Raw genomic sequence first — 63,466 nt, forward strand, 5'->3', positions numbered from 1 at the left:
CCAAATGTTCACCCTTTTGGATACCTATCTCCTTTTGACATAAAATCCTCTCCTAGTCCTTAGTGCATGTTAAGGTACTAAGTGCTCTGGCATCCTGGGGCAGAACATTGTGTGGAGGCATGGGCAAGAATCCAGTTTTGGAAAGTACAGGTATGGGATCCATTATCTGGAAGCACATTATCCAGAAAGCTCAGAATTATGGAAAGGCCATCTCCCATAGGGGCAAATTCACTAAGATTCGAAGTTGCGCCAGGCGCAACTTCGCCGCACTTCGCCAGGCGTAGTTTCGCCAGCGCTCCGCAAATTCACTAAAATACGAAGTTGCGCACAGGGGTAGCGTAAGGTTGCGAAGTTGCGCTAGCGTTGATTCGCTATGTAAAGCGAAGTTACGCTAGCGAAGGCTAATTTGCATACGGTGCCAAATTCAAATTTAATGGAGGAATACGTATCAGCACTACAAATGCCTAGAAAACCTTCAAATCATCAAATAAAAATTTTATTTTGCCCTACACATGTGCCCACTGTCTAGGTAAGTTGCCATGATTCAGGAAATGTAGGGGGGAAGGAGGGGAGCCCCAAAAATTTTTTCAGCCTATCACCCATAATGTAGAAAACACGCCAGCGTTTTTTGGGACTTAGAAAAAATTTTGACTTTTTTTGAAACAATCCCTATCTACTCTATTGCGCTTCGCCAGGTCTGAGGTGGCGAAGGATGTCTAGCGTAAAAGGTAGCGTTCAGTACACTGCGCAAGTTAGTGAATTTGCGTAGTTACATCGCTAGCGAAACTTCGCCAGGCGTAAGGGTGCGAAGTAACACTAACGAAACTAGGCCAGCGTTCGCTAGTGAATTTGCGCAGTAACGAAAATGACAAACGCTAGCAAAGTAACGCTAGCGTTCGGCGCTTCGGCGCTTAGTGAATTTGCCCCATAGACTCCATTTTAACAAATAATCCAAATGTAAAAAAAATGATTTCCCTTTTCTCTGTAATAATAAAGCAGTAGCTTGTACCTGATCCAAACTAAGATATAATCAATCCTTATTGGAAGCAAAACCAGCCTATTGTGTTTAATTAACATTTAAATGATTTTCTAGTAGCCTTAAGGCATGAAGATCCTAAATACGGAAAGATCCCTTATCCTGAAAAGCCCAGGCCCCAAGCATTCTGGGTAGCAGGTCCCATACCGGTATAAACCATCATAATCCTAAACATTTAGTTGCCTGCTGTACAGCCTTGTGTGTAATTACCTATATAAGAATGACAAGAGAAAATAATAGCCTTCATATATGATTGTTTGTGCAATATAATTCTCTGTAGATTATTCTGATGTGTCAGGTTAGTTTAACGTGACTAATGATTTCACTTACTATGCTAAATGTATCCCTTGCAGCAAATTAAAAAAGGCAATAAATATGTAGAGCAAGCTAAAAATGAATTGTCATACTGTAGCTTACAGGGAATCCATCATGTGCTAATTCTGTGTAACTTTTTTATGGCATCATTTTTTCTCTCTAATTAGATGTAGTTTAATAACTATGTCTTTGTGTTTATTGTGTGCGTGTTTATTATATATGGATGCCGCGGTGACAGGTATGTTGCAGTGTGGGCCAAAGCCTGGCTAGGTGCCAGCTTTGGAACTGATCCATTCCTCTGGCCTGCCAAATGTAATAAACCTTTATAATTATGTACAAAACTCCCAACAACAACAAATAAAAACATACTAAAAACAAACAATAACTGATACAATAGATGAAGAGGTTCACATACTAACTCTGTAATCGAATAATGGTGTATTGTATTAAATCTGAGACTATATTGATTAGTTCTGTTGGGTGTGTATATTCCATAAAGGAGCTTATTTTTTTCATGTTGGAATGATGTGCCATGTCTCAGGCTAAAGTAGAAGTAAGCTTTAAATTGTATCATGGTGTATTACGTAGTACTTATACCATGTGCAGGGTGTTTTGTTTTTAGCTATGCACATTTACCTGGGTATTACTAGCACTGCAACATCACATGTAACAAATAATTGCTTTGCCTGGTCTTTGTCATCATTATCAGTTCTGTTTTTGCTATTTCTAACAGGGGACCCACTTCATTCAGCTTTGTTGTCAAAGAACTATACCTCTCATTTTCTTACAGAATATTACAGGTTGGTATGTCATTACTTGCTTTTTTTTCTTAAAAATCATATTCTGACTTCATAAATTTACTTGCACTGGTTGCCCCTTTTTTCTCAGGTTTAAGAATTCGTAGTAAATACATGGCCATTTCGGCCAATGGAACACTAGACTTTTTTAAGCACGTCAGGCGTGGGCTGCTTTGGTGACTATCTTTTGGACCTAAATCATCCAAAAAAGTCCCATGTGCCATTGCCCTTAAAGGAGAACTAAACCCTAAAAACAAATAGGGCTAAAAATCCTATGTTTTATATAATGAACTTATTGCACCAGCCTAAAGTTTCAGCTTCTCAATAGCAGCAATGATCCAGGATTCCAAACCCATCACAGGGGATTCACCATCTTGGAAAGTGTCTGTGACACTCACTTGCTCAGTGGGCTCTGAGCAGCTGTTGAGAAGCTAAGCTTAGGGGTCGTTGCAAATTATCAAGCAGAAAATGAGGTTGGTCTGTAATATACCGTAAGCTGATGCTACAAGGCTGATTATTAAATTCTGATCATAATTATGCTGGAGTCTGAGCTGTCATGTAGTAATTATCCATATTAATTACTAATCAGCCTTATAGTGTGACATTTATAGTCTATGTGTACTGTATATTGTGAGTGGGTCCCTAAGCTCAGTAAGTGACGGCAGCACAGAGCATGTGCAGTGAATCAGCAGAAAAGAAGATGGGGAGCTACTGGGGCATCTTTGGAGACACAGATCTTTACTTCTAAAGGGCTGTGGTTGCCTTGGGCTGGTACAGAAGCACAAAACATAATGTACAACATTTCTGCCTACCTCTTTAGTTTAACTTTCCTTGTCCTTTAAGGCAAAAGCAGTATTGCCCAGTAAGCTTGTTTACAAGAAATTTGCAGCAGTTAGCAGGTGTGCCTACATTTCTCCTTATATAAACCAGTGCAGGTATGGGATCTTTTATCCAGAAACCAGTTTTGGGTAAAACAGAATAACATAAAGGCTGACTCCACTTTATCCAAATAATCCAAATCCAAGTGATTCCCCTTTTCTCTTTATTAATAAAAAAGAAAATTGTACTTGATGTAAGCTAAAATATAATTAATCCTTATGGGAAGCAAAACCAGCCTATTGTATATGTTTAATTTATAATGATTTTCTAGTAGTAGACTTAAGGTATGGAGTGATCCATTATCCAGAAAAACCCAGGTCCAGAGTATTTTGGATTACAGATCCCATACCTGTGTATGTGCGTGTGTGTGTATACAGTGGTGTGAAAAACTATTTGCCCCCTTCCTGATTTCTTATTCTTTTGCATGTTTGTCACACTTAAATGTTTCTGCTCATCAAAAACCGTTAAACTATTAGTCAAAGATAACATAATTGAACACAAAATGCAGTTTTTAAATGAAGGTTTACGTTATTAAGGGAGAAAAAAAACTCCAAATCTACATGGGCCTGTGTGAAAAGTGATTGCCCCCCTTGTTAAAAAATAACTTAACTGTGGTTTATCACACCTGAGTTCAATTTCAAAGGTTATAAAGCCATTTCTAAAGCTTTGGGACTCCAGCGAAACCACAGTGAGAGCCATTATCCACAAATGGCAAAAACATGGAACAGTGGTGAACCTTCCCAGGAGTGGCCGGCCGACCAAAATTACCCCAAGAGCGCAGAGACAACTCATCCGAGAGGCCACAAAAGACCCCAGGACAACATCTAAAGAACTGCAGGCCTCACTTGCCTCAATTAAGGTCAGTGTTCACGACTCCACCATAAGAAAGAGACTGGGCAAAAACGGCCTGCATGGCAGATTTCCAAGGCGCAAACCACTTTTAAGCAAAAAGAACATTAAGGCTCGTCTCAATTTTGCTAAAAAACATCTCAATGATTGCCAAGACTTTTGGGAAAATACCTTGTGGACCGACGAGACAAAAGTTGAACTTTTTGGAAGGTGCGCGTCCCGTTACATCTGGCGTAAAAGTAACACAGCATTTCAGAAAAAGAACATCATACCAACAGTAAAATATGGTGGTGGTAGTTCTAGGAACGTTCCCCGCACTGCCTCAGCTTAGTAATAGAATGCATCCAATCCTCCACGGGTACACCGCTATCCCGATATATACTTCAAAATTTCCAAGAATGAGGAGAGCACTCATAGATAGCAATTTATGCTGTGATGTGTTTATTCAGGCTTTACACGACATGTTTCGGATCCATGTTGATCCTTTATCAAGTGATAAAGGATCAACATGGATCCGAAACATGTCGTGTAAAGCCTGAATAAACACATCACAGCATAAATTGCTATCTATGAGTGCTCTCCTCATTCTTGGAAATGGTGGTGGTAGTGTGATGGTCTGGGGTTGTTTTGCTGCTTCAGGACCTGGAAGACTTGCTGTGATAGATGGAACCATGAATTCTACTGTCTACCAAAAAATCCTGAAGGAGAATGTCCGGCCATCTATTCGTCAACTCAAGCTGAAGCGATCTTGGGTGCTGCAGCAGGACAATGACCCAAAACACACCAGCAAATCCACCTCTGAATGGCTGAAGAAAAACAAAATGAAGACTTTGGAGTGGCCTAGTCAAAGTCCTGACCTGAATCCTATTGAGATGTTGTGGCATGACCTTAAAAAGGCGGTTCATGCTAGAAAACCCTCAAATAAAGCTGAATTACAACAATTCTGCAAAGATGAGTGGGCCAAAATTCCTCCAGAGCGCTGTAAAAGACTCGTTGCAAGTTATCGCAAACGCTTGATTGCAGTTATTGCTGCTAAGGGTGGCCCAACCAGTTATTAGGTTCAGGGGGCAATTACTTTTTCACACAGGTTTGGATTTCTTTTCTCCCTAAATAATAAAAACCCTCATTTAAAAACCTGCATTTTGTGCTTACTTGTGTTATCTTTGACTAATAGTTAAATGTGTTTGATGATCAGAAACATTTTGTGTGACAAACATGCAAAAGAATAAGAAATCAGGAAGGGGGCAAATAGTTTTTCACACCACTGTATATGTGTATATATGTATGTGATGGGCGGGCTGGACCTGATACCCGAGGCTGGGCGGGTTTGGGCCGACCTCACACCCCCTTTTCTGACCTTACAAATGTCGTCTTCAGGGTTGAACTTTTATAGACGTGCACCTGCTCGCCCCTCCCCCTTTTGTGACGTCATCGATGGGGCGGGTCGATAAAAGGGTCTATAAAAGGAACCCAGAAGTTGGGCGGGATGTGGGTCGGGAAAAGCCAACCCCCACATCACAAATATAGATTATAGGTTGTATTTTGAAATATTGTATTTGCCCACTTCCTTATCTTTGCCAATTGAAAAGGGTAATTGATGAGTTACTGCAGCAATAGACATGGGAGATGTGTTATTTCACCTCCTGGGTATATCGCTCTGTGCCCACTGCAGATAATGTAAAACTAGTACATTGGCTCAAGTTTACTTTTATTTTGCCATTTATGTACTGTACATACATGTCCTTGTCGGTTTTACAGCAGCATTTTCCTTTTGTACTTTGCCCTGTTGTTCCATATTGTACGTATGAAGGCTAAATTCATTATTCACTTGTCAGGAATGTGAGAAAACCTCTATATTTTCCCCATTATTAAACAGTGTTGAGTTGTTTTTTTTTTGTTTATGCATTCTGGCTATGACCCCTTTAAACATTAAAATGTGCAAATACCCACTTATTACTTACTCACTTATTACTGTTTGGCAAATCTAGTGCTGACAGTTATATGAAAAACGATGTTGTATGGATAAAGCCTGTATAATGTGTTCTTTGATACATAGAACCTTGGTAAATGCATTAAACAATTTTTAGTGGAACCTTGAAATGAGAAATAATTCCCCTCTCATCTTTTCACTTATTTTGTGGCTTACTGACCAGCTGCAGCTCCAGCTATCATGTTATTGACCAAGAACCCCCCTACTCAGTGCAAAGCAACCTAAGAAATGAGCGTTTCTTCTCTGTGTCATAGTGCAGAGCAATACTCAGCAAACTGATCAGTTTATAAAACAAGATACATTTACAAAAGCTGGATTATAAAAATAAAATAGTCATGTGATGTAAAGGTGCTTACTCGACTCTTGGGAAGTTGAAGGTCATCCACACACCCTTAAAGGCCGCACCCATACTGTGTACCCCCAATCAAACATCCTGGACCTAGAGATATCCACCCTTCTGGATGCACAACAATCTTCACATAGGGATCTAAGTTACTTGTAGAAGTGGGTTGCATGCCCATGCAGGTTTGAAAATTGAGTTTATAGTGGTTCACTTCTGGCAAAATAGTTTACACCGCTAAATGAAAAAACAAATCATTGTTTCCATACAATTTGTAAATTCATGCATATTTCTTAGATTTCTTTTGCCATTATTCACTTGTGTGGCACAGGGTAGGATGTTGCCTGTTGCAGAACTGGTGGTTATAGTAATTGGTTTATACATGGGGACTCAGAGCTAGGAAAAAAAGCTGTGTATGTGGTTCTGTCTGCTCAGCTGTAGAAATATGGATTGGTAATATGCACCTGGTATGTAGAAAAGGCCTACCTTTGGTCATTTACTAAATGTTATCTATTTAATAGACTATAATCAGAGGCAGACCAAGAAGAATTGATGCCCAAGGCAAATACCCTATTTTCCACTTGCTATTGCCAGCCACCTGCCACAAAGGTCTCCCCTTCTGCACCAGTCACTCATCCGTCCAACCAAGATGGACTCAGTGGTAGCGGAGAATAACATGCAGGCATTTTCTTTTTATTTCTGAATTGCACCTTCCCACCATTGCACCTTAGAATAGTACCTTTTCTGCCTTCCCCTGCCCTAAATGTAATCCATATTTTATATTCAGTTTAGAAAGAATATAAGACTTGTTCTGCTGACAATGATGATGGGTTTCACATCACTTCAGTAGGTCTGATTTTTTTTGTTTTATTGTTGATGTAAGTGGGGAAGAGCTGACAAATTTTTACAAATGCTAGATGACATGGCAAAGGAGCTGCTGCTCTGTTCTGTATATAAAGATGTGTCAGTAGAAGAACACTGGTAGGACAGAGACAGAGCATGGGGATGAGTATGAATAAAGAGAAGGTTCATAGGTGTGAATGTTTTTGGTATATTTGTTCTGATTTCTTGTGTGGCTATGTCAGTGTAGGCAAATGCAACCAGGTTAATGAAGATACACTGTGGTGCTCGTATAGTATTTTCAGTAGCTATTGATATTGCTCAGTAGAAAAGATCTCTTAAGATTTACAAAGACCCTTTCTTAATTGTTCAGCCCTCTATTGACTGACTTTGCATCCATTTCAAATAAATCCTTATTTTTCAGGGTTTAACGATTTGGTGTCAGCGTTAACATCCCATAGCACAGAATGGAGTTCAACCACTCGACGCTGTTCAACATATTTTGATAAATTGGCGCATTGATCAAAGCAGTGAATTCTTTGATAAATGAGTGATTTCACGAAAACACTTTTCCCAACTGTCGGGAACACAAGGATTCCCCAGACATAACCGTAATAAATCTGCCCTTATGCTAGGAAAGTATTAAATGCTGTGATCCATAGATTTTCTGAAATTTGCCCAACATAAATAAATCAATGTTTAAACCAAAGACAAAATCTGTATGAAAGATCTATACAGCTCCTATACGAATTTAAATGTATTTTGTTTTAGTCCATTTTCCTTCACTTTCAATAAAGAAAATGCATCAGTTTATCCTCTGAGCTTCTTACCATTGATAAAATAAAAGGAGTTCTCAACTCCATGGATATAGGAAAGCGCGTCATCCAACCTTTCCAACCCAGCAAACGAGATCTGGCATTCCAGGCTCTTGATTAGCATTAGGAAAGAATGTTATGATTGGATAGAGCAGGCAGTTCACTGGACACCCCTGAATCGTGAGTACTGACCAAACAAGAGATTTGAAGTATGTGCTTGAGTTAATTCCCTTACCCTGAAGTGACACTTGGACATAGACAGGCTGCACAAATCCGTAATGCAATAAAACCTCAGATTTCCTACAAACCACACAAAAAGGCTTATTTTATTATAGAAATAAATTGGCTGTTCACATTCCTCTACCGCCAAGATGTTTATTAGGACCACTGAAAATGTCAAGTGTAAATAAGGTATTTACATTCTAACTCCTCCACTTTCCATCAGAATACTGGCACACGTTCACTCATCCTTAGGGACAGATTAGTTATACTGGGGTGAAGGCAACTAAAGGTTACTTGTTTGCAAATGGGCACAAGATGTCACTCACTTGTCACATGGTTCATGTTATTGCTGGTTGGATCTAATGTTGCTAAGAAGTTCCAGCCAGTTAGACCTACTTGGCGTTTAATTTACAGCAAAAGTCTCGTTTACATATAACGTGCGTTCTAATGGAGCTAAAGAAAATGTCAGGGTTATTTTTCTACTTAAGACATGATTACACCACATGGTTCCATGGAGTAATGAGGACCTCTATTAGCTATGCACAATAAACATCATAATATGTTGAATTGTAATGTTGGTCGCTTTGTAACTGTCAGTACAGCGGATGAAAATTGTTGCACTTTTGTCTTCCAGGCTTTATGGTTGGCCGAGATTATGAAGCTGGAGGGATAGCAAAGGACGGAGCAAAGATGGTGACTGCCGTGGCTTGCGCTAATGTGCCCAAAATTGGAGGTTCTTATGGGGCTGGAAACTACGGCATGTGTGGGAGAGCTTATTGGTACCGCCTAACTTAAACCTTGTAGTATGAGGTGTAGATAACAAAATGCTAATTGCTTCTCAATAAGAAAAAGATTTTCCTCTGCTCAACTCCAATTGTATTGATATGTTTTATGTCACTGTCATTGTCCACCCCCCCATTCAATATAGTGCAATACACATAGGGACATAGCCATTATTATTTGATTGAAGTCCCAACATTTAGCCTTATTATTCCCAATACAGAAAAAAAAAATATCAGTTTTGCTTCAGTATGCTCATTCAATGAATTTCAGTTTATTGGTACTCTGTTAGAGATCTGTACAGAACATCTGTTACGGAGGCTGTAAATGTATAGCTGCAAAAGGATGTTCTTGCTTCAGGTCCTTTCTGCAGTCCGCATAGGAACTGATAGAGTTGATATAGCAGGACCTGTTGTTTATAAGACAACACTGTTATTAAGCTGGCCACAGACGGAAAGATCCGATCGTACGAATCAACGTACGATCGGACTTTCCCATCTCCCGACCTGCCACTAACCATAAAGATCAAAGTCTTACCATACAGAAGTAGTAAGAACAGATCAGCCGATGTTCTGCCCCTGACAGCAATCGTACGATAGTTATGTCCGACAAAGCTAGTGACAGTCTCCCACTGAAAATCGTACGATAGGCAATACACGCAGAGATATTACACGCAGCCGACAGAAATTTTCTAACCTTTCCGATCGACCAAACGACCAATCTCCGCCGGACGTAAAATGCCGGGACTCTCCACACACGGTCCGAATATCGTATGAATCCTCGATTCGTACGATCGGATCTTTACGTCTATGGCCAGTTTTACTGGGTAACAGACACTGGTTAGTCAAGGATGAAAATGCACTACATTACCTATAATATGCTTCCTAATGCAATACTGTATAGCGTACTGCCCATATACACAACTGAAACCCTCTGGGGCAAATTCACTAAGCGCCGAACGCTAGCGTTACTTCGCTAGCGTTTGTCATTTTCGTTACTGCGCAAATTCACTAACGAACGCTGGCGTAGTTTCGCTAGTGTTACTTCCCACCCTTACGCCTGGCGAAGTTTCGATAGCGACGTAACTACGCAAATTCACTAACGCGCGCAGTGTACTGAACGCTAACTTTTACGCTAGACTTCCTTCGCCACCTTAGACCTGGCGAAGCGCAATAGAGTAGATAGGGATTGTTTCAAAAAAAGTCAAAAATGTTTCTAAGTCCCAAAAAACGCTGGCGTGTTTTCTACATTATGGGTGATAGGCTGAAAAAGATCGAAAAATTTTTTGGGGCTCCCCTCCTTCCCCCCTACATTTCCTGACTCATAGCAACTTACCTAGACAGTGGGCACATGTGTAGGGCAAAATAAAATTTTTATTTGATGATTTGAAGGTTTTCTAGCCATTTGTAGTGCTGATACGTATTCCTCCATTGAAATTTGAATTTCGCGCCATATGCAAATTAGCCTTCGCTAGCACAACTTCGCAACCTTACGCTACCCATGAGCGCAACTTCGGATTTTAGTGAATTTGCGAAGCGCTGGCGAAACTACGCCTGGTGAAGTGTGGCGAAGTGCGGCGAAGTTACGCCTGGGGCAACTACGAATCTTAGTGAATTTGCCACAATATGTCAATGAGTTCTGCTTATTGTCTTAATTTAACACTTAATTAATCTTAATTAAACACCTGTATCTAGTTTGTCTTTGTTTAATCTGGAGGCCCATGTGACTGTACAGTCCAGTACATTTAAGGGAGCAACTACCCCATCCAAAAATCTCCCTGTGCTTCACGTGTTAACTTGACCCCCACAGGTATATATGATATACGTAATGTCCAAACACACACGGAGCAAAAAAGCAGGGGCGTATAAATAATTAGTAAAATATCACCTTTAATAGTCCATCTTTAAAATCCATAGTAATTCCAACTCATCCCAACATTGTGGATCACACGCTCGACGTGTTTCGTGGGGTCTCGCAACTTCCTCAGAAGCGATCCGTGTGTGTTTGGACATTACCCATGTGACTGTGCCAGGGATGTGTGCATGTCCTTTGAGCTCATCATAAAGCACTTTCCTCTCCATCCTCTTATAAGTATGCAGTTAATCGAAGTCTCAATGCTCCTACCACCATTGCATTGAGAGGGAATTAGAATTATTAAATCTTTCCTCTCTCCACTCTCCCACATGGGTCTTCTAAGGCAGCTGGATGGGGGAAGTAAAGGGTCTTCTTTATTTTCAGTTTCAATAAACTGTAACAATGATATTTTTGGGGTGTTTGTTGCTTATAGGTGGATTTTGTCATTTTAACCTGTTTTATTTTTTCTTTCTTATTTTGGTATTCTATTTCCTTATTTTTATCTGCTTCTTTTTCAGCCCACGGTTCTTATATGTGTGGCCAAACGCTCGCATCTCTGTAATGGGTGGGGAACAAGCCGCAACTGTATTGGCTACTATTGCAAAAGACCAGAAAGCAAGAGAAGGGAAACAGGTGAATGTTTGCTTAATATCCTTTTTCACACCACCCTAATATATATATATATATATATATATATATATATAGTTGTGCTCACCACTAATTTTTAAACCATTAGGTGGGGGTGCAATGAGGCTGTGACCACAAAATACATATAGACAAATACAAGAGTCCTCTGCACTCAACCCATTATCAATATATTTAAGACAGAGACATTTTGTGCATACTGCTACTAAAAAATGCCTTACCCTTTAAACAAAACAGGGATTGTTTGTCCATATATTGCAATATATTTAAGCTGGCCAACTACGTCAAAGTCATCCCATATCTGGCAAGTCCTACGCTCAATTTTCATCTGATTCATTAAGAATTCTATTGCTTCATTATACATTTTACAAAGGGACTAAGTTTTACCTGCAACTGAATCAGATGAAAACTGAGCGTAGGACTGGCCAGATATGGGATGACATTGACATATTTGGCCAACTACGTTATTGAGAGCCTATGTCATTCAACACTGTCTACAGGTATGTGACCTGTTATCCAGAAAGATCGGGACCTGGGGTTTTCTGTCTTTCTCTTATTTCAATCCCGTACCTTAAAGGAGAATTCAACCACTTATTAAATTAACCCTCCCCTACACTATATAGACCCGCCTCCCCCCAGCCTAGCTGCTACCCCAGGTAAATACCTCTACTCCTAGCCGTATCGGTGCATGCACAGTTGGAGCTGCCAGTCCCAAACAACTGCGCATGCGCCGAAAGTCACAGAGATTCCGGAAGCGCCAGAAAAAGACCCGAAGATTACAAAAGAAGATGGCTGTTGTGAACTCCGATGCCCTGAATCTGCACCAAGGGGTAAGAAAAAAGTTAGGGGCATAGACCCAGGGTAGCAGCTAGGCTGGGAGGGAGGAGGGAGGGGGGTCTATGTAGGGTAGGGGGGGTAGGGTTTTTTTTAATAAGGGGTTGAAGTCTCCTTTTAGGGTCAGTCCACACGAGCAGATCTCCATGCTTTATCTGGAAAACCCCAAGTCCCAAGCATTCTGTATAAGAGATCACATACCTGTATTCCCATTAACTCGCCAGATTGCCAAAGGTTGGGTCGCCCATATATTAACTTGAAAGAGGTTGTTTCTATAGTGCAGGCATGCTTATACATCTGTGTTAACAAAGTGGTTTCTACAATGTGCAGCACGGAAATGATTAAAGCCGGGGCAGCGTAACAATTTCTTTAGCTTTTCTGCTTTTTTCCCCATCGCACTTTTGCAGTTGAAGGATTGTGTATCAGTTATTATAAAAGCAACAGGGTTGGAAAACTACCAATAAGGAGAGTGTACCTCAAGAAAACATTGGCTTTTACTAGAGCCCTATTGAAATAACTCTTTGTTTTACAGTTTTGCTTTTTACTGTTTTGCCTGGTTATGTTATTAACCAGGCACATCTTACCCAGGCCCCTGTTACACACACTAACACCCCATTCTTGCCATGGCCATGCCCTGACCATACTCCCTACTTTGCCTATTTCAGAGGATTTCAGGTGCAATACAGTACTTTTAAATGACAGCGACAGTGGGTAAGTAAAATTAGGGAGGCTGGTTTTTACTGCAACTGACCGGGTAAGAGGATGAAAATGAGGTGATAATGAGGGGTAGCTCTTTAAAATTTAAGGTGAAGGGATATGTCTGAATTAAACCACTGTGAAAGAGTGCTGCATTCTCATTCAACTGATGGACTTCATTGGATATAAATTGGGCCCTATGACTGGGCCCAAATCAGTAGAACATTGGAATGTGGTCACTTGCATGGTGCCAGTCCATGGCCTGGGGGATGATAGGCCAGTGTATTCTCACTTTTACTCCTTTATGTGCTCTAAAAATTATTCTCCTTACGTAGGTTGCATCCTTAACCCAAAATATCATTTGGAAAAGTGTATCAATCTGCGCCAAGTAACTACGCATTCTACATTGTACATGGCACAAAAACAAATTCATTTATATTCTCTTTAAAGAAAACAAAATACTTAGCCCTTTGCTTTAGGCTCTTCCATTGTCTTTCCTTCATTCTCTCTCTCACAACTACAGTGCATTTTCCAGCTGGGCATATGTGCCCCCTTTTCTCTTGATTACTAATTCAATTCAAGGAAAACTGTGACATGCTTATGCCTAAAATTTGCGGATCTAATAAAATAAAGGTCATGCAATTTTATCAGCTAATGGCAATTTATAATTTATTCTTTTTTTTCCACCAGCTCACCCCATGAAAATATTTATAATTTGCAATGGGAGTATAGTTTGTAAATTTTGTGTGGCACAAATAGTAGTATAATATTGCAGTTTGTTTGATTGAGTTCTATTTATGCTGAAAATGCTTTATTTAAACTTTTTTTGCCATACATTTAACTGCAGGGAAAGCCGTGCGACCATATAAGGAAGTCAATTAGAGTGTGACTGTTTAAGACTCGCCCCACCACGCAATGTCCCTCCAATCAGCTCCGCAAGCTCCATGTGCTCATCCACTAGCGTCCCAGCTGATACAGGTCCAAATGAGCAAATCAGGCGGCACTCCGGATAGGTTTGAGGAGGTTTATTGTAAGTTTAGGGTAACAATGTCGCCTTACGCAATTCGGGAAACATTCCCTTAATCATAGGCATTCCTATGATTATGCCTCGATGCCTATCATTTAGGGAATGTATCCTGAAACGCATAAGACGATGTTGTTACCCTAATGTTGCAATAAACCTCTTCAAACCTATCCAGAGTGCCACCTGATTTGCTCATTTGGACCTGTACGACCATATGATTAGATGGAGCCATTTCTATTGAATGAGTGTGCTCTGTATTTTTAACTGAAGAGAAAAAATCCAGGAACAAAAATATTGCCTTTTAAGTTCGGAATTCCTTGAATACAGACATGTTAGCTCCCCCAAATTTGTCTGCAGTCTCCTTGGCAGGGGCGTAACTACAATACAACAGATTGTCTGTTGTCTACTTTACTTTCTTCATTTTCTTTTCTCCCTGTCTTTTCTTCCTGCAGCACAAAGTACCAACATGCGCATATGGGTTAAAGCAGATAGCAAAATATAGTGGGGGTTGTCGAATTTCAGATGGGCCCTGTGGGTGCACAATACACCTCTCCCTCACTGATTTAAGCCCCTCTCACCCAGCCGCAATAAGAAATTCATCTCCCATCTCTTCATCAAACTTGCCTCCTCAATTAAAATGCATAGAATCATCACCCAAAGTCCTCCAATATCGTCCATGCAGTGAAGCAGGGAGTATGGTGAGTACATGGCCATGAGGCTCCTCAGACCAGTTGGGATCCTGGTTGGCATCTCTGTGGATAAACTGTTGCCAACAAATGCCACTGAATGCAGCCCTGCAGACAATCTGCTATCTATTAATAAAGCAGTATTAAAAGAAACAGCCATCTAAACTCCAGACATTGGTGCATAAAATAATATTATAAAAATTGTGTAAAAATTAGCTTTATACACCGCTTTATAAATAGCCCATAGTTATGGGGCCAGTTACTCAGTCTTGCTGTGCCTCTGACACCCCATGCTGGTGCCTCCAATCAGTTTACATATAGGGAGATTCAGCTCTTCTTTACTTCTGTCTTTTATATTGTTTGGCCTCTCCCTGCAAATGACAGGTTGGTTGTTGGGAGGGGGGCACAACTCCCCAAATTGCACCTCAATTTGCTTAAATGATAGTGGTCTTGATCCGCCACCTGAGGCAGCTTTCCTACTTCGGAACACACTCCCCCCCATGCTCACTTTTCGGGGTCCCATCGCTAATTCAGAGAGCGCAATTGCACTCTTTACACTATAAGAGCTGAATTCCCGGTTAGAAAATGGAAATTTGACTCTTAAAGGAACAGTGACATCAAAAAATTAAAGTGTTTAAAAGTAATACAAATATAATGCAATGTTGCCCTGCACTGGTAAAACTGCTGTGTTTGCTTCAGAAACACTACTATTGTTTATATAAATAAGCTGCTGTGTAGCAATGGGGCAGCCATTTAAAGGAGAAAAGTCTCAGGTTACACCGCAGATAAACTCTGTAGAACATAATGGTGTTATCTGTTATCCACTATTTAACCTGTGCCATAAAGCCTTTTTTCAATTTCCACCATTGCCACAAAGCAGCTTGTTTATATGAGCTATAGTAGTGTTTCTGAAGCAAACACATCAGTTTTACCAGTGCAGGGCAACATTAGATGATATATTCATTATTTTAAAACACTCTAATTTTTTTGATGTTACTGTTCCTTAAAAGTTACAAGTGGCTACTTCTTGCTACTCCTGAGAGGCAATTCAGAACATTTCCCACTGGGAATTGTGCAGGTGTTAAAATGCTGGGAATCAGCCCATGTGCCAGTGCTCTATGGAAACTTGGATTTTTACACTGACAATCACAGCTAATCCCCATTGAAATCATAGCTAATGCCCTATACTGCATCTGATACAGCACTATTCACTAATACCACTCTCAACCAATAACTCGCATTTTATTTCTTTATTTGAGATTTTTCAATTGTAAGCTCTACTGAGCAGGGTGTGTGTGTGTGTGTGTGTGTGTGTATTTGTGTGTGTGTGTATTTGTGTGTGTGTGTGTGTGTGTGTGTGTGTGTGTGTGTGTGTGTGTGTGTGTGTGTGTGTGTGTGTAAAATACAGCATACAGATATTATTAAGGCCAATTGCTTTTGTACAGGTCAATAGAATTTTTTAACAGGGGGCACTTTATTATAATACACAAGTTTCAGTGATTCATGTGACAGAAATTTCATCACTAAGCTCAGTTTATAGTTTATAAGGATATAATTTACAGGATATTCATGGCTCTTGTGTATTATAGTTATATGAGTATATGTAATACACACGCATATATATATATATATATATATATATATATATACACACATATATATACATATACAACAACTATAGAAAGATCTGCACTCACAGGTCTTATAAAAAATTAATAATATATTAGTTACACAGGACTGACGTTTCGGCCTTTCTCAAATACTTTGAGAAAGGCCTTGGGGAGGCCGAAACGTCAGTCCTGTGTAACTAATAAATTATAAATTTTTAATAAGACCTGTGAGTGCAGATCTTTCTACAGTTGTTGGAGATATTGTTTTGTTTCTGCACCCAGGCATATCAATTCTTTTTATCGAGAGTGCTGGCAAAACTTGGAGCTCTCTGTCTCTCTCTCTCTCTCTATTTATTACATTTTCATGAAATAAAAGAGGAGTGGTCAGTCAGCAGCCAGTTATTAAAGTAATTTGATTTGCAAATTAGCTGTGTCCAGTTGACACTTCGATTAGTTTTGCATACGGAAGGAATAATTGTAGCTGTATCTGCAGGTTGGCGGCACTATCGCAATCATAGTGTAATTGTATTTGGCTTTAGCCTCTGGCCATGGTGTACTGGGGAGAGATTTGTGTGTACACGCTATTTCTTTGTTATTATTTCTAATGACATTTGCTTGTTATATTAGCAGAATGATACCTATCAAATTATGTCTGATAACATTTGATGTGAACATTACCGGGACACCATTACTCACAAAGGTCACCGTTTGGTTTTTTTTTTTGCCATGTTTGTGTACTAAAGAAGGTTCCGTTAATGCATAATTCCCTCTTTTACAGTTGTTCCATGTAACTGTGTTGTTCAATTAATGATAAAATTGGGCAGGGTAGTGGGGTTACTAGGGGTCCTCATATACTGTATATTGTTTACAGAATAGCCCATGCACGTTTATATATTGGGCTTGAACATGTAACCCTATGTTTTCCTGCTCTTCTATCATACATTCTGTATCTCTGTGATTCCAGTAGTTGTAGAAGAATGATCTGATGGAACCTGTCATCCACACACCAGGGACCAGGACACAATATTCCTGTACACCATATTAGTAGCACCATGGTCCTGTTGAGCCTCATTGACCAATGCCATTAAATACATTTTCATTTTTGTTGCAGTTCTCTGAGCAGGAAGAAACGGCTCTGAAGGAACCAATCATTAGCAGGTTTGAAGAAGAGGGGAATCCCAACTATTCAAGTGCACGGTGAGATTTATTAAAGGAGAATCCATTTCCATTTTTAAAGTTGCTACATAATTGCTCATGTACAGCAACTATATTAAAAGCCCCAAACTCTCACACCATTTTTAGTTCGAAGACCTGTACAGGTATAGGGCTGGTTATCCAGAAAGCTCAGAATTACAGGAAGGCAGTCTCCTATTTACTCCATTTTACTAAAAAATTACTTAAAATTTTAAAACGTATTTACTTTTTCTCTGTAATAGTAAAACAGTACCATTATTGGAAGCAAATTGGGTTATTTGCTGTTTACATGATTTCCTAGTAGCCTTAAGGTATTGACATCCAAATTACAGAAAGATCCTTTTCTGGAAAACCCCAGGTCCCGAGCATTCTGGATAACAGGTCCCAAACCTGTACTTATTTTAAAGGCATTGATAAGGATTTTAAGCAGAACTCCCTTTTTTCTGAGTTGCACAAAACAGCTTTTCACAGGAGCTCATCTATATATTAAAATCAATTCTATTCTTTTATACTGAGCGAATATTGACTGTTCATTGCTATTTGGAAATCAGTACCGTATATATACTCGAGTATAAGCCGACCCGAGTATAAGCCGAGGTACCTAATTTTACCTACATAAACTGTGAAACCTTGTTGACTCGAGTATAAGCCTAGGGTGCTGGTAAGAGAGGTGTGCAAAATTTTCCTTAATAATATATAGCAACCCCTGAGTGTTAATGGGTAGTTTCTGAACCAGTAGTCCTTAGCGTCATTGCTAGGACGAGAGAGAGAGAGAGAGATTTATATTATGGTTGCTAAATTAACACATATATAGTATATATATATATATATATATATATATATAATATATATATATATATATATATATATATATATATATATATATATATACATATATATATATATAATAAAGCAATAGAAGGATTAGTTGGGATGTTTTCATTTACTTGAATGGTGACAGATAAACAGCATTTTTTCCAACTCCCTCTCATCAATGTGTGACTGGGGCTACAAATCTCCCAATAGGCCATTACCTTTAAAGGGAAATGATGTTTATTCGTGACCATTCAAATAAATGAAAAACATCCCAACTGATCCTTCTATTGCTTTATTATATATGTATATATACCGTATATGTAGCATTGATGTCTCTCTTCAGTATAGGGGCCACATGAAGTTGTGCCCGTTATGTGTAGGGGAGAGAGCAGTGAAACGAGCTGAGATTGACTTGTGTGGGAGCTGCCTCTACTCACAGAAAGTAGTGTCGTATTCTCCATTTGCTTAAGAGCAGCCAGGGGGGAGGGAGACAGCGAGAGAGACTGGATCGCATGTTAATTTACAGCATCTGAAAACCGGCACAATCAACCTGCATCTGCACCGGAATATGCGGAAGGGGCCATGTGATCTTTTCTTCCATGAAGGCTCTGCCGCCCCAGGTCCTAAAGCCCCCTGGATCGCATGCCAATATACAGCAGGTGCTGGACGCCCCTGCAATAACAATAATTACGGTAATGCTTCGAAAATAGCTTCCGGCTGAGCTAATGCATACAGCCAGGAACTAGGCAGCTGTGTGGGTCACAGGAGGAACTTTCATGGGCACAAATTGATGCGGTTTTGGTAATGACTCCAGTATAAGCCGAGGTAGACTTTTTCAGCACATTTTGGGTGCTGAAAAACTCGGCTTATACTCGAGTATATACGGTAAATTACTGTGGCTTCACCTAAAAAAAATTGTCTTCCAAAATAATATTCTTTCCAGCCAGACATGGTCTTTCTTGTTAAAATGTCAGATTATTTATATAAGTAGAGGTATGGGACCTGTTATTCAGAATGCTCGTGACCTGGGGTTTTCCGGATAACAGATCCTTCTGTAATTTGGATCTTTATACCTTAAGTCTACTAGAAAATCATGTAAACATGAAATAAACCCAATAGGCTGGTTTTGCTTCCAATAAGGATTAATTATATCTTAGTTGGGATCAAGTACAAGCTACTGTTTTATTATTACAGAGAAAAAGCAAATAATTTTTAAACTTTTGGATTATTTGAATAAAGTAGAGTCTATGGGAGACAGCCTTTCCATAATTCAGAGCTTTCTGGATAACCGATTTCCAGATAACGGATCCAATACCTGTATTATTGGGGCAAATTCACTAAGATTGGTAGTTGCGCCAGCATCCGCTTCGCCACACTTCGCCAGGCGTATTTTCGCCAGCGCTTCACAAATTCACTAAAATCCGAAGTTGCGCTCAGGGGAAGCGTAAGGTTGCGAAGTTGTGCTAGCGTTAATTCACCAAGCAAAGTGAAGTTACGCTAGCGATGCTTAATTTGCATACGGCGCAAAATTTAAGTTACAATGGAGGAATATGTAGCATCACTTCACAAGCCTGGGAAACCTTCAAAACAGCAATTAAAATTTTTATTTTGCCCTACACATGTTCCCACTGTATAGTTAAGGTGCCATGAGTTAGGAAATGTAGGGGGGAAGGAGGGGAGCCCCAAAAATTTTTTTCGATCTTTTTCAGCCTATCACCCATAAAAAAAGAAAAAAGCCAGCGTTTACTGATGTAATAAAGATCATTATGGATTGATGGATTCAGATCTATCCATTACAGTCATTACTATCCATCAACATTAGTTCATATTGATTAACATTCATCTAGGTAAATAGATTCCATCAGTATCAGCATTATAATGATATTGATCTAATCCAATGGAAAAGAACTTAAAGTGTAACCTGTTACAGGATTGGATACTTCAGGTCAGTTGATCTTTTGGGGTCTGAGGATCATACAATGTTATAGAATAGATTTTTCTGTATTGACCATTTATAAATGTGGTTCATTTGTTTCTTTTAAGTTCAGTTTTATGTTATAGGACGTAATAAAACATCAGAATTTCAAACTCAATCCATTTGTAGTTGGAAAAAGCCCTACAGTTTGTGAACCACTGATTTAGAGTGTAGGCTCTGTGGAGTCAAGAAACATTGTCCATAACTTGCTCTTGCTGCACATACATATCAATGATTCAGGTGCTTATTTCTAAGGGAAACTCGAGGTGAACAAGTGTCAGTATTTGCTGAATTTCCTTTTTCTTTACAGTAAATATACAAATAAAACCACTGCTGTGACAGTTAACACATTTTATATCCGTGTTTTTAGATTGTGGGATGATGGAATCATTGATCCAGCTGATACCAGGTTGGTTCTGGGACTAAGTCTGAGCGCAGCTTTAAATGCAGAAAACACAATTTGGAGTTTTTAGAATGTGATGAAAGTTCTGTGCGTTATCCCAACTTTGGAATCAAGAGAAGTGGGGACAAACTGATTGATTAATACATGTAAAATAAAATATTTTATTTATTTGTGTGTTCATTGGCCACAATAGTATGAATTCTACAACCAATTAGATGATTGCTTTCGGTGTTCAATTGAAAAAAATCTAATCACTTATTGGTTGCCATGGGTTACTGCCCAGGTACAAACATGCCCAGTCTTTATAAATGAGCCTCTATGGTTTTTAAACATCCAGTGCAAGAGATCTCTCCAATTCTGAGACTCCCTCAAAGATAAACTCCACCCAAAAAAATTCAATTATGGTTTTGACAACAATTATATTTACAAATAACTCTAAAATGACTTTTGCTGTTTTTAATTTGTGTATATGATTATGTTGAATTTGACTTAGAATTACACTCACTTTCATTATGTGGTTTTTGAACTCCATAAATGGAAATTAGCAACCTACCAAAGGCTCCCCAAGAATAAATGCATGGTTTACCCACTGCCTTGCATTTTTCAATATGCTGCCCATTAAAATATACCTCGCAGTTTGCAAGCAGTAGTGCCTTGCTGTAGAGTCCTGCAGTGGGTCGGGTACCTGTGGTTTACCCTGTGGGTTGCGGGTAGAAGTTCCGGGTGCGGGTATAGATGTGGGTTGTCGGTTTTGCGGGTTGGGCCTTGGGTCTTCTCAATAGCGTTTTCTACTCCTTTTTTCTGATCACGCCTACTTCCGATGATGCCACTTCAGGTTTACAATGACAACACTTCCTGTTTTACTCCACTTTTTCTGATCACGTCTACTTCCGATGATGTCACTTCCAGTTTACAATGACAGCACTTCCTGTTTTACTCCCTTTTTTCTGATCATGCCTACTTCTGATGATGCCACTTCCGGTTTACAATGACAGCACTTCCTGTTTCACTCCATTTTTTCTGATCACGCCTACTTCCGATGATGTCACTTCCGGTTTACAATGACAGCACTTCCTGGTTCTTGATGGTCAGCGGGTCCGGGTTGCAGATAAGGTACTTGCGGGTCGGGTAGCGGATCCAAATGGGTAAAAATGCGGGTCCGGGTTGCAGGTTGCGAGTACAGGTCAGGTACGGGTTCCAAAAAATGGACCCACGCAGGACTCTATCTTGCTGAGATCTGAAGAAACAGTTTTTTTCTTTTCATCATTTTTATTAGGTTTACCAAAGCACAACAGATTTTCAAACTAAAAGATCATGATAACCACGATAAAATGAAAGCATATGTCATGCAGCTTACAACCCAAAGGAATATAAAATATAAATATAAGCACAATCACTGCATTGTACAAGGGTGATAATCAAATAAACAAATAAAGAAATAAAAAATAAATCTATCCAACATGAAACTAAACCTCGCATGGTGGAAATACAGAATCAAAAAGCTTTATAAAGATAAAGAGCCTTTAAAGCGGCCCATAAAGTAAAATAGTTAAAACTGTAACAACTCCAACATTTTAGATTTGTGCCCAGGTCCACTTAATCGAAATAAATAGATAAATTATCGGCAAACTTGTGTTTTGGATGAGGTTTTTCTGATGTAGTTCTTATGGCCTCTTGTCAGAAAAGCTGATTTAATTGAGCTAAAATATCTTTTATGGAAGGGAAAAACTCTAAAATCCAGAACAAAAATAGGGCCTTTTTTGTAGCCGCCATAAAATGGAAAATTAAGTTCAAGATTAAATTAGGGTTAGATTTACTATGTTTTCTCAGTGTAAAAGAGAAACATTTGGTTTGGTTTAATTGGAATTCCACATAACAATCCTGTTTAACCTGCATATTTAATTTGGCTTCTTAATCTTTCCTGCCTCCTTATGTTATTCTTTTCTGATATATCAATTGTTGGAAACACTTCATCCCATCCATTGCCTTGTTAGCAACAAGACTGATTGTTATGGTTGAGCTCTGCATCTAGTATTGACTTAGTTATGGTTCTCTCTAATAAATAATTCAGACACAATGAAAACAAATCAGTATTTTTCATTTTAAATGCAATGTGGCAGTTTAGGCATGAATATAAATGTGACCACCGTTATACAAATGGCCAACTCAAGACATTAATGTTCTTCCTATTATTTTTCGAAGCTCAGCTTAATTGTAATATAATTTCAAAAGACTATTGAAGGGTCACTATAACATCATTTTTCTCTTTCCTATTGTCTAATGGAAATATTAAGGAGTCATTTATTGTTATATTATATTCCTTTTGCCCACCCCAAACATCACTGCCCTTCCTTCAGTGATAATATTACTGGCTAAGCCTGCAGTTGTACAGTTGTACTGGCTAAGTTTTCACTACCTCTAAGGCTGATTGGCCACCGCTTCCCATTGCCTTGGGATCTGGGGTTTTCTGGAAAAGGGATGTTTCTGTAATTTGGATCTCTATACATTAAGGGGCACATTTACTAAGCTCGAGTGACCCTAACTCTGCTGTGTTATAATCCCAACAAGAATAAGGGGGTGTAGTCAGTCAAACATGGTCATAAATAGAATTAAATGTTGCTGCACTTCATATGGCCACCCACAAAAGCATCAGGCTAAAGGGCTTTCCAGAACTGCAAATTGCAATGCATTGAGGAATGTGGGCAAAATGTATATAAATGTAAACAAAAAAAAACTTTGAGGGACAATGTGTGTAAAGTCAGTATTGGTGCAGCCAAAAACCTTTTTTACGTTAAAAATATTTCCATATACAGGTATGGGATCAGTTTTCTGTCAACCTATTATCCAGAAAGCTCCAAAGTACAGAATGGCCATCTCAATTTAAATCAAATAATTCAAATTTTTAAAGACAATTTCCTTTTTCTCTGTAATAATAAAACAGTCCCTTGCACTTGACCCCAACTGAGATATAATTAATCCTTATTGTAGGCAAAACCAGCCTTTCATTTTTAAATGATTTTTACTACACTTAGGGGCACATTTACTAAGGGTCGAATATCGAGGGTTAGTAAACCCTCAAAGTAAAATCCTTTGAATATCGAATTCGAAGGATTTACCGCAAATTGAAGTAAAAGTCAACGAACGATTCGAAGGATTTTAATCGATCAATCAAAGGATTTTTCTTTGATCAAAAAAACCTTAGAAAACTGATGGGGAAGGTCCCCATAGGCTAACATTGTACCACGGTAGGTTTAAACTGCCAAAGTATGTAGTCGAAGTTTTTTTACGAGACAGTACTTTTACTATTGAATAGTCGAACGATTTTTAGTTCGAATCGTTCAAGTCGTATTCGAAGGTCGTAGTAGCCTATTCGATGGTCGAAGTACCCAAAAAAATAATTCGACGTTTTTTTACTTCGAATCATTCACTCGAGCTTAGTAAATGTGCCCCTTAATGTATCGAGATCCAAATTACAGAAACATCCTTTTTCCAGAAAACCCCAGATCCCAAGCATTCTGAATAACAGGTCCCATACCTCTATAATCTTTTTAAAAGTTACACTTGGGGGTTGGATGCAGAGACCTTTACTTGGATGGAGGCCAGGGGGTTCTGCTTAGCGAATAAATATCATTCCTTATAGACCTTCCTTTGTATGAAGAGCTATTACTCCTGGAAGATGTTCCACTGCATGGGGCACAACAGTACTGTACTGCACTGCTGTATTTATATTTTATATTTTTAAACCATCTTCACTCACTGTCACTTATGTAAATAGAATGGTTCATCTTTTACTACATATGCTCTGCTGCTAAACTTAATTTTAAAAAATGTAGTATTTTTTTATGTAAAAATGTTTTTGTACTTAGTTGTAGTATTTAACTAGTATGTTTTAACTTTGCACAGTCTAAATAAAGTGGATCAGGATGCAGTTCGCTGCAAGTTGTACTTGTATAACTATGTATAACATGTGACAAATAAAGAATCTTATCTTATCTTCAAAAAAAAAAAAAAAGGCTATTACTCCTGGAAGATGTTCCACTGTGAAATATTAAACCTGAAATAAACATGGTCAAATTTTAAAATTAATCTGAACCCTAGTTTCGTATTCACCTTTGGAAAAAATACTAAAATTGTTGCCTTTAGCTTTAAAGTCATATGACTCTGTGTTCAGCAGAAATGAAACCGAATCCTCCAAAAAGGACTTGGATTCTGTCACAGGTTTATCCAGCTGCCAAATTAGCTGCCCATGTTTAAAGGGGGTTCTCCACCCAAAATATTTTGGCACAATTAAAGAAAATATAATTCTAAGCAATTTTCCAATGTATATTCTTTAAAGGACAGGTGAAAATCACTGGTGAAGAATCTTATATGTCAGGCCCTAGTGATGCACCCGCCTGCCACCTGACTACCCGCGCCCGCCCGAGCCCAACTTCCGGGTCGTTTATAGACCTACGCTGCCAATGATGTCACAAAAGGGGCGGGGCGAGCAGGTGCAGCGTCTATAAAAGAAGAACCAGGAAGTCGGAAGCAGACAATTGACAGACCCGCAGAGAAGAGTGCCAGGTTGGCCCTAAGCCGATTGACCCGTGGGTAAACCGGCGGGTCCTGCGGGTATTGGGCCGGCCTGCACATCACTATCAGGCACCACCTAGTGACCAGGCTGGTGCTCCTTATCATTGAAAAATGTTCACAGGACAGCTGAAACAGCCCTTGGGTCTGAAGATGTTGACGTAATTAGGTGTATACCCTGGTCCCTCCATTTTTTTCCAGCCTGAGGACTAAGGACAGCTCTTGTTATCATGTGTGACTTGCCCTTTAAATATTCAGTGGTTTTATTTGCAAATGTAACTACTAATGAAAGCCATATCTGCCTGGCTGTTTTAGGCCTAAACTCCACGACAGATTTTGTAGGATGGTGTCTGAGAGAAAAAACGCATCCTACAAGTTGGATGTAGTCGCACGGATTATTCCCCATTGAGGGGGTTATTTATCAAAGGTCAAATTTTAGAACTTTTAAACCTCAAATGAAATCTCAACTCGAATGGTTCCTAATTTAGGAAAAAAATGAATGGAAAAAACTTGAGTCGGCAAGTTTGGGGTTAACAGCCCAAAGACTCGAATTGATATCGTTTTCTGCACAAAAAACAAACCTCAAAATAATGAGTTTTCAAGCGAAGCCATCCAAAATAAACTCAAATATCATGAAGGCCTTTTAACTTCTTCAAATGGTTCAAGGGACCTCTGCAATTGACTCCTACAGGACCTTGACAGGTTTTCAGATTCAAGGTATTCCTAAGGTCGAGGTATAATAAATTTCTAAGGGTTTTTTTTACACAAAAAAATTGATTCTGACTAAAAAATAACCTAGAAAACGCAAAATTTTTGTGGAAAATGCAAAGTGACCCTTAATAAATGTGCCCCTGAATGTCAGATGTAGATGCATGAACAAGCTATACCATGCGACTATACATTCTAGCTATAGGGGGATCAGATTTTGTAGCATCCTACAAATTTTGTGCTGTTGCATGGCAAGATCAGATAAAATTTGACTAGTGCCCAGACAGCCTGGCCAGGCGTCCTAGGCAACCTGGCTGGTCGCAGCTCCATATAGACGTGCAGGCGCTCGTGCACATGCGGATAGGCAATTGTGCTCACAGCTAGTGAGGAGAAATGAGGACCAGACCACGGGTAGAAACTGAGAACGTCATGCCTGGCACCCCTCCAGCTTTGCTCCCTAGGCACATGCCTACTCTGTCTACTCATGGTCGGACTGGGCCGACGGGACACCGGGAAAAAACCCAGTCGGCCCCTGGCTCTTGTGGGTCCCACTGGCCAGTCCTGTTCCCAGGGGCGTTTCAGCCATCAGGCAAGGTGAGCACGTTGCCTCAGGCGGCAGCTCTGAAGACGTTACCAGGGGCTGCAAATTAAATTCGGCTTTTCTAGTGCAGAGTGCGCAATTTTGTTCTCTGCGCTATCAATGCGGCCTGCACTAGACCCTCTGTCGACTATAAAGGTAAGCATAATGGGCGGCAGGGGGGCAGCATTGCGAACGCCGCCTCAGGCGATAATCTTCTTGTCGCAGGTTGCGCCAAATACAAGCTGCGTGCATGCGCGTCCGTGTGTGCGTTGGGGGGGGGTTGCGGCTTGGCTGGAGAACCCGGCTGCAGGGGACCCGGAGTCCCACCCTGTGTCAACCCCTAATTCCAGCCTTGAATCTGACCCACAAAATCTGATCAAAATCTCTCTTGGAGTTTAGCCTTTATAGTCTCTGCTTTTCTGCGTCTGCAGCCTGTTTAAAAAAAAACCTGGAGGAAACTGACTGCTTCCAGTTGCAGTTATGTTTATACATTTAAAACCATTGCCATTTTTAATTACTGTATAAATACACAGTTGCTTAGAATTACATTTCGTAATCATTTTGGAAGACTCTTTACCCCTGAAATAGGCATAGAAGAGAGTATATAAATATGTGCGTGTATAATATATGTCATGTGCAGGAGATGGAGTTCTCCTTGTGTCTGGTTTAACTCATTATTTTGCGCCCGTGTAGCAGCAGCAGCAGCAGCAGCAGCAGCAGCCTGTGATGTCAGTGCGGGCGGAGTCGCTATCGCTATATAACGCTGTCCGCTACTTGTAGCTTTCAGCAAGAAGTTCAGCACCATGGAGAGCTCTCGCCTGCACCTAATGCTCGGCCCCCTGTTCCTACTCCTTTTTCTCTCAGCCAACTGCCAGGAAGACGCCGACTCCTTGGAGACCAGAGCCGCCGACTTTTTCTCCCAGGGAGACAACAGCGTTCACGAAAAGGATCTGGTAGGTCCTAATATTAACAAGCATCATAGCGTTATTATACTCTAAACTGCCGCTTATCTGCTCCTTATTTCTTATGTACAAATGATACTAATTGGGGAAAACTGTCACTTGTGGGGATATTTCTGCCTCACCCCTGTTGCTTTGAAACTAAAATCCACTCTTTGGTTTCATTGGTGTGTTTATCAGACCAGAAGTTTTCTCTCTGTATTTTAGCATTCTGTAATTACAATCCATGTCCTATAGCAGGAAGTGTCAGTGCAACAATTTGGCAGAGTTTTCTCCAAGAAAGTTTTCCTGATAATTAAGAATATATATTCAATCTGATGGCAATGGCTTGGACTGGGTATTTACTATTTTTCCTCTGCTTCACCTGATATTTGTCCAGTAATTCACTGCTTCCTTGTGTTTGTGTTGAAGATCGACGCTCTGCAAGAGGTGCTGGAAAAGCTGAAAAATAAAAGGCTTCCTTTATTTGAGAAAAAATACGGCCAAGTTCCCATGGTGAGTCCTCCTTTTGTTTCCTTGGAGTGAATGACGATGGATCTGCCCATAATTCAGTGTCAATTCAGATATTATTGCCCTATAACCTGGGACTAAATACAACATAAAGTCCAATTTAAAAAAAAAAAAACGCACATTCATGCACATTTTAATTTCTATATTATAAATATGTATTCTGATTTCTGACACAACCACAATTTCCCCAACACAATCACCAGCTTATACACACTGGCGTGGACACCTTTTGGGAACATGCACTGTGGCAATAATGGGGCTCATTTATCAACACTGGGCAAATTTGCCCATGGGCAGTAACCCATCAAACTGCTGCATTCATTGTTCTACCTGCAGTTGGCTTTAAAAAGCTAATCACTGATTGGTTGCTATAGGTAACAGCACACAGGATATTTGCCCAGTGTTGATAAATGAGCCCCCATATCCAGTGATAAAGTGCTCCAGTTGTAGCTTCTTTATTGCATATTTATAGCACCACTTGGGGGCCCATTTATGATTTACTTAGCTCGAGTGAAGGAATAGAATAAAAAAAAACTTGAATTTCAAATGTTTTTTTTGGCTACTTCGACCATCGAATTGGCTACTTCGACCTTCGACTACGACTTCGATTCAAACTAAAAATCATTCGACTATTCGACCTTTTGATAGTCGAAGTACTGTCTCTTTAAAAAAAACTTCGACCCCCTAGTTCGCCACCTAAAACCTACCGAAGTGCAATGTTAGCCTATGGGGAAGGTCCCCATAGGCTTTCTAATGTTTTTTTCATTCAATCGATGGATTTAAATCCTTCGAATCGAACAATTCGAAGGATTTAATCGTTCGATCTAACTATTTGCAGTAAATCCTTTGACTTTGATATTCGAAGTCGAAGGATTAACATACGACAGTCGGATATCGAGGCTTAATTAACCCTCGAAATTCGACCCTAGGTAAATCTGCCCCTTGGTGTATAACATTGGTTCCTAATTCTAAAATCCATTGTAATTGTCATTAAACACTTTTACTATTCCTGAATCTTCACAAATACTAAGTGATAAGAAGGGACGCCAACCATGTAATAATACCCAATAACAGGGATTTGTCTGGATGTTAGCTTGGCACAGTGTGTGCAGTTGGGGAAAGGAAGGCTTGAGCTATGCTTCTTGCCTGTGCCACTTTGTATATCAGTAGTCAGTTACTGCTCTGATAAATGATCATCATCATCAATTTTGTCCATTTGTGGTGCTCCATTTAAATTCTGATATTACAGAATTTGCACAACTTATCGTTTACTGTACAGTTTTCATAGCACACCACTCCCTGTGACTTAACAGCCTCACTGTAAGCATGGCAGATGCCACTATAGCTACACTCATTATTTAGACTTTTGTACAAGGACACACACATTTTGAGTCCAGCAACCAACAGCAAATGGCTCATGAGCTCTTTTAAGTGCCAGAAACAATGCAATACTGTCTCGAAAATTGTCTGTGTTGGAAGACTTCCCACCTAAGGTATTGCAAGTTCCTGGCAACTCACAGTCTTGCATTGAATAACATGGTGGTACCCAAATCTGTGGCACTGTCAGTTTGTATTGAGTACAACTCAAACATCTAACTAGCTGTTGTAGTTGTAGACAGCAGAAGGACTGTTTAACCTCCCTCTATTTTGCTGGCTCAGTCCAGTTTGAATACTGCATTCATCCATATTTATGACTTAAACAGGTGGTTCACCTTTAAGTTTAAATTTAGTATCTTATAAAATGGTAAATTCTAAGCAACTTTTCAATTGGTCTTTATTATTTTTTTTTATAGTTTATAAAATTATTTGCCGCCTTCTTCTGACTCTTTGCAGCTTAGCAATAAGGGTCACTGACCCCATCTAAAAAAAACCAAATGCTCTGCAAGGCTACATATTTATTGTTGTTGTTATTTTTTATTACTCATCAGGCCCTCTTCTTTTCATATTCCAGTCTCTTATTCAAATCAATGCATGGCAATTTGGACCCTAGCAACCAGATGGCTGGAATAGCAAACTGGAGAGCTGCTGAATAAAAAGCTAAATAACTAAAAAAAAACACAAATAACAAAAAATTAAAACCAATTGCAAATTATCTTAGAATATCATTCTCTACATCATACTAAAGGTTAAGGGTGAACAATCCCTTTCAAACTCCCGCTACTGGACTGCTGGTTCAGTCCAGTCTAAATGACGCATTCCTTCTTATTTATGATTTAACCATAAAGCAAAGAGCGTCTCACACAAAGTTTACCTTCATTTCTTTCACTGGTAAAGAAAATGATTCACCCACCTGGTTCTTAGACAGTAACACTGAAGGCTGCAGGGAGAGGTATCAATCCTTTTTTTAAAGTTTAACTCCCTGTTTAATGCCAATTAGACAATTACCATAAATTTTTTACATAACACATTAAGGGCTTATTTTAATCACAGATGTATATAGCTCTTATAACCTGGGTTTGCTATCAGAAACATGGTTAGACAACTCATTCCCAGCTGTGTCCCTCTTGCAGTGTGATGCCGGAGAACAATGTGCTGTCAGGAAAGGACCACGAATCGGAAAGCTCTGCGACTGCCCCCGACGGACTTCATGCAATACATTCCTATTAAAGTGTTTGTAAGCGTCACAATGAAAAAGGACAAAGCTCATTCACCTGGATTGTCAGGGGAGACGAGAACTCCCAGGGGCCCATTCTGATTCTGTGTCAAGGGTTTTCATCATTGTTTTCTCGTTGTGGAGAGCGTTCAGGTACATAACATGTGCATATGTATTAACATTGTGCTGTAAATGAACACAATGCTGTACAATACGTCCATGAGACTTTGTTATGAAAACATTGCATCAAAAAGCTTCTATTAAAGACATTTAATCATAATATTCCTCTGCATGATATGTTACTTCTTAATAAAGGCAGAAAAACCAATGGTTACTTTATAAACACATATATAATCAACACATGGATTAATGCAAAATTGGGTATTTTATTCATATTCAGGTTAATGACACACTGTTGGTACACTAGTCACCTGTGTCACTTGGCTTCATGTTCTATTTTCTTGCAACTGGAGCTGAAACACTGGAAGAACTAAAGCCTAACTAAAGAAGTAGGCTAGAAATGTACATTATGTTTTGGGCTTCAGTACCAGCATAAGGCAACTACAGCCCTTTAGCAGTAACTATCTGTGTCTCCAAAGATGCCCCAGTAGCTCCCCATCTTCTTTTCTGCTGATTCACTGCTCATGCTCTGTGCTGCTGTCACTTACTGAGCTTAGGGACCCACTCACAATATACAGTACATAGAATGCAAATGTTGTAATATAGGTTTGATTAGTAATTAATACAGATAATTACTACATGGCAGCACAGAAACCAGTGCAATTAGCATCAGCATTTCAGCCCTGTAGCATCTGCTTATATTACAGGCCAACTTAATTTTCTGCTGGATAATTAGTGATGACCCCTAAGCTTAGCTTCTCAACAGCTGCTCAGAGCCCACTGAGCATGTGAGTGTCACAGACACTTTCCAAGATGGTGACCCCCTGTGACAAGTTTGAAGTCCTGGATCATTGCTGCTATTGACAAGCTGAAACTTTAGGCTGGTGCAATAAGGTCATCATATAAAATATGGCATTTTTAGCCATATTCATATTTAGGGTTTAGTTCTCCTTTAAACACAGTTTTTACAAATATATCCATAAGCAAGATAAGAGCAAGATATCATAATGTATAGAATACACATTAAAGAGTTGTAAACAATAGAAACCCAAAATTTGTTCTCTATATGTTTTGTTATTCAAATAAATTTTAACACTACCCAGAAACTACATAATCAGGCCCGGATTTGTGGAAAGGCCACCTAGGCCTGGGTCTAGGGTGGCAGGATTTTAGGGGGGCAGCATGCTGCCCAACCACACCCACATTGGTCCAGATGATGAAAATTTGCACGAAAAAGAGGAGGGGACAGGGGCGACAAACGGCAGTGGGCCTAGGGGCGCCCTCTATGTAAATCCGGCCCTGTTCATAACAGCCTTTCTTTATTGTTGTAGCCAGCCATGTTTATTTCAAAACTAGTTAAACCACACGTCTATACATATAAACCAGCCAAAATGCACAAGTTATGGCTTTCTTATATAATTGCAGTCGCTTGTGTTTGTCATTTTTGTGACCATTCAGACTAATTTAGCAGGTCAGGAGTTAAATTAGTTCTGGTCTGATTTGTTAGAAATCCATGTTTTCAAACAGAAAGTGGAGAAACAAATAGCATAATGAAATGAATGCCTTGGTAATGAACAAAACAATCAATGGAACAGCCCATTAGTTCTGCTCTTGTTTCCCATTTAATGAAAGGGTGGCTCCTAATTGGTCAATGTCACACAAATGGAAATTCCCACAATAGCACACTGTTATTGGGAAAAGTGATTCTGGCTCCTTCAAAATAGGGAACATTTAACACCACCAGGAAAATGGAAGGATCCATGATCCATTGCACCTTGTTTAAAATGGGTTTTATTATGTTTCCTAGCAAGGAGTTGGAGGAAGGGAACCCCCCAATATCTATTTATGGGCACCCCCTCTGTCAGATAGTGGTGTACATTGTAACATTTAGCACCATCACCTCTTGTGCCAACACAACAAATGGGTTTCCATAAAATGGGCTCATTTTACTGTATGTTACTACCATCTGCAGTGTTTAGCTTTTATGCAATGGTCCCCAACCAGCAGCTCGTGAGCAACATGTTGCTCTCCAACCCCTTGGATGTTGCTCTCAGTGGCCTCAAAGCAGGTGCTTATTTTTGAGTTCCAGGCTTGGAGGCAGGTTTTGGTTGTATAAAAAAACAGGTGTACCGCCAAACAGAACCTCAATGTAGGTTGACAATCCACATAGGGGCTACCAAATGACCAATGAAAGCACTTATTTGGCACCCCAAGAACATTTTCATGCTAGTGTTGCTCCCTAACTCCTTTTACTTCTGAATGTTGCTCATGGGTTCAAAATGTTGGGGATCCCTGTTATATGTATAATATCCATCCACAGTACAGCTTTGTGCTCATCAGTTTCCCTGCAATCTTCCCATGTCTACTATTAGAATTGACTACCTGTATTGGAATAGTCCAGATTCCTTTTCTTATGCGATGGCCCCGGCTGCCAGCGGCCTCTCGCATGTGCAGTGGACTCATCAGCCCTCACTAAGAAGAAATATTCTTCCTTCACCTAAATGAAATACAGTAGCAGCCACAAATGAAAGGAGGATGGAGGATATCTTCAGTAAGCAATGGAAACGAGAGAAACTTGTACCTGTAGAATGATTCAATTCAGACAAATTAACTTTACATGAATTAGGAGTGTTATATAGGCGCCTTTCCTTCTCCTTTAAGCTACTTTATATTAAAAGGTAAGTTTTATTATTTTAAACATTTAAAACAAAACAGAACAAGACAGGGAGTCAAGCATGAGGTACAAGTCGACACAGAGTAGTGTAACAGTAAAAAACATAGGGGGGAGTTAATTGGACACACCAATGAGTAGTCTTTGTGTGTTGGGATTTAAGATACAATTTGCTTCACACTGGGATGAGGAATGTCATGACTTCCCTAATTCAGGCATCACCAGAAAGTGCAGAGACTGGGTCAATATCACACTACGGACCCCAGACCTTGTGAAATTTGGTGGGTGAACCTCTAATTCAGTATGTAAGTGGGACAGCATTGTTAACCAGCTGCATCCAAACTCTGAGGGAAGGTGGAGAGTTAGCCATCCAGTGCATTGCGACTGTTTTCTTTGCTTAGTAGAATAGTAAAATAAGCTTAACCTAGCTTGTTTGGCAGGGATTAAATCCTCTACGACCCCCAGGAGACAGATAGCTGGTGTTATTACCCTTAGGAAGTCCAGGTTATCCGCCAGGTAATTTATGCCTTGGGTCCAGAAGTTAAAGATTTGTGGACATTCCCGTCATCAAATGGAAAAAGTCACTTTAAGCTTACTTTTAACCTAACTATACCCCCACATCTGTGTACCGGCATAGGCATTTTCCTATGGTTTCCTTTCTGGGGTCCACAGCTGCTATCAATGGCGTAACTAGATACTGGGCCTCACAGCAAATACTGTTCTACCAAAACCAAGGCGAGTGCTAGACAAGAAGAACTGAGACATGTGCTTGGTCATATGTACTGTGCTCTCATTCTCATTAACCTTCCAACAAAGTATCATTTTCTAACCATTCCTCTGGAAACTTTACTCAGAATGTACTTTTATTATTTCTCAAATTGAATGAACATTTTAACACATTTAAAATACTTTGATGCTGGGCTCTATATAAGTACATGTAAAATACAGTGCCATGACCAATGGACAGTATTTGTGCATTCTGTAGTCGTTTCTGTTATATTAGGTATCCCTCCCCTACATACATAAGAACTTATTGCACTTGGGACTATGTCTCCCCACAATTCTTCTGGTCTGCTAAATTCACATCCACATTCAGGTAAAGTCATTGACCGTCTACATTTTTCAACTCACAATACATTTAGTGCAAGAAGCACAGTACGATTAATTGTGAAGAATAATAACTCTTTCAATGGAATCAAGTGCAAGATGAACGCTACTAGCTAATTAATCATTCAATATTAAAATATGATTGACACATAGACACAATAACTTGCATTTTGCATTTTTCTACCGCTGATTTTTACATTTACACGTGACGTGGCGAGAGCCACAAGGAACTGACAATGGAATTAAAGCCTGACCTACTTGAGACAGAATTCAATGGATTTAACCAATGGGCACTTCTTCCCTTTATAGCTATATACATTGCTATTACACTTAATTATCTGATCAATAGGACTGAATATATATATATATATATATATACAAAATGGGGTGGTAAAAAAGGTGCACATTTCAACTTACATCATGTAACCCTTAACAACCTCTTAGTAGGTGTTAATATTGTTTAAGAAAAAAGAAACCCCACCAAATAGAGGGTTACTATATCTATACCAAGTAGACACAACAAAAATTACAAAACCAAAATAATCAATGAGGATAATAATTCATTCATAAAGGTGCTAACTAATAAATTAGGTAAAGTGCTAGTGCAATTAATTAAAGTGAGAAACGATCAGTCCAAGGACTGATAAAAATTGATTATTCCTGAATCAAAAGGGTGTGTTACCCCACCAGTAGATTCCAGAAGCACCCCTTAATGAATAAATTCATTAAGCTTATTCGTTATTCATTAAGGGGTGCTTCTGGAATCTACTAGTGGGGTAACACACCCTTTTGATTCAGGAATAATCAATTTTTATAAGTCCTTAGACTGATCGTTTCTCACTTTAATTAATTGCACTAGCACTTTACCTAATTTATTAGTTAGCACCTTTATGAATGAATTATTATCCTCATTGATTATTTTGGTTTTGTAATTTTTGTTGTGAGTCTACTTGGTATAGATATAGTAACCCTCTATTTGGTGGGGTTTCTTTTTTCTTAAACAATATTAACATTTTTTCATCTGACTTTGTCAGACCTCTACCTATAGTTTGGGCTAAATAAGGATAAAATATATATATATATATATATATATATATATATATATATATATATATATATACATACAGGGATACCAACCAGTGTTGCTTCTTCAACCTCTTAGTAGGTGGTAATTACAAGTCTGGTGCAATAATAATAGCTGTAGAGGGGAAACAAGCCCTGTGGTTGTGGGGGGCCCATAGGATATGTAATGTCATAGGATCGTAAGAAGACCAACTGAAACTTTTGCCAGACCTGTCCTACATATTCAGGTGGTTTGGCATAATGATTGAAATCAACCAAATTGCTGACCAAACTGGGGATATATACAGCCATTTTTAGGCTAAAGTTTTAAATAAGGACTACTTGTCTCTGCTCAACCCTAAATAAATCTTATACAGATATTGAGGGGACACATTTAAACCTTGCAGATGATTTATACTAATAAAAGTCATAAAACTAAAGCTCCCACATAATGGAGATTGGTCAAAGCACTTTCTTTTGGAGATTTTGTCAGCAGTTACAGTTTAGCTGACACATTAGTCTGTGCTCCCTCTTTGCAGGGGACTCTCTCTACAGACTTTGATCTTTCACAGAGATATGAACTCCCATGGATCCTGCTGAGAGACAAGAGGGAGCCCCTCAAATCATCTCTGTTTGGCTTTGTGTATAGAAGCAGGTAAATGCCAGGTTCTGCCTTGTGAATAACTCAAATATGTTATATCCCCAAAGAGCAGTAGAGTGAATAGCAGATAAGGGAAATGTAAACCCAGAAATTACATTTTATCTAATGAAATACATTGCAATTCTAAGGAAGTTTCTAGTGTATATTAAATGGTACCAATGGAGAGTACAGCCTCTATAAAATAGGAAACAATAGACTTTTTTGCGGAAAAGTCAGGAGTGTTTCTAAAGAACTAAAAGACAGTGGGGTTGAATAAGCCAATCAGCAATTAGATTTCATTGATGGTAGAACACAGGGGACATGGAGGTACAGACCCTGCTGCCATATAAATGCCTGGAAATATGTTAGTGGTTTATATGGACTGCGTTTATTATGATAACATTTGCTTTATTGAGTGCAATAATCCAGTGTGACAAGTGTTCACAGTGCAGACAGGGCAGTAGCACTAAGGCAAGACAGATAGATGTTACTGTGAATTCTGATATAATGAAGAGGAGGCTGTACAAAGATCTGCACTGACATCCCCAAGGTCTTGTTCTGCCTCAGCTGTGACCTCTCTGTATAAGTGCTATGAGTAATAATGAATCTTTATATTGCCAAAGCAAATAGTCAATAGCATATTTCTTTCTTTTTTTTATTAAGAACATTTGAACAGTTCTTGTTGTGCTTTTGTGAGAAAGGCTTTTAAAAGTGGTGTAAATGTTCAAGTGCCCACATGATGGCAGTATTTCATTGTATAACTAATAAAATGCTTTAAGATTAAGCTCTCCTACATAAAGGCTTGCTATAATGCAGGCGTATTAGACATAATGATTTCAGACTTTTGCTCTTTATAATAAATATATAAAATTACAAACACGAAATTAAATAAAAAAGGAATATAAATCCTATTTGAGACCCATTGTAAATGGTTTCAGGCCAGATTTTTAATGTGCCATTAGCACTTCATTAGAACTTCAGCAATAAGCTGGCAAACTGTACCTACCTACTGTAAATAATGGCTGGTTTCCTGGTATATTGGCCCTGGTACAAGACAGAATTACTCTTCTGTTTGGGAGAAAGTAGAATTAACAAACTGGCTCCACCTTTAAAGGATAGGTAAACCTTTAAAATAAGTGAATATAAAATTGACAAGGGAGCTATTCTAAGAACATTTACAATGTACATTCATTATTTATTTTTTAATTCTAAGATATTAAGGGGCACATGTGCTGTTAAAGGGGTGGTTCACCTTTTAGTTAACTTTTACTATGTTGTAGAATGACCAATTCTATGCAAGTTTTCAATTGGGCTTCATTATTTTTTTTTTGTTTTTTTAATTATTTCCCTTTTTCTTCTGACTCTTTCCAGCTTTCAAATGGGGGTCACAGACCCCATCTAAAACAAATGTTCTGTAAGGCTGCAAATGTATTGTTTTTGTGACTTTTTATTACTTATCTTTCTATGCAGGCCTCTCCTATTCACATGCCAGTGAAAATAAACACCGGAACCCTTTATATTTCCCTGTCCACAAATGGCAACGGTCATCTCTAAGTGGCAGCTTAGCACCCTGCATGTGTAAGACCCCAGTTTTTGGGTACAGCAGAGAAGGGATTTGCACCAGGGTGACAGCCAGGGGCGTAACTATAGAGGAAGCAGACCCTGCGGCTGCAGGGGGGCCCAGGAGGTATAGGGGCCCCAGGAGGTATAGGGGCCCCATGAGGCCCTAATTCATATACAATTTCAATAAATATTGGAGAAACAAGTCAACCTCTAAACATTTTGGGGGCCTGAAAAATAATTTGCTGTGGGGCCCAGTAATATCTAGTTACGCCACTAGTGACAGCATGGGGTGAATGATAATGAATGCAAAACTTATGTTGTTTAAAAATTTTATATTTTTTAAATACTCCTTTATATACTTCGCCTACAGCACACAGTAATTTGCACACAGTAGTAAATGATATTTTTTTTATTGGGAAACAAAAGATACATATAAGCAGACTTGTGATATGTAGACATATGTATAGACTAAATCTAATCACTAAAGCATAGAAAAGACACAAATCACAATTCTTATAAGGGCTCAATTACAAATGCAAATGAAAAGAGCAACCTTTCTAATACTATGCACAAAGATTGCTCGCTTCAGTACATGATCCCCTATCGTTGCTTCTTGCACCAAACTGATGGTTACATTTCATTTGCTAATTTGCAACTGGGAATGCAGCAGAACTTGCACAGGATTTATCATTGCAGATGCAAACTGTTACACTCTCTTGCAAGCTGTTTTGTGCCAGCAGCGGTGCAAATCAAGTCATTTCTGGAGTATGGTGCTGAATACGGTGTTAGGGCTCTTACACACAGTCGTTTTTTCCTGTGCTCCCCTGCGTTGCGCGTTCTTCCGTTCAGCTGCAGGGGAGCGCAGGAGTAGACGCACTCAATTATTGTGAAGGGTCTATACTCACACAGACGCATGTAAGCGGCAAACACATGTGGGACGCAGCATGTTGCATTTCACCTGCATTCGGCGCATAAATGCATCTGTGTGGGTACAGCCCCCTTCACAATAACTGACTGCGTATTCTCCCGCGCTCCCCTGCGGCTGAACGGAAGAAAGCGCAACGCAGGGGAGCGCAGAAAAAAACAGCCATGTGTAAAAGTCCTTAGAAAGAGATTCATTAGGTGCAAGTCAGTTGCATGTGCAACTATTAATTCCAGGGCTCCTTTGCTTCCACATTGAGCACACCGCACAAGCACCATTCTGAAGCAAATATAGAGGCGAGTATATTGATGCAAGTACCTTAGTGAATAGCATTTGGAAGATGCCTACCATATACACTCTAGTATAAGCCGAGTTTTTCAGCACTCCAAATGTGCTGAAAAAGTCTACCTCGGCTTATACTTGAGTCAGCATGTCAGTTGTTTTTTAAGGCTTGCCCCTACCCAAACACTAGGTTTTCAGATCAAAAAGCCCTTACCCCCATGATTTAAGGCTCCTTAAACTTCAGAATCCTCACTGAATGCCTGTCCTGAGATCCGGTTAGAAGGAAAGCGTGACCCTGCAGGCAAAAGTGGCCATCTCTGCACAAGTGATACTGGAGAAGGAGGGGCTGAAAAAGGTGACTGTGCAGGCAGAAGTGAGCTCTGCTGTGGAAGTACCTGACCCATGCTGCAGAAGGAGAGGGCTGGAAACGAGACAAAGTAGAGAGCTATGCTGGGACACAACACAGAAGACTAAAATGCAGTCGGAAATGGTGAGTTGTGTTGAAGGGGGAAGTACATGTGAGCTTTTAAAAAAAATGACTCCTATACTTATTTCTAAATATATATGTGTGTTTAATACATTTCCGATGTTTCATTAACCCCTGGAAAGAAGCACGCTACACTTTATTTCTTTTTAGGTAACAGCAATTTACTTTTTCATCGTGAGCGCACCGATCTTTGATAACTTTCTGTTTCACTTATATAGCAAGTATATAGTATAGGCTTATACTCGAGTCAATACAGTTTCCCAGTTTTCCTAGGTAAAATTAGGTACCTCAGCTTATACTAGAGTATACACAGTATTTGGATTCATATTTATTCTAATAAACCATATGCTAGTATGAACAAGAAATGATAAAACACAACTTTACCAGCAAGCTCTAAATTAGCATTTTCACTGATAAATAACACAGCAATTGAGGGGCACAGTACTTAGTGTGCACCCATAGTTATGCTGAGGTCCTAGAAATTATTCTGCATTGTGCAAAGTTGGACTGGGCCAGCAGGACACTGGGAAAACATGGTGGGCCACTACCAGCCCAGACCTGCTCCGCTGATTAGCGTGGTGCTCTTCCTGCAAGTGTGCAACGCTCGTCTGTTTGCGTATGGGTTGCAATCCCAGTGGGCCCTTAATGCGACAGTCTGACCCTGGCATTGTGGGTAAAAAAGGAGGGCACACCAATTAGCAAAATATTTAGCAGAACAGTCTGAGGTGCAGAAACCAGAAGTCTATGAGTTAGGTTCGCACATTCCAAAAAAAATTATTAATTCAAAAGCAAGGGTGGTATATAGAATTTTTTTTTACTTTTATGCAGTAAAAAAAAACACTACAGTGTTTAATCAACAGGCAAAATGCGCATACATCATATAATAAAACATATCTACATACCACTATTTGGTTATACTAAGCAAAAAATGATACAACTAGGAGCACATACACCTGCTAAAAAATGAGAATAGCCCCAGTGTTTCGGCACTGCGGCCTTTGTCAAGAGGATTGTGGGTAAAAAATATGGCAATATGTGTCCATTGTTGTGCTTTGCACGCTGCACTTGTGAATGAGCCCTTTAGGGTTTTTCATTTTGAGCAGGTGAATATCTCTTTAACAATGGAACATACTGTAAGTGTAATATTCATGCGATAATACTGAACCCTTGATACAGTTGAATAATACTGAACCTAGATATAGTTAGATAATATAAGAAAGAACCATGATCCTCCTGCTAGTGAGGGCAAGTGTCTTCCTATCTACTGGCAACAACCAATGGAACATGAATAGGTGGGGTCTATTGGCAACAGCCAACGGGAACTGAGTAAACATTTCTATTTACAATATGCTAAAAAAAGTCACCATTTTAAGGCTAGATCCCTTTAACAAAGGCATTTAAAGCAAGAAACGTGATTCTGGTGAGGCAGATTTGCAATTTAGAATAAAATGCCACCTAGTCATTGCTATGGAAAACTGCCCAGTATAAAAGAGGACAAAGCACTTACTTTCCTGATGGTGATGTCACAGAGGCTGTGATGTCAGGGGAGGGGCAGGAATATGATGAAGTGATTGGGTGATCGCTGTGTCAGTCAAAAGAGTCCTGTCCGGATTTCCTAATTTGGAAAACCTGGCAGGCAGTTTTGACCTGGACAGCTCTTCTAAGAACCAAAACCAGAAAGATGGCAACCCTAATCCTAATCAATGATTTTCACGCAGGCACCTCCCATTACCCAGAATGCAGCATGAAGAGGCTCTGTAAAGGTGAAAGTGAAAGTATGTAAGTGTCTGATTGGCTCACTCAGCTCATAAAAGGACAGACGTCCGGCCTCATAGTCCAGTGAGATTCTAATTCTCCCACCGGAATGGACATGAGGTAACTCTTTGTCCTTCCTGTCATGTCTCACTGAATAGTTATTACTAATCCATCTATACAAACACCAGGATTTGTTATTCTCCCCAATCCCAGACTGTTCCCCAACCCTCTCTATACTGGGATAGGCCACCCCTACCCCCCAGCTCCCTGATTCACTTCCCTCCACTTCCCAGTAATGTTGCCCTGAGGGGAAACTCCTGCTGCTTAAAGCCTGAGGATACTGAAACTTCTCTGGGGTTTGTGCGGCACGACGGCCTCTACGTGTGTAGGTTGCACTTTTTCTGTCTCCTGTAATAGATACATGATTCCCAGCCGTGTTTATATCCAGTAACAGGTCTGTAGCCTCCTGCCCAGGGAACCACAGCCCCTTTACCTCAGTCACAATCCCAGCTAAGCCTGTGAGTAATGTCTCTGAGATCAGATCCACATCCAGATCCCCTACAGCAGGGACCTTTATATCATCTCTCTCTATGTCCTCATTATCTGCCCCCTCAGTCCCACAAAAGTCAGCTCCATCTGATTCCTGTTCCTGTAGGACAATGAGTGGATCTGCCATGTTGCACAGCTCCTCAATGAGATGGATCTTCCTGGACATCTCGTCCTTCTTTATTTCCAGCTGCTGCATTAGATCCCGGAGTTGGAGAGAAAGCTCCTCTTTCTGCCTGGAGATGTCACTCAGGAGTCGCTTCTCTAGGGAGTCCAGCTGTTCCCTGATGTCTCTAAACAGGGCAGTGACTCTCTCTGTCTCACCAGCTGCTTTTTCTTCTACTTCTCTCTTGCACTCCTGCAGCCTCTGGGCCCCTCTCTCATACTTCTCTCTCTCTGGGCTCAGTTTCTCCAGAACATTCCTAAGTTTCTCTTTCTTCTTGTCAGAAGCCTCATTCAGCAGCTCCACCCTGTGGCCCCTGTGCTCTCCGGCCAGACAGCAGGACACACAGATACAGACACCATCCTCACAGCAGTAATACTCCAGGAGCTTTTTGTGGTTGGAGCATTTTCTGTTGATGAAGGAAGCAGTGGGTTCAGTCAAGACGTGTTCCACTGACTGGTTGTGAGCAGTGAGATGCACATCACACATGGAGATCTCACACTGCAGACAGGATTTAGCAGCAGGTACACGGGAATGGACACAGTAAGTGCAGAAGATCCCGGTCCCATCCTGCTCTGGATGAGTGGAAAGGAATCGCTCTGCTATGTTTCCCAAAACTCTGTTCCTCTGCAGGGCTGGCCGTTCCTGATACTCTGCTCTGCATTCAGGGCAGGAATAACCCCCCGATCCCTCCTGGGTATCCAACAGCTCCCCAATGCAGCCCTGGCAGAAGTTATGGCCACATGGCAGGGATACAGGATCAGTATAAATGCTCAGGCAGATGGAGCAGTTCAATTCATCTCCCAAATTAGCAGCCGCCATTGCTGAAAGCAGAAACAGTGAAATGAAAGTGAAAGCTATTCTTTTCTCAGAAATCAGTGAAACTTGATCTACCCCTCCCTAAACACACACACACAGGATGGGCAAAGTTTCTTACTTAGACTTTAGCCTCATGTTTAATAGGTGTTGAACCATGTCATGATACAGCTTTGTAAGAGTTAATAAAACAGGCCAAGGTATCATGGAAAAATCTCCACAACAAAGAAAGGAGGGCACTCAGAAAAAAAAAGCAGGTTTATTGCTGGGTCCTGTTATCCGCAGGAACCTGCAATAAACCTGCTTTTTTTCCGGAGTGCCCTCCTTCCTTGGTTGTGGAGATTGTGTGGACAGTGGAGACGCTGTGGACAGAGCACCCGGACTTTTATGGGGAGCAGCTATTGGTACGTGAGTTTTTTGAGCGGTGCTATTTGGTTTTCTTGCATCATGAAAAAACATTTCTGCCAGTACCAAAATCAGATACCTGTAAGTAACAGGCCCCTCTTCACTAAAGGCCACCATACACGGGCCGATAAAAGCTGCCGACAGACCGAGTCGCCAGCTTATTGTAGGGCCATTCGACGGGCTTCCCTCATCAATAGGTTAAAAAATCCCGTCAGATAACGGTCGCATGTATGCAGTCCCGCAGTCCGACCACCCATATCGGATCCATTATGAGCCATTATCAGATCCCTAGAGCCCATGATCGGATCAGCCCGATATCGCCCACTTCAATGTGGACATATCGGAGAGAGATCCGCTCGTTCGGCAACATAGCCAAACGAGAGGATCTCTATGTCTATTGCCACTTTAAGGTCTGGAATTATCCAAATGTATAGGGGTCATAGCCTGTGATGCCCTGTTTCAAGCCCTGGCTGATAACAGCCATTCCAGGTGGGCGAGTGAAAGCCCATGGAGGGGAGACTTAGGAAGAATTCACAAAAGTGTCTGTAAAATAAGTAACCCAGAAGTGGCAGTCGACAAATTTGTAAAATGACGCACAAACAGTAAATTCACAAAGGCAGATATTACCATCTCTGAATGTCTTGTAAGTCTGACAATTTTCTAAAATTTCGTATATCTTTTTGGACAGACGACATTTTACAGAGCGTTTTCAAAAGACAATTTGACATTTTCATTTTGGAGAGCCTAATGTGTCCGACAAATTGACGGCAAAACAAATGAGTTTACAAGCAATTCATAAAAATTGTCGTACACGTAGGAAAATTGGCGGGTAAATGCTCTGTGAATTCGGCGGCTGTTACTACGACATTCTATGACATTTTTTCATTCTCGACACTTGTGTGAATTCCCCCCTTAGAGTTCACATTAAAGGAGCAGTAACACCATTTTTTACTTTAAATATAATCCTTCTAAATACTAAAATCCTTCATTAATATATGTATCATTAAAAAATTGCAAAATAATAAGTGGTTTTTGAATAAATTACCACTGATTTATGGGCAAAGCTTGAAAAGGCGATGTGGCGACTACTTGGCTCTGGTTTAAACCGGAAGTAAGTTTACTGCATTCTTCAAGGTCTTCAGAGTTCTTCTGAATGATTTATTGTTTTTTATGAGATAGTGCAGGGAGAGGGATGGAGGATGGTGCTTTTTTTCTTTCTAGTCAAGGCTGAATGCTTGTAGGAAGGCATTGCTAGCTAAACTTACATGTTGAAAGGGAGGGGGGTCGGGCCAGAAGCATGCTGGGAGATCTGCAGCCTGAGCTCCATAAACCAACAGTAACATTACATTTCTAAAAAAAAAACACTTATACTATTGAAATCTTTCTATAATATTATTGCAAATATAAGTATTTAGAAAGTATATTTTGAATGTAAAAAAAGTGTTGCAGTTTTTTAAGGCCCCCTAATAGATGATGTGGAAGTCCCACTATAAAATATGTCTCAAAAATAGTTATCATCCCAGAATCCATACCTGTTATTCTGACTCCGATTGCTTTGATAACTGATTTCCCCATGAGACCTCCCTGCTGTGCCTGTATGGAGCTGTAACAACCACCGAGGGCAATCTTTGACAGATAGCTGAGCTCACCAGACACTATGGGGTACATTTATCAAAGAGTGAAGTTAGAGATCGCCACAGTCCTCTAGAGTGAAATTCCGCCACGTCCATTCATTTCTATGGGATTTTGAAAGGCTTATTTATCAAAGGATGAACTTTCACCCATTGATAAATCATTTATAAATACTCTTTTAAAAATCCCATAGGAATGTATGGAGAGTGGCGGAATTTCACGCTAGAGGACTGTGGTGATCTCTAACTTCACTCTTTGATAAATGTACCCCAAAGCACCTTCGTGGATTCTAAGGGGTATATTTATCAAAGAGTGAAGTTAGAGATCGCCACAGTCCTCTAAGAGTGAAATTCCGCCACTCTCCATTCATTTCTACGGGATTTTTAAAAGAGTATGTATTATCAATAGGTGAAAGTGAAAGTTGATCCTTTGATAAATATGGTGATCTCTAACTTCACTCTTTGATAAATATAACCCTTAGAATCCACAAAGGTGCTTTATTTGGGGTGGGTGGATAAATGTAGCTGTGGATGTACAAGTGCTGCAGGGCAAAAAGAATATTTTTCATCCTAACCTCAGAGTAGCTCCTCACTCATTGAAAGCAGGAACACAAAGGATGATGGGAGGAACAGACATCAGACATGAGGAAGGAATAAGAGGAGGGTTTTACAAACAAGGAAATACAGAGCCTGCCGTATAGCTTTGGTCACTAGGTGGCAGCAAATTAATAGGTAAGCATAAAAGCATTAAACATATACATTTTAAATATGATACTGCTGGGGCAGCACAGTTGTACCAACAGTATAAAACACTGCTTATAGATTCAATGGCACATTAGCTTTCAAAAGAGTCCAAACAGATGAGAACATCATACCTCTCAACATTTTGGAAATAAAAAGAGGGACAAAAAAGTTGCTGCGCGTAGCATGGCGATTTATTTGGACCATGCCCATTTTTGTGGCCACACCCCCTAATTACCATGTTAATTTTAAAAAATTTGGCAGGTTATAATAGTTTGAACATATTTCTGTGTTTTTTCCCAGTTATTACAGTTTTGCTAATTAAGGTGAATTGCCCTTTAAGCTGTGAGTCTAACTTCTCCCAAGGGACCTGTTATCTTATATTGTTACAATTACGTATTTGCTTATCGAGATACATTTGAATTGTTACAAATGTATCTTATCTTCTGTTGTGGCTGTTCTGGGCTCTCTGCCAAAAGCCAATTAAGTTAGAAACTTTGTTTCTTTTTCTGGCTGTTCATTGCAGAGAAAAACTGGACTTTCCAGTACAAATGAGGGACTGCGGGTTGAGCTGTCAAAAGAGGGACTGTCCCTCTAAAAACAGGACAGTTGGAAGGTATGGAATATCTGGGCAGGGGCAGGTCACACGGTATTGATATTTAGTATCTATGGATACTTTCTCTACGGTGTTCCTGTTAGGAGTTAAAAAACCTCATGATGTGTCCTGCTAGGCCACACCCCCTTCCTGTATGTCTTTATAATACACAAAAGCCATGAATATCTTTAAATTATATCCTTATAAACGGTGAGTTCTGATGTCATCAGTTATAAACGGTGAGTTCTGATGTCATTTCTGTCACATGACTCACTGAAATTTGTGTATTATAATAAATAAAGTACCCCCAGTTGTAAAATATGAGGATATTAGAAGTTACCTCGGAGTTCCATGACCTGTATAAAAACACTCGGCCTTCGGCCCCGTGTTTTTATATGGTCATGAAACTCCTCGGTAACTTATAATATCCTTATAATTTACAAGAGGGGATACTTTATTCACTATATGTAACATCTTTTTGTTAACGTGCGCTTGTTGTACCTTTTATATTATTAAATATAAAATGTAATAAGTTTGTTTTTGATGCTTTAAACCACCCTAGCTGAAAGTGTATTGCTGTGAGTCTTAACCCTCTGCATGCTGAATGGAAATGCTAGTCTGTGTTAGAGTTGCCACCTGTCCAGTTTTGACCCAGACAGCCCGGTATTTTGAAGGGCTTCCCGGGTAAAACTTCCTGCCTGGTTTTCCAAATAAGGAAAACCTTCCAGGATTCCCCATGATTGACACGGCAATCGTCGATCACTGCATCATCGATGCGTCATAGCCCCACCCCTCCATGTCATGCAAGGTTGGTGAGAGACTTGCTGTGGCGTAACTACCGGGGGAGCAGGGGGTGCGATTGGGCCAGGGCCCGCACCCCCTCAGGGCCCCCCGGCAGCTCGCGCACCACTAGAGTTGCCACTCGGCCAGTGTTTTACCGGCCTGGCCGGTAAAACACCTGCCAAGGCCGGGGCCGGTATTACAAATTTACCGGCAATGCAATTGCCGGTAATTTGTAATACCCTTTAAAAAAGCCCCTGGCCTGCCCCCAATTTGCAAAGAACTTACCTTTTTTCCAGCGCTGTGGATGTCTCTGCGATGTTGCTCCGCCCCTTTTGCGGCACACCACATAGTTCTGCCCCCTTGTACCATCACGGACCGCCCCCTTTTGGTGACTGCCCCCCACTGGCCGGTAAAATTTTTTAATAAAGGTGGCAACGCTACGCACCACTGACTCTAGCGGAATTCTGGGCGTAGGAGGGGGGCGGGGGACCCGGCTGCACGTCCCGTGCCAGGGCCCACCCCCCTCCAGTTACGTTACTGGAGACTTAGTTACAATCAAATGCGGGCGATGCTCAATTATAACTCACCGCTTGTTGTAGTGTCAGGTGCAAGCTGCTGGTCCCCCTGCTAGGGACCCACGTATGTCTCCAAAAAGCCAACGCCCAAGCCTTGAGAAAGGCAGGGTCGAACTGGGTGGCCGGGGCCGACCGGGACTGTAGTCCAGGGCCCCCTACTGTAGTCCAGGGTCCCCCTACTCGGCGCACATGCGCACACAGGGCCTATCAGCATAATTGCTTCTCTCACTAACAGGCACAGGGTGGGATCTCTCTGTATCTTATAATAATGCTGGGGCCTCTGCACTCACTGAATGATATTTACTGATCTGTTTATATAAATTCCATGTGTGGATATATAGAATGTAGGGCTCCACTTTTGTTATTGGGTCAGGCCAGAATAAGCCCTAAATGGCTAATGATATCTTGTATATTCATCTGAATGATCAAAACTCCTTCCCATTAAGAATTTATTTCCAAAAACAACTTGTAAACATAACATTTGCTTTATTTTAGGTGAAAATGTGACCTGTGGTATCTTTTCCACTCCCTATGAAAATGTAGGGACCTATAGGATATCCTATCCCTATAGAGTTAATCCCCTACCTTTTGTATGTAGTTCTCTTTTCCCTTGTTATTGGGCCAAGCCCTTGTAACTGGTAAAGTGTAACACCCACACCTATTGGACAAAGAGTGTAATGACACTCCCCTGCCACACTGCTATATAGTGTGTGCAGGGAGTGTCCTCTTCCTCTTTGGCTCCTGGTGCTGCTGCTAGGTGAATCTCCACTGAGCCTGGGATCACCATAGGCCCCAGTAAGCTTTTACCCTAAAGGGACCTGACACCTTTAGTGCTAAGTCGGGGACCAGGTAAACCCCGTGAACGAGGACCAGCTAAAATAGTAAGATACTGTTATAGTTCTCTCTAGGAGAGAAAGACAGAGAGGTGTAGCAGAAAGAGCAGCTGTCGCTCCAACGAGGATTGTAGTAGGGAGTAGCTTCCCACAAGGCCTGTTTGCCTTTAGAGCAGGGAACTCAGTTGATAGGGCAGTAGGTGAGCAAAGGACTACCTGAACCCTACCTGATAGATCCCGATCCCCTCACTGTGCAACGTCGGTTGAACTGGGATTTGATATACACCTATCTGCAATATCCTTTGGGAGTCGCATCTGTTTGACTGTGAACCTTTACTGTCCAAAGTGATTCCATCTGCTGTGTCCTCAGAACTGTTGTAAGTAAACCTGTGGTCATTTGCCTTTGGCATAATAAATCTGCTCCTGTTTAACCTTCTAAAAGAACCTCCTGGCGTCCATTATTCTATTTGCACTTATATGCCTGTGAGTTGTAGTTCCACTACAGTTTAAAGGGGAAGCTTCCATTTGGCGAAGGCTCTGCCCTGGGTAAAGATTCGCAATGTAACCCATGCTCACTACCTAGCTGGTCACCCTTAACTCCTAATTGGCAGAATAGGCCAGAAAAGCGTTACAAAAATATGGCCTCAAAAACCAGAATAATTAGAACTGAAACCAGAAGAATCTGTCAAATAGCAACAATGGTTCTATCCAGGTGCGCTCTGCCAATGAGGCGAGCTGAGGCGCTCGCCTCAGGCGGCAGCGCCAGATAAGTTTCCAGGGGCGGCAAAAAGCCGCTCCTGTCACTTTAAAGAGCCGAATTTCCGGTTTTGAAACCGGAAATTCGGCTTTACTAGTGCGAGAGAGCGCAGTTGCACTCTCCGCACTAGTGTTTCTGTGAGGGGAGGGGCGGCATTTAAGGAGCCGCCTCAGGCGGCGTCTTCATTAGAATCGGCGCTGGTTCTATCCTATGCTCCCTGGCCTCTCTCCTCTGCATGCACCACCACCATAGTCTGTCCGTCCCATTTTTATAAATGTGACCTGAACATCTATGGTGTTCTCCATCTTGCTTGTTATCTCTAGCCGTGTGTCCTCTGTTATCAGGTACAAAAAAATTTACAGTGGAGTGGGAGGGATGGCAAGAAACACAGTAAAGCAATTTTATTTGTAACCCTCCTCCTAGTCGCATCGTTCTTATCCCTGCCTGCTCAGTTGGACTGCCCAAACCTTTTACAAAAGTGAAAAGAGGAGGGAAGAAGAGAGGTAAATCCTTTAATTGTCCATGGTCCAATACCTTGTTTCCTCCCCAATCCTGCATTGGTTCCACTTAAAACTCATGGCCATTACCTGCAATGGAAATTAATTTTAGCAAGTTTGTCACCATGATAAAACATCCAGACGTTTTTTACCCTAAATTGTCTAAATGCCAGTATTTTCTAGAGCAGTGCTGTCCACGTGCCTTACATGGTGGAGAGCGGATAATGGAAGCTAACAGGAAGACTCTTTGTTTTTAACCACACCCACTTTAGACCACACCCATGTTACCACAAGAACTTTTAAGACCATATTCACATTAATTGTGGTAGCACACTGAAGTCATATCACTCAGTCACATAATCATATTAAAACATTAAATGCATATGTCTCCTCCAACTCTGTGGATAGCACAGCAACCCCAGCACATGATTAAATACCTTATGGGACCCTAAAAACAAGCCCTACCAGGCTTATGTCCCACAGGCAGGGTAGTTCAACTATGGCTCTCGCACACCCTTAGTAAATTAGAGTAACGACACCTGGTGCACGAAGGTAGAGGATCGGCCGCCTCCCAAACAGTCCAGCAGAAAGAATCCCAAGGCACACAGGATAATTGCAAGCAAGCTGCCTTGCGTGTTTATTGCGAAGTGCAATTTTTTCGGGGTCACGCCCCTTTCTCAAGCACAGGCAGGGTAGGGCAGGCAGAGTATGAACAGGGCCGATTTACATAGCGGGCTCCCCTAGGCCCGCTGTTGTTCGTCACCCCTGTCCCCTCCATTTTATTCACTCAAATTTTCAGCATTGGGACTGGAGCAATGTAGGATTGGGGCACAGGGAATTTAAAAAACTATTGTATCTCCTGTACCTCCCCAGCGTTTCTGAAGCAATATGGATGTGGTTGGGTAGCATGTTGCCCCCTACAATTTTGCCGCCCTAGGCCTGGGACTTGGTGGCCTCTCCACAAACCCAGGCCAGAGTATGACACACACAGAGAGCATCGGGCAGGCAGACTATGGCACACACAGGGAGCATAGAGCAGGCAGAGTATGGCACACACAGGGAGTATAGGGAAGGCAGAGTATGACACACACAGGGAGCATAGGGCAGGCAGAGTATGACACACACAGGGAGCATAGGGCAGGCAGAGTGTGCCACACACAGGGAGAATATGGCAGGTAGAGTGTGATACACACAGGAAGCATAGGGCAGGCAGAGTATGATACACACAGGAAGCATAGGGCAGGCAGAGTATGACACACATAGGGAGCATAGGCAGGCAGAGTATGACACACACAGGGAGCATAGGGCAGGCAGAGTATGACACACATTGGAGCATAGGACAGGCAGAGTATGGCACACACAGGGAGTATAGGGCAGGCAGAGTATGGCACACACAAGGAGCATAAGGCAGGCAGAATATGGCACACACAGGGAGCATAGGGAAGGCAAAGTATGACACACACAGGGAGCATAGGGAAGGCAAAGTATGACACACACAGGGAGAATATGACAGGTAGAGTATGATACACACAGGGAGCATAGGGCAGGCAGAGTATGACACACATATGGAACATAGGGCAGGCATAGTATGACACACACAGGGAGCATAGAGTAGGCAGAGTATGACACACAAAGGGAGTATAGGGCAGGCAGAGTATGACACACACAGGGAGCATAGAGTAGGCAGAGTATGACACACACAGGGAGCATAGGGCAGGCAGACTGCCGGGTCTGCTTCCTCTATAGTTATGCCATTGATTATTTATGCTATATACATCATTTAAAACTTGTTTCCTACAGTTTAGGAATTCACAATCACAGCAAACAGACAGCAGCCATTTAGTGAACACTGTTATTAATATAGAATAGAATATAAAATATAATAAATAGGCAAGTTAAGTATCACACCAAAATGTTGTATATGTGCCAGATTGGGGGAGCTGATGCCTATACCCATGCACTGGCTACACAATTATAGACAGCAAGGAGGGAGGGGAAATGTGGGGAGTGCAGTGACATCTATGAAGTGCAGAATGTCTGAGGCATAGAGGTGGGGCAAGCAATATATGATTGACAGCTAATATTTTTAAATACAGTACCTTCATAACAGTTATAGATGTTTTAATAAATAATTTGGGTTTGTGTTTAATTTTAAAAGGACTTTTATTATATAGCTATTTATGTCTTGGTGACAGGTCCCCTTTAAGCGTTTTAGACACTTTTTATGGCTGTGCTTCTATGTAAGACTATTACCGGCTGCTAGCTAAAATCATTGTCACTTTGCTATACCTGTAACATTAATGCAGAACAGAGTAGCTGATTAAAATACTGATTCATTTCTAAAACCTAAAAAAATAAAATAGCAAAACTAAAAAACAAATGCTTCTCCAACAATTGCTAGGTATTTTTGTATATGCTCCTATGATCTCAAACCTGCAGGCCTCAAGCTGTTCTTGATCTGAAACAATAATAGTTGCACTTGGACACTTTTCCTATTTGATTGGGGCCCTGTCCCTCCTTACTACCTAGGGGCAAATTTACTAAAGGGCGAAGTGGCTAACACTAGCGAAACTTCACCAGCGTGACGTCTTTTTGCCACTTCGCCAATTTACTAACGGGTGCTGGCGTAAATTCACTAGCGAAGTAGACATACTCTAGTGCTACTTCGTACCCTTACGCCAGGCGAAGTTGCGCTCTGGCGAAGGGAGGTAACTACGCTAATTCACTAACTTGCGAATTTTACTGAACGTTACCTCTTGCGCCAGAATTTACTTCGCCAGCTCAGACCAGGCGAAGTGCAATAGAGTAGATAGGAGTTTGTCAAAAAAAAGTCCCAAAAAATGCTGGTGTTTTTTACTTTTTACTGGGTGATAGGCTGAAAAAGATCATAAATTTTTTTTGGGGTACCCTCCTTCCCCCTTACATTTAGCACCTAAACTATACAGTGGGCACATGTGTAGGGCAATATAAGACCTCTATTAAATTGTATTAAGTTTCCCTGGCCTTGTGTAGTGTAATGTAGTTTCATGCAGCATACATGTCCATTGTACTTTAACTGCACGTCGTATGCTAATTAGGCATCGCTAGTGTAACTTCGGACTGCTTATCATATTATTGCTAGCGCAACTGCGCAACCGTTCAGTAACCTGTGCGCAACTTCGAGTCTTCATGAATTTGCGCAGCACTGGCGAAACTACGCCTGGTGAAGCCGTCGCTAGCGCATTTTTGGAGCATAGTGAATTTGCCCCTTGGACTCCCAGATCTCTAATCCTGTATCTGTTTATGCAAGAAATAACAAACACCACAGATATTCCCTAATAAACACAAAAGACACCCAGTATGTTCAGCTCAAGCCCTATTCCTTGACCACATGCAGAAAAAGGGGGGGGGGGTACAGTGCACTTCTAAGGAACAACTAGCTCAACATAGATGTGAGGAAATGAATAGGAATAAGGAAAAACAGATAAAAAAAAACTACAAGTCAGAGGGGCCAGATCTGTTTGCAACAAACTCACCGCTATACACGACCATGTCATTGCAAATTCCTTTAACCTACTCGCACTGAAACCTGGCTTTCTCCTACTGACACCGCCTCACCTGCTGCCCTGTCCTATGGGGGCCTACACCTTATTCATACTCCCAGACCTGGAGGTGGGGTAGGTTTGCTTGTCTCTCCCTGCTGTACTTTAAAGTTCTTCCACCATTGTTCCCTCTCTATCATTCTCCTCATTTGAGGCTCACTGCATTAGGCTCTTTTCTCCTGTTTCACTCTGCATTGCTGTCATATATCGACCACCAGGACCAACTGCACAATTTCTGGACAACTTTGCTGCCTGGCTTCCTTACTTTCTTTCATCTAACATCCCATCCATCATATTAGGTGACTTTAATATACCCGTTAACAACAACATTAACAACCCTTCTGTCTCTAAACTTCTTTCACTAACCTCCTCCCTAGGCTTATCTTTGTTCTCAGACTCCCCCTCTCACTCCAGTGGTAACTCTCTGGATCTCATATTTACCAGACTCTGTTCAACCACCAATTTTACTAACTCACCATTTCCCCTCTCTGATCACAATATGCTCACATTTCAACTCTCACTAACTCCCTCCTCACCCCCTGCTATTCCCCAAACACGTACTTACTGTGACTTGCAAGCTGTAGACTTGTCACATCTCTCTTCCTCTTTTGACTCTCTTCACTCTAATATCTCAGCCATCTCATGTCCTAATGTGGCTACCTCTGTCTACTATAGTACTCTCACCACTGCCCTCTATGAGCTTGCTCCTATAAAAACTAAACGTGCTAGACCCAAACCACTTCAACCTTTGCATTCTGCTCATACAAAAGTGCTCCAAGAAGGGACATTACACTACTCAACCCCCCTAGACTTCCACCACCCCCCCTCCACACTCCCCAGTCTCTCCTGTGCTCCTTCACCCCTGTCCTGTCACTGATGAGGAAGTCTCAAAGCTTTTGGCCTCTTCTCACCTTACCACCTGCCTGCTTTATCCAATTCCCTCAAAACTTCTCTGCAATACCAATCCTTGTCTAATCAAAGCCTTAACTCACCTATTTAATCTTTTGCTTTCAACTGGACTGTTTCCTTCTCAACTAAAACATGCTCTTGTCACCCCATTCTGAAAAAACCCTCTATTAATCCCTCCAATCTTGACAACCTCTGACCTATCTCTCTGCTACCTTTCATCTCTAAACTACTTGAGCACCTAGTCTACAACCGACAAACCTCATTCCTCGCTGACAATAACCTGCTGGACCCCCTAAATCTGGTTTTAAGCCAAAAAACTCCACGGAAACTGCCCTGACTCAACTAACTAATGACCTTTTAACCGCTAAAGCCAACAATCATTTCTCACTACTAACACTGCTTGATCTCTCAGCCGCATTTGACACTATAGATCACCCTCTCCTCCTCCAGTCCCTCCATTCACTTGGCTTTCGTGACACAGCCCTATCCTGGTTCTCTTCTTACATCTCCAATCGTTCTCTTACAATGGAGTATCATCTTCTCCCCTACCTCTTTCTGTTGGGGTTCCTCAAGGCTCTGTCCTGGGACCATTACTATTCTCCCTCTATACTTCCTCCCTCGGCAAATTAATCAACTCGTATGGTTTCCACTACCACCTCTATGCTGACGATACTCAGAGCTATCTCTCATCTCAACCCAGAACTCCTAACTCGCATCTCCTCCTGCCTGTCCGCTATCTCTACCTGGATGTCGCAACGTTACCTTAAATTAAACCTCCCCAAAACTGAAATGGTTCTCTTCCCTCCAACTAACACCAGTAACATCCCGGAAGTATCCATCATAGCTAACAATTCCACTATCACTCCCTCTCCCCAGGCCCGGTGCCTTGGGGTTATCCTAGATTCTGCCCTGCCATTCACTCCTCATATCCAGTCACTTATTAAATCATGTCACTTCCACCTAAGGAACATATCCAAAATACAATCATTTATCACCCAAGATGCTGCCAAAATTCTTATTCACTCTCTCGTTATATCACGTCTAGACTACTGTAACTCTCTTTTTATTGGCCTTCCCCTCAAGAGACTGTCACCTCTCCAGTCCATAATGAACACTGCTGAGGAGGCTCATACACCTCAGTAACCGCTCCTCCTCTGCCACGCCATTCTGTCAATCCTTTCACTGGCTTCCGCTACCTTTCAGAATCAAATTCAAATTAATGACCCTGACATTCAAAGCACTTCATAACTCTGCCTCTCCCTACATCTCTGAACTCATCTCTATATACTCACCCAACCGCTTACTATGCTCCTCTACTGACCGGCTACTCAACTCTTCTCTCATTACCTCCTCAAATGCTCGCATTCAAGATTTTGCAAGGGCTGCACCCCTCCTCTGGAACTCTCTCCCACGGTCTGTCTGACTTTCCCCCAACCTTTCTGCTTTCAAGAAATCTCTTAAAACGCACTTCTTTCGAGAAGCCTACCCTCACTCTGCTTAACTAGCAAATGCAACACCACATGCAGTATCACATTTCTCACCCACTTAATTCGATCTTGCCCACTCCCACACCTTGTGTATTACTCCCTTCCCTTTAGAGTGTAAGCTCTTTTGCATAGGCCTTGCTCACCTTTTGTACCTGTATTGATTGTGATGTATGTAACTCCATATGTTCTATGTATACAATTCATGTGATTTAGTTTATAATCACATTTACTTTACAGTGCTACGCAATATGTTGGCGCTATATAAATACATGTTAATAATAATAATAATAATAATCCTTCTTGTTGGAGATATACACATTAGAACAAGTGATAACACCACCCTGACCTCCCCTTTAATAACGAGACACGGGACATGGTAATTGTCAGAAAAAATTTAACTTTTATTGATGTTCTCATGCATAATCGTGTAAATTAAATTTCATTATCTTGGCCATGCGCACTTACACGGAGATATGCCCCAGTCCACCTGTAAGCCCGCCTTATTTCTAGTAAGATCATATCTTTCCTGAAGTGTAAGGGTCATGGTGGGGCTAAGCTTTTATTGGTTCATATATACTGTATGGGCAGCTAAACCCACACAACCACTCAATGAAACAACACTATGGGAAGGGGTGGAGGGTACAGAAAGAAACAGGGGAAAATGGCTAGGAGGGGGCAGTTTGGATTCATGGGCAGAGGGGTGGGAGTGAGGACTGAATGCAATTCCTTTATTTTTTCAAAGGTTTTGAAAGAAATGTAATTGTAACTTAGTTGGTCTCACTGTCATTGCTAGGAGAAACTATCTAACATAAATATGCACCTGTACTTTCTTTCCTGGGAGCACAGGGCTATGGGCAACTCTAGGAATGGGTTTCCATGCTGGACAGTCTCCTAAGAAATAATTCTCACCCAGGCATTAATATCATACACTATAGAAAATGAAGCATGAAGGGGCTCAGTGAAGGAGGAAGTGAAAGTATGTAAGTGTCTGATTGGCTCACTCAGCTCATAAAAGGACAGACGTTTGGCCTCATAGTCCAGTGAGATTCTGATTCTATTGCAGGAAGGGACGTGGGGTAACTCTGTGTTCTTCTTGTCATGTCTCACTGAATATGTATTATTCCACCATCTGAACAAACACCAGGATTTGTTATTCTCCCCAATCCCAGACTGTTCCCCTACCCTCTCTATACTGGGATAGGCCACCCCTACCCCCCAGCTCCCTGATTCACTGCCCTCCACTTCCCAGTAATGTTGCCCTGATGAGAAACTCCTGGTGCTTAACATCTGAGGAACTTTAAATCTCTTTAGAGTTAGTGGGCGGCATTGGTCTTTCATTATTGAGTAGTAAGCAGACTTTCTGTCCCTTGATACATATACATTCCCAGCCGTGTTTATATCCAAAAACATGTCTGTAGCCTCCTGCCCATACACAGGATCACATCTATACTCTGTGGCAGAATCAGTTGGGGAAATGGTTAGTTTACCTGCCTGTTGGGAAATACTGGGTGTTTTATAGCTAGCTGGGTTTATATGCACTAACATGTCCTGTCCAGAGATTGTTACATTTACCCCAGTCACAATCCCAGCTAAGCCTGTGAGTAATGTCTCTGAGATCAGATCCACATCCAGATCCCCTACAGCAGGGAACGTTATATCATCTCTCTCTCTCTCTCTACCCTCATTATCTGCCCCCTCAGTCCCACAAAAGTCAGCTTCATCTGATTCCTGTTCCTGTAGGACAATGAGTGGATCTGCCATGTTGCACAGCTCCTCAATGAGATGGATCTTCCTGGACATCTCGTCCTTCTTTATTTCCAGCTGCTGCATTAGATCCCGGAGTTGGAGAGAAAGCTCCTCTTTCTGCCTGGAGATGTCACTCAGGAGTCGCTTCTCTAGGGAGTCCAGCTGTTCCCTGATGTCTCTAAACAGGGCAGTGACTCTCTCTGTCTCACCAGCTGCTTTTTCTTCTACTTCTCTCTTGCACTCCTGCAGCCTCTGTGCCCCTCTCTCAGTCTTCCCTCTCTCCGTGCTCAATTTCTCCAGAACATTTCTCATTTTCTCTTTCTTCTTGTCAGAAGCCTCATTCAGCAGTTCCACCCTGTGGCCCCTGTGCTCCCCGGCCAGACAGCAGGACACACAGATACAGACACCATCCTCACAGCAGTAATACTCCAGGAGCTTTTTGTGGTTGGAGCATTTTCTGTTGATGAAGGAAGCAGTGGGTTCAGTTAAGACGTGTTCCACTGACTGGTTGTGAGCAGTGAGATGCACATCACACATGGAGATCTCACACTGCAGACAGGATTTAGCAGCAGGTACACGGGAATGGACACAGTAAGTGCAGAATATCCTGGCCCCATCCTGCTCTGGATGAGTGGAAAGGAATCGCTCTGCTATGTTACACAGAACTCTGTTCCTCTGCTGGGCTGGCCGTTCCTGATACTCTGCTCTACATTCAGGGCAGGAATAACCCCCAGATCCCTCCTGGGTATCCAACAGCTCCCCAATGCAGCCCTGGCAGAAGTTATGGCCACAGGGCAGGGATACAGGATCAGTATAAATGCTCAGGCAGATGGGGCAGGTCAGTTCGTCTCTCAGATCAGCAGCCGCCATTTCTGAAAGCAGAAACAGAGAAATGAAAGTGAAAGCTATTCTTTCTCCTAGAAACAGGTGGATTATCTCCCCTCCCCCGTATATTCATCTGAATGGACCAAAACCCCTTCCCATTGAGAATAAATTTCCCAAACAACTGGTGAACATAACAGTTGCTTAAATAAAAACTCCACAAGTAATATTTTAGGTGAAACTCTATGAAAATATGTAATCTTCACTACAGTTACAACACTTCAATCACATACTCAAGATTACGGGTAAGGCGACAAATCACCTCATCTTTGGGGCGACAATCTTCCCGAACAGCCTTCCCCTACCTTCCCGTCGTCTATAATGAAAAATCGGCAGCGGGATGGCACTCGCAGCACTTCTTTTTCCGAAGTCGCCCGAAGTTGTCTCATAAGGTGATAAAGGGACAATATGTTCTTTTTTTCATGCCTTCCTGCAGTTGCCATGTCAATCTGCTCTGTCTAACCTTTCTGTCTCCATCTTGTCCTGCTATCTCTGGCCATCGATTGGTGCCAGGTCCTGGGGTGACAAACTGTCCAGCTGGACAGATCAGAGCCAACTGATAATTGGCTGTTATGGGTTAGAGTCCAGAGTTACATTTACTGATGTTGTATGTATATTGTATGTACAGTGTTTATTTATATAGTGGTTCTTATACACACAACGTTGTACAGCAAAATAATAAAGTAATAGAACAAACAGGGGTTATTACAATAATACATACAAATACATAAACAGTACAGTTATATTAAAGATTATATGATCAAGGACTTTGCTGATTCCTTCAAAAAATTAATAAAGCCCATCCACAATAAGATTCCCACCTGCGATAGCTCAAACCAGCTCCTCCTTCCTAAACCCCTTCTACTTGAATTCTTTCTATCCTGTAATGGCCTCCGAAGTCTCCCGACTTGTCTTGTCCCTCCCCACACAATTTGCTGTCTTGATCCTATGCCTTCTTCTCTGCTTCAACACTGTGCTGCTGAGCTTACACTCCAGCTCTTATATCTTCAATTCTTCTCTGGTTTCTGGAACTTTCCCTTCTCAGTTATAAATAGGCCTGTGCCACCCCTACTTTTACTTTTGACCCGTCCTGTCAATTACTCTAATTACTGCCCTGTCTTACTACTACTTGCTTCTAAAATCCTAGAATGTATTGTATTTTCCCGTATTACTAACTTTCAACTCACCCATAATCTGTTAGACCATCTGCAATCTGGTTTCTGGCCTGCACACTCTACTGAGACTGCACTGTGCAGAGTTACAAATGATCTTCATGTGCCAAAGCCAAAGGTCACTTCGCTATCATAATTAAACTGCATCATCTGCATTTGATTCAGTTGGCATCTACCTCCTTATGCAAATTCAGTATTCTCTTGGTACCAGGGACGAATTTCAATTCATATCGCCCCTAGCCGGGGCCCACCAGAGTCTTCTGAGCAAATCAGGTGAGAAATTTGTGGCTGGAGGTGACGGGGGCTCGGCTGCACATGCTGTTGTTCTCCCTGTACACTCTGTTTTTGGGAGATTTCAGCCGATCATTTGGCTTTAAATATCATCAGTATGCTGAAAACATCCAACGATATTTTTCAACCCCTTCAGCTGAAACTGAGACTCAAATCTCTACCTGCCTCCTAACAGTCTCCAACTAGATGAATCAACCCCACCTCAAACTGAACCTAACAAAACTCAGCTTATATTTTTTTTCACCTAAATTTGGTCCTACTCCCCTTTTACTATCTCTATTGATGGCACGCTTATTAATCCTGTCAACTCAACATGTGGTCCTGGGGAATCCAGGACTCCTCTCTGACCATATTAACACCACTCTCAAAACCTGTCACTTTTTCTTATGCAATATTGCTAAAATTCATCCCTTTCTTTCACAAGTAATAACTAAGATGATCATGCATGCTCTCATCCTATCCCAAGAAGACTACTGTAACCTTCTAGGAACTGACCTCCCTAACTCCCATCTCTCCTCACTACAGTCTGTTACTAAATACTGCTGCCAGAATTCTCATCCAAAAGGGTACAGGCCCATCCCCTACTAAAGTCCTTATCATTGTTTCACATAAAACAAATAATAAGTAATCTACTACCTTTGCTTTAATTTGACTTGTGTGTTGTGCTAACAGTGTTTGGCAAGCAGGGAAATCTATACACATGTAAACTAGCATTCAATTGAGCAGAGTCACTGCAGGAGGAAAAACAGATGAGATTAGAGACATGCTACACCCAGAGCTTCTGGCAGATGCAGTATGTTAAACCTAATACCTTGATTAAGCATTAGGTGCTATAATGCCACATATATAAAAACATACAAGTGTGCAAGGCACAAAGCACAAAGGCCCAAGACAAAAGCGATCCCTGTGATAACAGGTTCATCATTTGCTCCACGCCTACCAATCAGATGTGAGCTTTCAAACAGCAGCTCAGTAAATACTACCTACTTATTGGTTGCTATTTCTACATGCTATTACTTTACCCCTGATTGAGTCACTAATCACTGCAAAAGAGGAGAAAGAAAGATTTGCTTTCTTATTCTGACTATTCCCAGATTTCAAATGTGGGTCACTGACCCTCATAGCTAATAAATGGTTGATCTGTCTACACATTTATCATTACTGTAATTTTTTTTGCTTCTTATTATTTTATTCAGGTCCTCTCCTATTCATATTCTAGTCTTTCAGTCAAATCACTGCATGGTTGCTAGGGTAATTTGGACCCTTTTCCAGCCAGATAGCCAAACAAAGAACTAAATAATTTAAAAAAACACAGCTTATTAAAAAATGAAAACCAATTGTACATTTTCTTAGAATATCACTCACTACATAATACTGCAATCCCTTTAACCAGAAGATTCTGCTTGGTTTCATTGAGTTAAATGAACTTTGGCAACAAATTAATATTGCAATGCTTTATGATATCTTATGGGCTCAGTGTTTGTAAAACTGCACAAAGGAGACATAATTGCATGTAACAGTCATCTATAGAAATAATCAGCATACACAGCTGTAAAATAATAGATCTGGCAGTTCTTGCAGTCTTGTTGGAGCTCACAACTGTTAAACTATTTAAGTTACAATGCGACATCTTGCCAGCAATGACTACAAACATCTGCAAACACATATTAGTTATTGGCAATGATGCAAAACAAGTTGCAGTGCAATACTGGTCCCTTCAAAAGCCCCAACACTTATAGAAACAATTGAATTCTACCTGTATCTAACAATTCAGCACTAACAATAGCCTATGATCAGGTGCCTTTAAAGGTGCCCGATCTAAATGTTGGTAGCTACCTATCATCTAATCTATCTATCTCTGTATCTAGCTATTATCTTCTAGCAATCTATCTCTTTTTCTCTCTCGCTCTCTCCCCCTTTCTCTATCTATCTATCTATCTATCTATCTATCTATCTATCTATCTATCATCTATCATTTTTTAGCAATCTATCTCTCTTTCTCTCTCACTCTCTCCCCCCTTTATCTATCTATCTATCTATCTATCTATCTATCTGTCTGTCTGTCTGTCTGTCTGTCTGTCTGTCTATCTGTCTGTCTCCCCCCTTTCTCTATCTATCTATCTATCTATCTATCTATCTATCTATCTATCTATCTATCTATCTATCTATTTATCTATGAAGCATCTGTCATTTTTTTAGCAATCTATCTCTCTTTCTCTCTCGCTCTCTCCCCCCTTTATCTATCTATCTATCTATCTATCTATCTATCTATCTATCTATCTATCTATCTATCTATCTATCTATCTATCTGTCATCTATCTATTTATCTATCTATCATCTATCATTTTTTAGCAATCTATCTCTCTCTTTCTCTCTCACTCTCTCCCCCTTTATCTATCTATCTATCTATCTATCTATCTATCTATCTATCTATCTGTCTGTCTGTCTGTCTGTCTGTCTGTCTGTCTGTCTGTCTGTCTGTCTGTCTGTCTGTCTGTCTGTCCCCTTTCTCTATCTATCTATCTATCTATCTATCTATCTATCTATCTATCTATCTATCTATCTATCTGATGGACGGTAGTTACACATCTGGCCTACTGTCTTTAAAATATGGTAAAGGGTAGATATGCACATGAGTAACTACAGTATATACCTGTGTGCTGTAAAACACAACATTACATTACGTCACAAAGTCCACCACACAGGTCTTAGTGAAAAAAGAAAACAATATTTGTTCATCATTTCATGCAAAAGCCTTCATGAATATCCTGTAAAATATATTTTTATAAACAATGCTTAGTGATGTCATCAGTTATCAGTCAATTGTATGTATGTATGCACAATTTTATTTGTAAAGTGCTCTTAAGGGGTCGCAAAGCTGTACAATGCATGAAAGTATACACGGGGAAGACATCACATAATCAATATAAAAAGAATCATATCAGGACAAAGAGATTAAAAGCCCCATACATGGCCCGACAGATGGAGTCAGCAGCTTATTGGCCCATGTGTGGGGCCATCCGACGGGTTTCCCCAATCGATATCTGGCCAAAAGTTGGCCAGATCTTGATAGGGCAGGTTAAAAAATCCCATTGGATCGCGGCCGCATCTGTGTGTGTATGCGGTCCCGTGATCCAACTTACCATTTCGGATACATTGTGATCCGATCATTGTGCCCTAGCCTCGGATAAGCCTGATATCGCCCACTTCAATGTGGGCATATCGGGGAAAGATCCGCTCGTTTGGCAATATCTCTGCGTCTATGACCACATTAAGTGCTATGTGGTAAGAGACACAGTGGTATAAGTTGTTTCACATGACTCAATGAAACTGTATTATGCAAAAAACAATATAATGCACCTGTGTTGTAACATTTGAGGATATTAGAAGTCCCTTCACAGCTCTCACCTCACACCTTTACATTTTTAACACAATCGATTCTACTTTGATCAACTTAAACAAACATAATAGGTGTTTCTCCAAAAGTTCTAATGAATAGGCCTTTGTCCTCATGTTTTTATATGGTCCTGGAATTCCTTGGTAATTTATAAAATCCTGATATTTTACAAGACGGGGCACTTTATTCAATATATATATATATATATCTACAATAGATTGTAAGCACAGAGAATTTCAAGTTTGAGAAAGGCTGAGGGATCCAGCTAAAACATCAGTTTTTACTTTTATAATTTATGTCCTGCGTGAGCGGTTAGATCCGTATATACTATACAGATTGAATGCAGATAAAATATTATCAAAATCGTATGAATAAAAACAGACTTCAAACAAAATAATGGGGAGCCCCTGTAAAATGAGGGGGGGGCAAGGTCTTGACAATAATATATAGCGTTTCTAGTCTGAGCATAATTGATTTTATCATTCCCACAAGAGCATCTGAGTGATGTGAACATCTGTGCCCAGTTAGGGT

General features: G+C 40.8%; 3 protein-coding genes across 3 annotated transcripts in view; 2 read left to right on the forward strand and 1 right to left on the reverse strand.

Moving 5' to 3' along the window:
• Positions 1 to 20,726, forward strand: part of mccc2.L (methylcrotonyl-CoA carboxylase subunit 2 L homeolog) — a 42,584-nt gene extending 21,858 nt beyond the window's left edge. The window contains exons 8-12 of the mRNA XM_041585054.1: positions 2,085 to 2,155; positions 8,718 to 8,862; positions 11,137 to 11,350; positions 17,324 to 17,409; positions 20,568 to 20,726. Coding sequence (XP_041440988.1) covers positions 2,085 to 2,155; positions 8,718 to 8,862; positions 11,137 to 11,350; positions 17,324 to 17,409; positions 20,568 to 20,670 — 619 coding nt within the window. The 3' untranslated portion in view covers positions 20,671 to 20,726. The remainder of the gene's footprint in view (positions 1 to 2,084; positions 2,156 to 8,717; positions 8,863 to 11,136; positions 11,351 to 17,323; positions 17,410 to 20,567) is intronic.
• Positions 20,727 to 27,198: 6,472 nt separating this feature from the next.
• Positions 27,199 to 30,799, forward strand: LOC108697112 (cocaine- and amphetamine-regulated transcript protein). Its single transcript, XM_018226838.2, has 3 exons — positions 27,199 to 27,410; positions 27,828 to 27,911; positions 30,437 to 30,799. The coding sequence occupies exons 1-3, from the start codon at positions 27,261 to 27,263 to the stop codon at positions 30,542 to 30,544; spliced, it is 342 nt and encodes a 113-aa protein (XP_018082327.1). The 5' UTR covers positions 27,199 to 27,260; the 3' UTR covers positions 30,545 to 30,799.
• Positions 30,800 to 38,623: 7,824 nt separating this feature from the next.
• Positions 38,624 to 58,408, reverse strand: LOC108717741. The gene is made up of 2 exons (XM_018265047.2): positions 56,345 to 58,408; positions 38,624 to 42,737 (listed from the first exon to the last, which is right to left on the reverse strand). Exons 1-2 carry the CDS (start codon positions 58,061 to 58,063, stop codon positions 41,070 to 41,072), a joined length of 3,387 nt encoding a protein of 1,128 aa, XP_018120536.2. The 5' UTR covers positions 58,064 to 58,408; the 3' UTR covers positions 38,624 to 41,069.
• Positions 58,409 to 63,466: the final 5,058 nt, after the last annotated feature.

The sequence above is a fragment of the Xenopus laevis genome, chromosome 1L (assembly GCF_017654675.1).
Source record: "Xenopus laevis strain J_2021 chromosome 1L, Xenopus_laevis_v10.1, whole genome shotgun sequence".
Lineage (NCBI taxonomy): Eukaryota > Metazoa > Chordata > Amphibia > Anura > Pipidae > Xenopus > Xenopus laevis.

Coding starts and splice junctions, on each gene's coding strand:
- LOC108697112 (XM_018226838.2), top strand. CDS start 27,261: ATGGAGAGCTCTCGCCTGCACCTAATGCTCGGCCCCCTGTTCCTACTC. Junction 27,411..27,827: donor GCGTTCACGAAAAGGATCTG/GTAGGTCCTAAT, acceptor TTTGTGTTGAAG/ATCGACGCTCTGCAAGAGGT. Junction 27,912..30,436: donor AATACGGCCAAGTTCCCATG/GTGAGTCCTCCT, acceptor TCCCTCTTGCAG/TGTGATGCCGGAGAACAATG.
- LOC108717741 (XM_018265047.2), bottom strand. CDS start 58,063: ATGGCGGCTGCTGATCTGAGAGACGAACTGACCTGCCCCATCTGCCTG. Junction 42,738..56,344: donor ATGCCTGGGTGAGAATTATT/TCTTAGGAGACT, acceptor GTGTGTGTTTAG/GGAGGGGTAGATCAAGTTTC.